At 36.3% G+C, this 71359-nt stretch overlaps 5 protein-coding genes, 2 long non-coding RNA genes, 1 other non-coding gene and 1 pseudogene across 10 annotated transcripts in view; 7 read left to right on the forward strand and 2 right to left on the reverse strand.

Moving 5' to 3' along the window:
• Positions 1-2798: 2798 nt before the first annotated feature.
• EXO70G1 (exocyst subunit exo70 family protein G1) lies at positions 2799-5837 on the forward strand. Its single transcript, XM_086601352.1, has one exon. The coding sequence runs from the start codon at positions 3342-3344 to the stop codon at positions 5364-5366; it is 2025 nt and encodes a 674-aa protein (XP_086457478.1). The 5' UTR covers positions 2799-3341; the 3' UTR covers positions 5367-5837.
• Positions 5838-9943: 4106 nt separating this feature from the next.
• On the forward strand, positions 9944-13128 carry PFD1 (PREFOLDIN 1). The gene is made up of 5 exons (XM_086601354.1): positions 9944-10393; positions 10456-10615; positions 11759-11765; positions 11910-11994; positions 12865-13128. The coding sequence occupies exons 1-5, from the start codon at positions 10367-10369 to the stop codon at positions 12973-12975; spliced, it is 390 nt and encodes a 129-aa protein (XP_086457480.1). The 5' UTR covers positions 9944-10366; the 3' UTR covers positions 12976-13128.
• A 5066-nt stretch (positions 13129-18194) lies between these two features.
• Positions 18195-22286, forward strand: EIR1 (Auxin efflux carrier family protein). The gene is made up of 6 exons (XM_086601355.1): positions 18195-19561; positions 19787-20081; positions 20573-20658; positions 20892-21049; positions 21600-21676; positions 21787-22286. The coding sequence occupies exons 1-6, from the start codon at positions 18334-18336 to the stop codon at positions 21851-21853; spliced, it is 1911 nt and encodes a 636-aa protein (XP_086457481.1). The 5' UTR covers positions 18195-18333; the 3' UTR covers positions 21854-22286.
• A 1988-nt stretch (positions 22287-24274) lies between these two features.
• Positions 24275-29894, forward strand: LOC147509050 (uncharacterized). Its single transcript, XR_015218349.1, has 6 exons — positions 24275-24444; positions 24891-25009; positions 26566-26737; positions 28499-28555; positions 28631-28762; positions 29618-29894. It is a non-coding gene; the product is annotated as an uncharacterized LOC147509050 (long non-coding RNA).
• On the forward strand, positions 26861-28156 carry LOC147509051 (putative UDP-arabinopyranose mutase 5 pseudogene; annotated as a pseudogene).
• Positions 29895-34229: 4335 nt separating the features above from the next.
• Positions 34230-39199, reverse strand: LOC147509052 (nucleotide-sugar uncharacterized transporter 2-like). 2 transcript variants are annotated; one of them, XM_086601356.1, is made up of 7 exons: positions 38892-39199; positions 37853-38004; positions 37337-37545; positions 37156-37249; positions 35407-35573; positions 35142-35312; positions 34230-34789 (listed from the first exon to the last, which is right to left on the reverse strand). In XM_086601356.1, the coding sequence occupies exons 1-7, from the start codon at positions 38980-38982 to the stop codon at positions 34504-34506; spliced, it is 1170 nt and encodes a 389-aa protein (XP_086457482.1). In that variant the 5' UTR covers positions 38983-39199; the 3' UTR covers positions 34230-34503. The 2 variants fall into 2 exon arrangements, with proteins under 2 accessions (XP_086457482.1, XP_086457483.1); XM_086601357.1 differs by having other exon boundaries at positions 35119-35312; positions 38892-39177.
• Positions 39200-39603: 404 nt separating this feature from the next.
• On the forward strand, positions 39604-54489 carry LOC147509053 (uncharacterized). 2 transcript variants are annotated; one of them, XR_015218351.1, is made up of 3 exons: positions 39614-40184; positions 44071-44230; positions 53970-54489. It is a non-coding gene; the product is annotated as an uncharacterized LOC147509053 (long non-coding RNA). The 2 variants fall into 2 exon arrangements; XR_015218350.1 differs by lacking the exon at positions 44071-44230 and having other exon boundaries at positions 39604-40184.
• A 4112-nt stretch (positions 54490-58601) lies between these two features.
• LOC147509054 (small nucleolar RNA R71) lies at positions 58602-58705 on the reverse strand. Its single transcript, XR_015219678.1, has one exon. It is a non-coding gene; the product is annotated as a small nucleolar RNA R71 (small nucleolar RNA).
• Positions 58706-68785: 10080 nt separating this feature from the next.
• The window catches only part of LOC147509055 (uncharacterized), an 18494-nt gene continuing 15920 nt past the window's right edge, over positions 68786-71359 (forward strand). The window contains exons 1-5 of the mRNA XM_086597703.1: positions 68786-69131; positions 69723-69895; positions 69980-70677; positions 70936-71065; positions 71354-71359. The exon at positions 71354-71359 is cut by the window's right edge and continues 204 nt beyond it. Coding sequence (XP_086453829.1) covers positions 68786-69131; positions 69723-69895; positions 69980-70677; positions 70936-71065; positions 71354-71359 — 1353 coding nt within the window. The remainder of the gene's footprint in view (positions 69132-69722; positions 69896-69979; positions 70678-70935; positions 71066-71353) is intronic.

Below are 71359 nucleotides of genomic sequence, written 5' to 3' on the forward strand. Positions count from 1 at the left end.
ATCTGCCTTAAGCAACATTTTAATTTAAGGACAATATCGGTACTAATAATTTACAAAGACGTAAAAAGACCAAGTAGTCATCATTAATAAATATCTAGGTATTTGATTTAATTATTCATCCAGGAGTATTATGTGTAAAAAAAATACCCGGATGAATTTAAGAGGCCCGATTTATTATAAGAGATGCTACTAATAGAGATGAATTAGCCCACTTCCCATTTGGACTCCTCATGTGTAGTTTCATAGCCCCATTACCCTTTTTGTGGACTCGTATGTGTAGTTTCAAAGCTGAAAACTCATTAGTTTTAGGAATTCCGCCATCCAAAACCCTACACACATTGGTATATGTGAGGGTAGAATTTGAGCCGAACAATTCGGACTAATCCAATTAATAAGCAAGCCAAGCTTGAGCTTACTTTAAAGCTCCTGTAATAAATGAGCATGACGAAGCTCGACTCAATAAGCTCAAATACCATATTTATGGTAATCGGGTTATGCTCACTAAAACTCCGCTCAGACTCTTTTATATAATATATGAGCCAAACTTGAACTTATGTTATAGCTAGCTTCCTAAAAATAAGCTTAGCTTGGCTCAGTAAACTTGAATTCCACTCATACAAACATGGTACTGCCTTAAGCATAGACAATCTCACTCGATTCAAGGCCCATCTGGCATATGACCCCCCCCCAATTTTTGAGATAGAGAGCGTTAAATTATGTCGAACTTTAGCGTCTCTACAGGATTTGCTGCTAACCACCAGCCATGATTCATATTTTACTTTTTAATTTAATTAAATTTTGCCCATAATAACAGGTGCACAACTGTAGTTAGCTAATGAAAATATGAAATTGGTGATTATAGATTAGGGGTGGGCAATGGGCCGGGTCAGACTAGCCCGGCCCTAAACATTTAAAAGCCCGCCCAGTTATTATTATTTTTTGGGTCGGGTCGGCCCTAAAGACATAAGATAGGGTCGGGTCACAAGTCTAAATCTCAAGCCCTGGCCCTACCCTAAGCCCTCTTTAAAGGCTTTAGGGCCGGATTAGGGCCGGCCCTATATATTTTCTTCTTTTTACAAATGTCATTTTTCAGACAAAGGTTGTTTTTAAGTTTCTGTGTTACAAATGTCTGCTCTGTATTTCGCTTTAATGGTGTGGACGGAAACCTTTAGTTCTAGACTTGGTTTGGATGTGAATAAAAATATAATTTATAAGAAGTAAGTGGGAAAATAAATTGAGAATAATAAGTTCTAGACTTTGATTTGATGATCAAATGAATAAAGTCTTATTTTTTATTAGGCTAGTGCTCATTGTTCTTCATAGCTGCTAGATAAGTTGACAAGTTTTTGTTATATAAGTCAAGTTATTGGAAATATCCTTGGGTGTAAGTGATAAATTACAAAGGGCAATATTTTAATTGAAAATATTTAATAAAGAGTTGGACAATTATGGTACGTGTATTTATAGTGAAAATGTGAAACTATAACTAAGGCTTGGTTAGAAATTTGAATTAGGTCCGGCCTATGTTTGAACCTTAGCTCCCTAGCCCCCAGCCCTAGAAGGCATTAGGGTCGGGTCGGCCCTGTCCTAAATTCTGTGAGGGCTTTAGTTGTGAGGGCTTTATAGGGCTTATGGTCGGATCGGTCAGGGCCGGGTTAGGGTCGTTAGGGCCAAATTCCCACCCCTATTATAGATAGTCTTGGCTTAACCAAAAACAATCAAATAAATTCACGAAACGTCAATACTATAAATTCTAGTTCGACAAGGACTTAAGGAACAAGAGTCTTACGTTGCAAAGTCCTAAGCGTGTTAAGGACTAGTCATCGTGTGTGAAAGTTAGACAGAAGTACAGAACAAATGGTGTAGGCTCGAGCAACTGAAAATGACGAGAAAAATGATAGCCACGACCGAGTGACCGGCAATAGGATATATGTGTAGCGAGTAATACTACATTGACACAGGAAAAATGACACAATCAAGATACAGTGACGTGACATATTGCAACATCAATGTTGCAGTAGTGAAAATAAGAATAAAAAATCTATTTTCTCTCACTCAAAACACTTATTCTCTTTCCATTATCATATTTCTATTTTTATTTTGTCATTCTCACTTTTCTTCATAGCAAACCTTCAATTCCATTGATTTTTCATAGTACTGCCAGTGGTTTTTATGGTGCAATATTGATATTGAAGTAATATTTTTCGGTGCAACATTCACGTTGCAGTAGTTTTCATGGTGCAATATTGATATTACAGTGATATTTCTCGGTACAACATTGACGTTGCAGCTGCAGTGGTTTTCATGGTGCAATATTGATATTGCAGTAGTGATTTTTCATCAGTGCAACATTAATATTGCAGTGCCACACCACTGTATAGAATTATTGATGTGTAAGCAGACATTAAACATGACGTGATATTTCGTCACATTTTGGAGTGATTGAATTTGAGTAGAATCAGTAGTTTTTAGGAACTTAAGCGACACTGTGAATTACAACTGTTGTGCTTTAGAAATCATAGTTACCACAGTACCACACTCAAAACTCAAAAGTACAGAATTCAGATGGAGTACATGGTACAGACTACAGACATTTGATACAATCATCATTGAACGTCACTTGTTTCACGCTTTGGCCGACTGATAAATTTTTAAGCAATCGTACGCGTGATATGGTTTCATTTATTATTTGTTTAAACTTTCAGGATTCTCTTCCCCATGGCCCATGTCCAGATAGAGAGAGAAAATTGAGACGGAGACTCTAAAACTATGGACCACCTGTCATACAATTCTAGTCGTAAAAAAACAAAGCTTTAAAAGTTATAACTCCTTTTTTTAACTCAAAACCCTAAAAAAACAACTTAAAAAAAAGAAAAGAAAAAGACTGTGATTCAGAATATTTACATTTTTTTCACACTACTTCTGTGATTCCAAATTCCAGTAAACCCAAAAAGATTCATTAAAAACTACTTCACTTAACTTGTAAGTTCATTCTTTCTCTATTGCTTTTGTTTAATTGTGAAGTATAGTTGACTGTTAGCTGTGTTTGGTTTGAATCTTGTTAAATTGTTTTATTTGGTGAGATTTGGTGAAAAATGATGAATCATATAAGACAGTTAAGTTTCACTATTAGTCCTGGTTAGCTATCTACATTATATTGTTTGGTGATGTTAGGAGAGATTAAATGATTCAAAATTATGAAAAAGGTTTGATTTTTATGTAGTTTTTGAGTTGTATTTGGGTGGAATATTGGTTTTTGAGGTCTGGGCATTTGTGTTTTGGGTTCAATTTTCGTGAAAGGAAAAGTGGGGGTGGTGATTTAGGGTTTGGGTGTTTTGGGAATGGCAACAAGGGGTAAGAGGATTGAGAATTTGTTAGCTGCAAGGAAGTCATTGAAGATTAGTTTAGAGAAATCGAAAGCGGTTGGTTTTGCTTTGGAGAAAACTGGGCCTAGATTGGAAGAGATTAGTCTGAGATTGCCGTCGTTGGAAGCTGCTGTTCGTCCAATTCGAGCTCAGAAAGAGGCTTTAGTTGCAGTTGGTGGGCATATTGATCGCGCTGTGGGTCCAGCTGCCGCAGTTTTGAAGGTTTTTGATGCTGTCCATGGACTTGAAAAGTCTTTATTGTCGGATCCGAGGGCAGATCTTTCTGGGTATCTTTCAGTGCTTACACGACTTGAGGAGGCATTGAGGTTTCTTGCTGATAATTGTGGGTTAGCAATTCAGTGGTTGGAAGATATTGTTGAGTATTTGGAGGATAACTCGGTGGCCGATGAACGATACCTTTTAAATTTGAAGAATTCATTGAAAACTCTTAGGGAGTTTCAGACAGATGAGGTGCGAGCTGTGCTAGATGGTGGGCTTCTAAGTGCTGCATTGGAAAAATTGGAAAGTGAGTTTCGGCGGCTCCTTACAGAACACAGTGTGCCTCTCCCCATGGCTTCCTCGTTTGGTGATCAAGCCTTAATTGCTCCATCACCATTGCCAGTACCTGTTATTCAGAAGTTGCAAGCCATTATTGAGAGATTAACTGCAAATAACCGGCTTGATAGAAGTATCTCTATCTATGTTGAGGTCCGTAGCTCAAATGTTAGGGCAAGCTTGCAGGCTCTCAATCTAGACTACCTTGAGATCTCAATCTCCGAATTCAATGATGTTCAGAGCATAGAGGGTTACATAGCTCAGTGGGGCAAGCATTTGGAGTTTGCCGTGAAGCATCTATTTGAGGCTGAATATAAGTTGTGCAATGATGTCTTCGAGAAGATTGGACTGGAAGTATGGATGGGTTGCTTTGCAAAGATTGCAGCGCAGGCAGGTATTCTCGCTTTCCTCCAATTTGGGAAGACGGTAACCGAAAGTAAAAAGGACCCCATCAAATTGTTGAAGCTGTTGGATATTTTCGCTTCTTTGAACAAGTTGAGGTTGGATTTTAACCGACTCTTTGGGGGGAAGGCCTGCATTGAGATCCAAAGCCTCACCAGGGATCTTATCAAAAGGGTTGTTGATGGGGCTTGTGAGATTTTCTGGGAACTTTTGGTTCAAGTGGAATTGCAGAGGCAGACTCCTCCTCCTCCTGATGGTGGTGTTCCAAGACTGGTGAGCTTTGTCACTGACTATTGCAATAGACTGCTTGGAGATGACTATCGGCCAATCCTTACTCAGGTCCTTGTCATTCACCGGAGCTGGAAGCAAGAGAAATTTCAAGAGAGGCTACTCAACGATTCTATGTTGAACATAGTCAAGGCAATTGAACTGAATTTGGAAACATGGTCGAAGGGCTATGAGGATGCTGTCCTTTCCTTCCTCTTTATGATGAACAATCACTGGCATTTCTATAAGCACCTAAAAAGCACAAAACTGGGGGATCTCTTGGGAGATGTTTGGTTAAGAGAACACGAACAGTACAAGGAGTATTATGCGGCAATGTATTTGAGGGAGACCTGGGCAAAGCTTCCAGCTCTACTGAGCAGGGAGGGTCTGATTATGCATTCGGGCGGAAGAGCAACAGCTCGTGATCTTGTTAAGAAGAGACTGAAGGCGTTCAATGAGGCTTTCGATGAAATGTATAAGAAGCAGTCTAGCTGGGTTATATCAGAGAAGGATTTGAGAGAGAAGACGTGCCAGGTGGCTGTACAGGCTATTGTTCCTGTATACAGGAGCTATATGCAAAATTACGGCCCCTTGGTTGAGCAAGATGCAAGTGCCAGCAAGTATGCCAAGTATACAGCCCAGAGTTTGGAGAAAATGCTTACCTCTTTGTTTCTACCAAAGCCTAAGAAGTATGGGAGTTTTAATGCCAGGCACTCAAATGGAAAATTGAACAATGTGGGCACCAACCATTATCACTCTTCTCCAACTGTTGTTTAATTTTGTACATCCGTATGACTCTTCTTTATTTACCCTGAAGGGGGAATAAAACATAAATTCCATTCTCTTCCCTCTTAATGTATCTTCATTTTGAGTTGTATTGGAAAGGATTTTGTTCATTGGTTGGATGGTTAGCTGCTCGATTGTGAATATAACGATTTGTGGAGTGGGAATTGAGGATATTCTATATACTGGCCCGCCAGAAAAATGATTTTCTCCAGCGAAGCTCCGGTCTTGCGTCATTATGGACTTGTGGAAGAGCAATGTCTACGACCGAGTGATGGCTAACTGCTTGGGTGTAGGTTCATTCTTGGTGAAATTTTGTGGCAGGATTAAATTGCATACTTCTGGTAAATTATTTAACAGATTTCTAGTGTATTTTAGTTTTCATAATTCGTTCAGTTGCTTATGTAGATGGTAAGAAAATCATTGTAATGCTATTTAAGGTATATGTATCATTCTTTCTTACAACCTGCATTTAGTTCTAAATAGTTTAGTTAACTTTCAAATATTTAAATGTTTCTGAGATGTTGTGGATGTTTGGGAGGTGTTTCACATGAGGGTTGTTGTACTTGAATTTAGTTATAAGGCATCAGTAGCTCGACTGTAGATGTAGTTTTCATCCTCCTTTGGACTGTATTCACCTTCCAACTAGTAACTTTCCAAAATAAGAAAGAAAAATGTAATTAGAAAACTTTTTCCCCTGCTACCGTAGAGTGCCTTACAGTTACTTCAAATCGCAATTATAAACTGAATATTTTTGTATCTCGTAGTCAGAATAAAGCTACGCCTATGCTAAAGTGTCCCTAATTTGTAGGCTCCAGACAGCCAGACTCCAGCATGCGCATTGCCGACTAGCAAAGATAATCTTTTATTGCTGTTTGAATATTTTTTGGATAAGTAAAATTTATTTATTAGGATGTAAAAAGGGTACAAATGTGAGAGAGAAACTCACTTACATGGTACAACCAGATATCTCCCGCGACCTGATGCCCATTCTAAGAATCTGAAGTTACCCCTTATAACGATCCCCGTATCTCAATTACAAATTCTCGACTAACTAATACATCCGAAAGTTAGACTACTACATATTGTAATACAAATTACCGTTATCCAAATAGTGAGTCACAATAAGTAGGTCTAAAAAATAAGTCTGTATAGCACTACTAACTAATACACCGTTGCAAGAGATATATTCAATTAGTCTACAAGATTATCATCTTGTTCCTGTCCAAGATAAGGCTGATTATTGGCGGAATCAAGCTCCATTGTTTGCCAATCCCGCACTCCTTTCTATTATCTAGCCCCATTGATTATTGCCGTTTGAAATATAGGAGGTGAGGTCGATTCAGATAATCTTGTTTATTGGTTCAATAAGGTATTTTGCTCGTTGGTGTTCATTGTTAGGCATGATTGAAAAGACGACTCTGGCGATATTATGTGATTGCTCTTGGATTTGTTGCTGACCCACCATGAGAGATTGCATTGGTTTTGGTAAATGTTCAGTTAAGTCACAACTGCTTCTAGCCTTCTATGCATACAAAGTATTCAGCACCTAACCATGAGGTAACGCTCTCTACGTCTGTCTCTACGTCACTTATTTTTTTCGATAAATACTGAAAACGTCATCTTGTCATCTGGACATATGTATGGTGATAATGTGATCTGGACTATGGAGTACGTCATTTTCCAATAATGAATTAAGGGAATTTTGTGCGCATTCTCACGAGTCGCACGGCACACAAAAAGTGGCGGTTACTCGTTGTCTTTTACTTTACTTTCTATCTTGCATCAATTAGAGAAGATTTATACAAAAATCCGATTGGTATGTTTTCGAAACCAAAAGAGTTGATGTTAATTCTAAATTTTCCATTCAAGTGCATTATCTAGGGGTTCCAAATTTCAAGGACATTGAGTATTGAATAAGTTAGTGGCATGGCATTTGTCTGAAAACAACCGAGCCACGTACTAAACTCCTAAAGTCACGTGTCCTAAACATGTCATTAGGGCCCGCTTACGCCGCCGTCGGACGTTAGTTTTCTTTCCTTGTCCTCTTTTTCTCACTGCTTCCTTCATTCCTTCAACTCTGCTTCACCAATTGATGAAAACACAACAACTAGTTGCTCCCAAAATAGATTCAAAGAGAAAGCGAAACAGAGTACGTAGAGGTGAAGGGTAAGAAACTAAAGTGTTTCTTCTTGTTGTGTAAAGAGAAGAAGAAGAAGAAGAAAAATGTCTGTCTTGTGTCGGAAAAGACCCACTGTTGTTATACAACAAGAAGGGGATGTTGGTGGTGCATCATCATCATTATCATCTCCTCCTACTGTGTACATTAGCAAGCATTCTAGTTGTATACTGGAAATTAAGGACACCGTTTTGAAGAGTGGTGATGATCATTTGGGGATATCGAAGGTGGAAAAAATGAAGAAGAAGAAGAAGGTGCTTTGGGTACCATGGGATCACTTGAAGAATCTCTTCCTATCAAGTGAGTCTTTAATTAATAATTTAGTTAAATATCAACACATCCACTAAGTTTTAGTTTATGTATATGGCCTCCTTAATTTTGGATAAGGTTTGTTGATCTTAATTGGTAAGTCTTGTGGTTACTTAATTTGGACAAGTTCTGTTGATAATATGGATAAGAAGTCATGTTTTATGTTACAAAAAGAAAGTCCAGTCAGCAACCTATGATCTGACATTGCAATATATTGTATATATACATGCCATGTTCTTTTCTTAATTTGGTTTAGGATTACAATTCTTTTGATTTCCAAGCATGGGGCTAAATTCTGCGAAGACAATTATAGGAGTTTTGAGAAATTTGGAGAAACAAAACAGAAAATATTATATATATAAAAAAATATTGTATGGTATTTAGTTCCATGATCCCAAAGCAAAAACTCTGTCTTGCAAAGTGTTGCCTACATAATCTTGGTGCAATATGGCATTTTAAAGCGGGTGAAGTTCTAAAAAGATAAAATTATGGGGGGGTTTGGCATTGGGTACAGTAGAAATTTAAGAAACAACTTGCTGATGAGTTACCTCACTTAAAACAGAATTAGTCTGGGATTGAATTTTGAAGTACACTGATTCATTCCCGAGACAGAAAAGAATCCCACGAGGCATTTCTATCATGTCTAGAAGCATGTCAATATAGGAGATGTGCAACAAAAGTATGTAATCTAATATATTGCTATAAAACTTTGTAGGAGGCTAAGCATCAAATGGTTCTATCCCAGGCCATTCTCGGGTGTTAATGTAGTAGCCTCTAATTGTACTAGTCAATCTAAGCATCCTATATAATGACTGAAAGGAGCTGATTAAGTTGGCGCGTGGCTAAGAAAGTGTCATGACACATTTTCTTAGTCACGCGCCAATTTTTTTTTAGTTGCCAGCTCATTTATAGCGTTCAATTTAACGTTATTTTTGCTTTAGACAGTATTAGTATTTTGTATTATAACGCTATAAATGTTCTCAAGATTCGCTATTGATATTGTATAGCTTTTGTAGCAATATTTCTTAATGCTGTTAATGATCTGAACCACTTCTATAGATGGCATGACACGTTTTGTTGTCCGCTTTTTTAGATATAATGTGTATGTTACATGCTATGGCCGAGGTTTCTTGTTCCTCGAACAATATTCTATGCTATCTGAATCCCAAAAACAACTCCCTAATTCCTTAATGATATGTCACTAATATTCTTTAGATATCTGACCAGTATTAATTCGTATTAGAGAATGTGCATGTCATATGAAAATCGTGCAGATAACCGATTAGGGAGTCAGAACAGGGAGAAAGTTTTGGCGAGTCAGTGTAGAAATGATGTTCCTTGAATGATTGGCTCCAATGGATTGAGCAGATATTTGGATTGGCATTCTTACAATTCCTTTCCTTAATGCATATGTCATATTAAAACTATTCTCCTTTTGGTGTTCACATCTTGGGATTATGTTAGTTACTTTTCAAGTCGGTGTGATTCACAAGAAATTAGAAGTATGGGTGCAAAACCGTGGTTTAAAGCTAATTTTGCTCTATTGAAAATGCTTCAAGAGAAGGCAATGTGCATGGCAGTGGAGGCCGGTTTCTTGTTTTTCCTAATTAAGACATTTGAGATTAATTAATGATGTTTTTCGCATATGCTCTGGTTGTTGTATGGTCAAATTTTGTTTCATTTTAAATGGAAATTGTTTATTATTTTGGTCATCAAATGATGCTTCCCTTTCTTATGTTGGCAGGAGAGGATTATCAAATTTCTATGCTGGAAAATCGAAATCCTTTGCAAACTTGTTGGAGGTAACAACAATAGCAGAACTTGCTAAACCAGAGAATCCATATAACAAGAGGAGGCGATCTGTCATGGCCAGCAAATGGCACGCAACGGGAAGGACTTACTATAGTTCTCTTGATCTTCCTTCCACACCTGCAACGAATGATCACGATCAACAAGCTCAACGAAATAACGGAGAAATGTACAAGAAAAAAACGAAAAAGAATGTTTCTAAATCTTCTTTACTCAACCATGAGCATAAGATAAAGAAGTGCCTTGTTTCACCTTCAGATGATACACAAAGAGGATGAAAGTCAATAGTTAATAATCTCTTAAGGAGCAGCTAGCTCTTATTTGCTTTAAAGTTTGGAGGTATTTATAATTACTGTGTGTCCCAAGGGATGATATACCATTTTGAAAAGTGAAAAATGGTCCCCTCTAGTTTGTTGTGTTTTAAGGTTTCTTTTACGAAACGTGGTAGAAGATTGTGGAATGTTTGGTGGAGGTCTCTATCCGTTTGTTATAATGTCTGTTTCGTAAACTAGTTTTGTACAGAGGAATCCAAGAAACATCTCTATAATAATTCTTCTCATAATGCATGTGATGTGAGTATGTGACCTGTTTTTGTTGGAGGACTTTCAAAAAAGAAGAAGCCCCAAGTAAATAGTCTTTGGGTCCAGTCCATGTTAAAAAGGCCTCACGTGTTTTCCCATTCACTCAGCAAAAGAAAATGGCAGACGTCGAATCAACCAGAGCAGTAAGAATTTTTATTTTTCGGAAAAAAAATTTAGTCGAAACAAACTAACCCAATTATTTCAGGCATTTGTGGAGATTCAAGGCCGTATGATTGAAGCTACTGGCAAGTTGAAACAGGTGGTGGCTCAAATGCGAAACAAAGAGACGGACAAAAAACGTGCTTTTTTAACATTGGAAGAATTACGACCATTGCCTGAGGATACAAATACTTACAAATCTGTTGGTATGATTCAAATATTACTTCTTGTGATTTTTTTTTTTACTAAACTTGAATTTGGTTATTATTTGCTTGAAATCCTTGAATACAGACACACACAACATTCTACCGAGGGATGTAGGGTTGTACTCGGGATAGCTAGGTACACTGGAGTCTAAACTCGATTTTACTTAAAAGTGCCACCAGTGGAGATTTAAAGTGCATTGGCACCAACATAGAAGCTAAACTTTGGAGTTCGAACTACTTAGAAAGAGAACAACTTGTAGAGACAAAAAATAAGTAGTTTACAGTGAAGCCGTACTCTGATGCTCTTGCTAACAACAAGATGGAAAAGTCCTTCGAGAGGGCGAAGTGGATAGAAAGTTCCATGCAAGAAGATTTGCTTAGCACAATACCCCCCACAAAGTCGCTTTCTTATGCAAACAGACCACCTTCCAAGGCTATTGTAAGGAGGATCTTAGCGTCTTGCTAAGAAAACTTACTACACAACTAGGGATTGTAAAGATGGTTTGTGCAATCTCCATGTTCGAAGGAATTAAATATCTTACTGATATACAAAAGCATTCCTCCATCAATTGTTGGGATCAAATCTAACCTATATTTAAGTTCTAACTTAGTTTTAACAAAGGTAGTTCTATTACATATTATCCATATAACAATGACTTGGACATCAGGACATGTGTATTTGTATCCAACAGGTAGGAAGTGTCTAACAAAGTGACCAACGTAAACCTGATAGACAAATCTATCGAAGTGTATCCTCATGAGTTCAAGTTGTGGGGAATCACAGTGTCTAACATGAATTCGTAGAAAATGGAGCACCTTTGGAACACATGGGTTCTACAATTTATCAGCCAGAAAATACTGGTTGTGGTACGTTAATGTGAAAATCTAACACTTTTTGCACCTTCGATTTTATTTTCTATTCTTATGTTGTTCCCATGGAATGTTTATATGAGCTATTCTACTGATCAAGTGATCAGTATCGTTACCTGAATTTGTTTAACAAAAACCAGTTATCTAGAACCATGGGCATCAAGTGATATAGTTCTTCTATATAATTACTACTTTAGTTTCTTTTGTGATGGTTGTACTTCTTCAAGGCCATCGACCGGCCATCTGACTTCCATTTTTTTTTATGTTTTACAGGGAGAACGTAAGTGCAGCATTGCTATCTCTCCAATTGGAATCACTCTCTCTGTCTCTAAAGAAAGACCATCACTGCTGCTTCTTGATTATTAGTTCTGGTAACATGCATAATCACCTTAAATGTTTTTGTTCTTTTTTCTATGATGCCCAGGTTTCTTTTGGAGCCCAAGTCTGTCTTGGTGAATGAGCAGGAGAAGAAGCTCATGGATAGTGAAAATGCAATTGCCTCATTACAGGTCTGTTTCTTTCTCTCTCCCTCAGTTTGCTATATCCATTTTTGTTTTTCTTTTCTGATTAAAGTTTGGATTAGGCAAACCTGTACCTCTATTAATTTCTTAGAAAGATTAAACTTACAATTGAATCCTTTTCTCTCTTACAATTTGCAAGAAGACCAAGATGAGATTGACTTAACCATTCCAATTGATAGCCTTTCCTTACAATTTTCACCAAGAACTAGGAAGCGCCACTCACGTATAGACCAATCTTCCAGTAGTGCAAGAGGTTCAATGCAGCTACTACGATTAATTAACAAAAAGAACATCAAGAGAAGGAGGTTATCTCAGCCAAACAATGACTCCCGAATCTTCCGCTAATATTATAGTGTTCTCTGTTATATTCTCACAACAAAATAATATAATTTCTACACTAACAAAACCACAAAACATGCAAATAGACTCTCCGAAGCAAAGCTATGCATAGGATCTACAAGAGGGAATGCTGCTTTAGCATTTTCAACACATAACTGCCACATAGTCTACAGTTCCACGTGCAGTGTCACAGCGGCACTTATAATGCTTATGGTGCATGAGAATATGTAACGGCCATACCTGCTGATGGGACACAGATGTTTTTCTACTTTAAAATTCTACGTTATAAATGTCTGCACAATTCTTTTGATGATGCAAATTGTTTAGAGTTGGAACTTAAATCTCCTAAATCGATCTGTTTTATCAGTACAATTTAGGTACAAATGGTTTCGGTAGTCTTCTCATCCCCCAGAATTTTTTATATTCGGTTTGAGCAGTACCCGTGGAGGAACTCTATCTTTGGTTTTGTCAGTTTAGCTAAGAACTATAAAACAATAAAACGTGTTCTACTGCTGGCAGGCATCTAAGGAATACTTGGAGAAGCAGATGAAAGAAGTGGAGAATAATCTGACAGAGCTCTTACAGCAAGATCCAGCGATTGCTCGTCAGATAATGTCAATGACTGTGTAAACCTTTGCTTTCTTTGTAGATTCGTTAGTACTTATTTTTCTTGAATTTTAAAAATTGAGATGTTAGTCATATTTATACATGATTATCTGTGCTTATGTGGATTTAGCTATACTGCAGAATCCTTAAAGTATTAATTGTTTTAGTTTGTTATAAGTTGTTGCTAGAGGTTTTATATGCACCACACCACACATTTCGTATAGAAAAAAGGTGATGGTTATCGCCATAGCTGCGGCTAGGGGTCCAAGTGGATATTCAAAATTTTGAATCCAATTTGAATTCGTATTTGAAAAGTCAGTTATTCTCCAAAAGTTTTGGATATCGGATTATTTTCTATGGCCGAAAATGTTTCAGATGTATTCGGATACTGCCATATCTGCATCGGGTAATATCCTATCCGATCTGAAAAGCTAACATCTATAAAATATTAATAAGGGTGAACTAGTGTTACCCCCCCACTAGATGAGCCAATTAGGATTTCCCCCCCACTAGATGGGAAATTAGGGTTTCCCCCTTAAACACACGGTCAACTTGGTTTGACTGTTAACTTTCAAGTCAAACAATTGAAAATGACATAAATGTCCCCATCTAATTAAAATTGAACATTTTCTTTTTGAAAATAATGAGGGCATTTGTGTAATTTTCAGTTGTTTGACTTGAAAGTTAACGGTCAAACCAAGTTGACCGTGTGTTTAGGGGGGAGACCCTAATTTCCCATCTAGTGGGGGGGGGGGGGGAAATCCTAATTGGCTCATCTAGTGGGGGGTAATACTAGTTAACCCAAAACCCTATTAATAATTAATGTATTAGATATTGTTTTAAATTGTATATTAAACAATAAACTAACAAAAAAAGATTAAATAACTATGAATAATACTAAAAAATAGCAAAATTATATATTTATAGAATTAGCATAATGAAAGAATGACTTAATGAAAGCAAAAATAATTTAATTAATAGTATTTTTGGAGTCAGATATCATCCGGTGTCCGAATTGGATATTCAATTCCGGATTCGGATACCATTCTTTGGTATCCGTCGGATTCGGATATATCGGATATAAGTACAGATTTTCGGATTTGGATACAGTAATTGTTATTTGAATCCGAAACCTATCCATTTGCACCCCTAGCGGTGGTATGTTTTGGAGACATGTCCAGTCCCACTGTCTCACCTTTTGATTCCATAGAGTTTGTATAAGCCTCTAATCCTTGAGTTTGTTTCCTAGTCGGCCTCCCTTTTCCCCTCCTATTGCCTGTGACAAAGCGATACTCCTGTTGTATAATTAACTTGCTTCTCTCTCCTTCAGAGTATTTGAGTGAGTGCTCTAAAATGGCATTCTGGTCTCTCATCAGTCATCATTACAACCTGCTCCACTAATCCGTGTCTTTCCTTACTCCAGAAATTATTCCAGGAAAAGACCACGTTCGTCTTCATGCCTGGTATACACGCCTTTCCATAGAGTTGATTTGAGGGAAGTCAAGATATTATGCTTCAGCCGTATTCCATGTCTTCTTTCTGCCACTGATCCATGTCTTTCTTTACTCCAGAAATTGGTTCCAGGAGTTGCTCCTCATATTACATCCTCTGTGCGTCCAATTTTCATTTTTTCTGTGTATTTTTTTTATCAATAAAATCATTTAGTTATTTCTATTTATTTTTCATTTATTAATTATTGTTTTGGTTCTTCAATATTGTCATGCGTTTGGCATTGGTTTCTCAACTGCAAGATCTCCTTGGTCCCTCTCAGCATTCTTTCATTACCAATTCTATTTGAAAAAGAGCTCTGCATTCTGCACATTACCCAAATCAGCGCAAGAATAGACAAATTATTTGCCCACTTTGATACCATCTTAACATGATACCCAAATCTGCTTAATTGATATTTTTTTTTTTTTTTTTTTTTTTTTCTTATGGATGCTGTTGGTGGGTTTTAGAACTTACGGAGTTCAGGTCTATGGTGAACTTAATCACAATGTTGCAATGATGGTTATGGAGGTTTGATGGAGAACAGGATAAGCATTGGTGAAGGGTGTTTTCTGGATTTGTGAGTCCTGTCAATGATGAATCGGTACTCTGTCTGCAGGACCACAAGGGCCTGATGTTTTTAAAGGTACTCTTGTGGGCTTAAGGCCTTTCTGATAAGATTAGATTTAATTTGGGGAACGGAAGGGGGATTAGCTTTCGGAGGATAGGTTGATTGGAGATATACCGTTGTACTTGGTATCACCCCATTTGTGATTTATTATAAGTTGCCAATTAGAATTTGAACTATATCTTGGAGATAGGGAAAAATTCTTATTTTGGGAAGGCTCATCGTGTGAGGAAAGTTCGCTAAACGCTGATTTAGAAGCCACGAATAACATGCTCAGACAAAAATATGTCCAGGTGAATCAAGTTGCTTGTTGGGAAGATTGGCACCTTTTCTTGGGATCTTGATTTCAGGTGTCATTAGTCATCATTACAAGGAATGACATGTTCCAGAATGGGCGGAATTATCTTAGTTGCTTGATCAAGTAGAGTTGTGGAACAATGAGGACATTAGAATTTGGCCTTGCAACTGCTCTCCTAATTGCACAGAATTTTGTCCTAAACAGTGTAAGTGGCCTTAGACCTTAGTGTTTGTGTGCCTTCCAATTAAGTCCTAGGAATCTGTCTAGATCTGGTGGTAAAGTTGTTTTCTTTTGGACGGAGATGGATAACCATTGGTCTCTCCAGCATATGCTATCTGTATCTAAAGACTCGGAAAATATTTGATTTCTTAGAGTAGTACTTCTGTTGCACCTTAATTAAGAGTACATGGTTATAAAATCCTGTAAAGCTGATTTTTGTATACAATGCTGAAGCCAAATCCCTGTGCAGGGATTGCTTATGCTATAGTCTATATGCGACACAACATTTTCTGAACATGAAAACTTGCATTTAGTAACTACATTCTGTCTCAATCTAGACTTTTAGTTTTCCACTATGACATCAAGAGAATGGAATATTAATTTAGCTGTACTTGTTAGCTTTATGTGCATGCTTTGAGATTCTTAGAAAGTTGCACTTTAGATTATGTGGTCAGAATTTAGAAGCAATATTTAGGGTTATAATTGATTAGCTGCCTCAAATGGCTGCAGTCTGCATATTATGGTGTTTATGGTATAACTGCTCTATTTCTTCTAGCCTACTCTAAATTTAAGTAATTTGAGAGAAAATTTTGATTATCATTATCAGATTCGCGTGTGCATTTGAGAGATTGTTCTGCCATTTATTTCGACTTTACTACACTTATATATTTATGTATTTTTATTTTTATTTTTTTTATAATGACCATACACCTGTTATTCTCTCTCGTTCTCCCGCTCTTTCCATCTTCCTTTGTCCCTTTTCTTCACTTCTTGATCATCTTTATAAGTTTATAGTGTGACAATATTATGTCGTGTGTTGTGTGCCATTCAATAATTTGGTGTTTTTTCATCTTCAGGAGAGACACATGTTGATGAAAACACTAAAAAAACACCAAACTAAGTACTAAGTACCAAATCGGCCAAAATTTGGTTTCAGCTTTGGTGCTGTATCAAATCTCTCTCGCGGTTTTTCCAAAACTGCGCGGTTTTGGAGTGCGCAGTTTTTTTAACACCACATGAGCTTGGGCTAGAATATGGACTTCAATCACGCGGTTTTGCGAAAACCGCTCGAGAGATTTGGAAAGAGAAAAAAGAAGAAAGTTGATTTGTGACACATCGCGTGGGCTTGGGCTTTTAAAATGGGCTTCAATGGCACGGTTTTGAGAAAGCCCCGTGGACTATATGATGCGGTTTATCCAAAACCGCGTAATTTGATGTTATTTGATGTTTCTCCTGAAATTGGTTGGTGTTTAGTTTGGTTAAAAAATTTGGTATTTTCTTGGTTTCTTTCCTAAAGATGCTCTTAGTAATTGTAGAATGAGTACTATAGGGAAATTATATGAAAACAATAAGCCAGAAGCTCTGTACAAGTTACTGGACGCGAAAGTGTTGATTAAAAAACTTGGTTATCTAAGGCCAGTATTAAAAAACAGGAGAATCGAAGTGTCCACTGTAAAGAAGCCCATATGCGAAATACAAATATGTAATTACTATGTGAAGATCTTTATTGACCAGGACTTACGACTCAAGTCGAAAATGATCCCGATTTGGTTAGAGATCCTTATTAGGATTGAATGATGCTTAAAAAGAAGTATAGTTTGAGTGCTGCCCCGTTAATGCTGCTGGGATTCATGCTCATCCTAGTGATGGTTAAGTCTATTACTCGATGGCTCATGGCCTTCTGAAGGCTTCTTTACATGGCAGTTGAGTACTTGAGTGCAACTTGTTGATGACAATTGAATAGAGAAATATCCATTACCTGGACATTTCGGATTTGAGTGGAACGCTAATTATGGAATATATATGAACCAATAGCCAATAGGTAATAAGTAAAGCAAATTTGGAGTTGGAGCTGAAGTGTTACTCTTAAATATTTGTGAACTTTTAGATTTAGTTGTCTGATTCGTACATTTGGACCGTACATTGTACACATTGCGGAAGGTTCTCAGTCGGTCAGTCCTACTAAGAGTCATCCTTACGAAATTTAAAAGTTATCGTTGGTAATGTTAATTTGTTTTTTTTTGAAAAAATATAATACATACTATTGCCTATTGGTAATGTTGATCAATCATCATATTGACAGAAACTCAATTTCTTAGTCACACTTTCCTACCCTCTGGTGCCAACTTATAGGCCAAACAAGTAAACCAGGTGTCATTGTTTCTGTTACAAGATCAAATTTGGATCTTAATCCAAAGTGGCAATTGAGGCTTTACACGAGGGAGAAGGCCCCATGGACAATTTAATAACTTCAAATCTTTAATGCATACCGGTGGCCAGCCAATAGACAATAGTGCTCAGATCTCTTCCTATAACTAAGTAACTAACACACACTCTCACACGCGCACATACGCACACCCGATCTCCACAGGATTCCCTTGTTTGTTCTTGTCTACGTTGCAGACTTCCATAAGAGACTTGTCTATCTTTCTCAATAAAACCACAACAACACTTAAAGAAGAAGTAGAAACATAAGTTTATTTCTTCATTTCCATCAATAACAATAGGGAAAGAAAGAGAAACACCCATTTTTTCCTTTCTTTCTACTAGGAAAGTGTAACAAAGAAAACTATTTCTTCTTTCAACAATAAGAAGAAAGCTAGCTATATTAAAGAAAAGTTTGTTCACTATCACTTTTGCTTCTTTCGGCAACATATTCTCTACTTATCATAGTCAAGACTAAAAACACAACGGCAAGGAATATATCACACAAACACAAGTCCCCTTCCTATATACTATTTCTACAAGCATGATCACCGGGAAGGACATTTATGATGTATTGGCAGCGATTGTTCCACTATATGTGGCAATGATCTTAGCTTATGGATCAGTGAGGTGGTGGAAAGTCTTCACTCCTGACCAGTGCTCTGGGATCAACCGTTTTGTTGCTGTATTTGCTGTCCCGCTCCTTTCCTTCCATTTCATCTCTCTTAATGATCCTTACGCGATGAACTATCGCTTTATTGCGGCAGATTCCCTTCAAAAAGTAGTCATCCTCTTTGCACTTTTTATATGGCAGATGTTCTTCAATGGCAATATAGAGTGGATGATTACACTATTCTCTCTCTCAACTCTCCCAAACACACTTGTCATGGGCATTCCACTTCTTAAGGCCATGTATGGCGAATTTTCGGGTAATCTCATGGTTCAAATTGTTGTCTTACAAAGTGTTATCTGGTATACTCTTATGCTCTTCATGTTTGAGTATAGAGGAGCTAAGCTCCTTATCACTGAACAGTTCCCTGAAACTGCTGGTTCCATTACCTCCTTTAGAGTAGAGTCAGATGTTATGTCGCTTAACGGGCGTGAGCCATTAGAAACCAATGCAGAGATTGGCGATGACGGCAAGCTGCACGTAAGAGTTAGGAAATCAACATCTTCTTCAGTTGTATCTTCTTATAACAAATCACATGGATTGAATTCCATAACTTCCATGACTCCAAGAGCTTCAAACCTCACTGGAGTTGAGATCTACTCGATCCAATCCTCACGAGAGCCGACTCCAAGGGCTTCTAGCTTTAACCAGTCAGATTTTTATGCCATGTTTTCAAGCAAGATGCCTAGTCCTAAGCATGGTTATACTAATAATAATTTTCAAGGCGGTGGCGCAGATGTCTATTCTTTGCAGTCTTCGAAAGGGGTTACACCAAGAACTTCAAATCTTGAAGACGAGATGATGAAGCTTGGAAAGAAGAAAGGAGGGAAAAGTATGAGTGGTGAGTTGCTGAATGGTACATTAAGTTCATCATACCCTCCTCCAAATCCAATGTTTTCGGGTTCTGGAAGTGGTGGTAAGAAGAAGGAAGGTGGTGGTAGTTATCCCAATAAGGAGCTTCACATGTTTGTTTGGAGTTCAAGTGCTTCTCCTGCTTCTGAAGGACATCTACGAAATGCCGTAAATAGAGCTGCTGCTACTGATTTTGCTGTAGTAGATTCTTCAAAAAAAGTTCTTCAGCAAGAGATTGCTTCGTCAAGAGGTACAAAACTTTCTCATGTTTTCTTTTTCTCTCTATCTAGCCTGTTTTAATGTTTGTCTCATTGCATGTGATTAATTATGTGAAAATTTCCAACGTCCCATGACAAATGTCAAGTGAATTCATGAGAAGTTTTAAATGTTGTTAATATGAACTTTATATGACAACTTCAAGATAAACTTTCTTCTGTACATTCCCTGATACAATTTGTATAATGTGTGAATACAGGCATGCATGACTTTAGTGAAACTGTTTCCCCTGTAAGAAAAGTGGTGGATGATGGAGAAGTGGAAATTGAAGATGGTTCAAAATTTTCGGCAAATGGATCACCATACTTGAGCCAGAAGAAGGTTGACATGGAAGCAGTAGGGGGAGGAGCAAAGAGGCTTGGAGGTGGTAGTCAGATGCCTCCAGCAAGTGTGATGACCAGACTCATACTTATCATGGTGTGGAGGAAGCTCATTAGAAATCCCAACACTTACTCAAGTATCATTGGTCTCATATGGGCATTGGTGACTTACAGGTACAAAGAATCCCTTCAATACTACACAAACTAATTAAGGCTGTTCACTTGCATACACAATATACCAATTCGTAAAAATCTTGTCATCTAAATTTTTTTACTACCTCATCTAAGGAGATCTCGTTACAATATAACTGAATGTGTATGCAATAACAAAAAGTTTAAAAAACATAAATAAAAAATAAAACAAATCAAATGTAAAGCTGCCAAAGATAATGAAAAAGCCATTCATTAGGGTTGTTGGACTCGACAAATTCTTTCTCATGAAGAGTTTGCTAACAACCATCACAAGCGGGTGCAACATTTGGGGGCACAACATGTGGGCAGGCAACTTGGGTTGGCTTCATTTAATTCCAAAAATGTCGTTGCGAACTGTATTTTAAAATCCCATTTATCAAATTTAGATACCACTATGGAAATCATTAATAAGTACCAGCAAAGTTAGTCTAATCATCTAATGAGATGCTTTTGGCTTAAATAATATTTTGCAGGTTTAACATCAAAATGCCGACAATTGTGTCAGGATCGATCACCATACTATCAAATGCAGGGCTTGGAATGGCTATGTTCAGTCTAGGTACTTATCAAATAACTAAATGTTTAATAAATAAATATGATGCGCACTTGGCAAATCTGGGCCACTCATACCTGGGGGTGTGTGTGTGTTATTGACGGCAGAAGTACTGATCCAAAGGTCTATATATATACATCTCACAAGACTGAAGAAGTGCTCTTAATAATATAGCACTTACTTATAACTTATCACTGTGGATTGCAACATTGAACTAATTAAATTAACAATTCAATCAGGTCTGTTCATGGCTTTACAACCAAAGCTCATTGCATGTGGTAAAAGAGTAGCCACATTTTCCATGGCTGTTAGATTTCTGACAGGCCCAGCAGTAATTGCTGCGACATCCATTGCATGCGGCCTTCGAGGAGTGCTTCTACATGTTGCAATTGTTCAGGTACATGCACCAGCAATCCCCTGTTCTTACCTCTAAATAAGGGTGGAATTCGAGCTAAACGAGCTGAGTTTTACCATGCTCGAGCTCGGCTCATATAGTTACACGAGCGAGCTCAAGCTGAGCCCGAGTGGCTCGGTTATTTTACACTACAAATATGCTATTTGAACTAAACGAGCCGAGTTTCATCAAACACATTTGTTACACGAGTTTTAATTTGAGTTTGAGCTCGGCTCATATATTTAAACAAACAAGCTTGAACCGAGCCCGAGCCGCTCGGCTCGAATTCCACCCTTACTTCTAAATAGCTAGAGGCTGGTAGCAATTCACCCGAAAGATTTGCCTCTGTACTACCTCACTAAAAGACACACTTTTTAATATGTCTCAATTCTAAAGTATAACTTAAAATTCATCTTCCAAGACAAACAGCGTGTCTTTCAGTGACTAGCATGAAGTAGAAGCGACTCATTTGCATTGTGAGTTGCTTCTTAGCATTTCTCATTAAGCCAAAACCAATAACCCTAATGATAACAACTATTTGTTTTTTTTACAGGCAGCTCTTCCTCAAGGGATTGTTCCCTTTGTATTTGCTAAGGAGTATAATGTTCATGCGGACATACTTAGCACAGGGTATGTCACAAAATTTCAAATATGGCATGACCTCAATCATGTTTCTTTCTTTTTGTTTTCTGTGTTTCAGTGGCTAGGATCTGAAGATTAATACGTTGACTATTTTGCAGAGTTATTTTTGGAATGCTAATTGCACTCCCCATAACAATACTTTACTACATCCTTCTTGGGCTCTAAGTAAGTGAACACACGAAGACAGGGAGAAAAGATACAAGAATATATCCAAGGCAAGTTGAGATGGATGGGAGTGGAAAATGGTCTAAAATACTTCATAGGATTCAGAGTGAATGTGCTCCAGTGCATGTGAGCTTTGGGGTTTGAACATATCAGATTATCAGTCCCTCTTATTTTCATCATTAGTTTATTTTTGTTCGTCTTACTTTGTTAGGCAGAAAATTCAAGATTCAAACCATTGAAAGGAAGAGAAGGGTTAGATGTAATGAACATGTCTTTGTACTATTTTGCCTCATTATAAGTTTAGTTGTAATTGCTTAAAATTCTTACTCCATAGCAATTTCTTTTTAATCACAGTAGAAATACAACAAGATTTGTGTTTTCAGAGTATTCAAAATATTTTTAAGGAATGAAAAGAAGAAAGCATTGGCAGCTCCATCTTCAACATTAAGTAAATAAATCGTCATCTATCGTTTAAGTCTTTTCTTTTTTCCTTTATCCAACAAGAAGAAATGAATTCCCAAAAACATAACAATGTCTTTCCACATGCCTAAAGCAGTCAAAAAATGGATGATAAAAAAAGAAACAACCTAAAATCATTGCTGTCTATTTTTCGTGTTGCATTTGCATGTTTGTTTCGAGTTAGAACTAAGTAGGAGACGAGATGTTGTGGAAATGTGGAATGAGGATCTCTAAGATGCACTCATCTAGTTTTGTTTTCTTTAATTCATTTCAGCTTCTAAGCGAATCAAGGTATAAGCATCTTGTTTAGGTTTTTTTATTGTTGCAGCATGTGAACTTTGGAGTACATTTTTAAGCTTCTGTTTAAATTTTGCAGCTGTTCTGTCAATGGATTGGTGGAGTTTGTAGACAGAATAAGTTTTGTCTAGAACACAATATTTTGAGATATAATTATCAATTCCTTTGTAATTGTTCTGGTCTATGCATGACGCTTAGAGATATTCAGTCCAAATATGTCTTTTATAAATTGGCGATTTTGAAGGAAATGAAAGAATAATGGTGTAGGGAATCTAATTTATTGATGTGTCTCTCAACTTCTCAAGTCCTTATCCTTGGAGGTCTAGGCCCATTTTTAAACAAGATATGTATGTTGAGTGTTGTCACTTGGCAACGGCCAACGGATGCATGTTCATGTAATAATCTTCTAATAATTATCTGATGTTTGCAGCTAAAAGGGTCTTATTTGTTTTGAGTCTAGATTGGAGTTGTTGCACATGTAGATCTTTTGAAATCTTGCAAAAAACTCCGCAACACCAGTTAATAAAGCATAAGAAAAGAGCTTGAAGAATCCCTGTAAACATAAAAGCCGACACCAAAGAAGATTAAATATACATGGAGACAGCAAAGAGCTGGCTGAATTGGGAACACCCCCATCTCTTTCCTTCTTACATTCATTCAAATGAATCCACTCTTAAAAGGCCTCCGTTTTTAGTTAAATACAAGCGTCTGAAAGTACTTTACTTTGCTTAGTCAATCTTTCTCAGTCTTACTTTACAAGTGTGTACAGATGAATTGAAGTTATAGATGATTAATGTTGTAAATCCATAGTCAAAAAGATTCGAGTTCACTTTCCAATAAACGCATACCAACTTAGATACGCCATATGAAGTAAAAACTGAGATGACATGTCTGCTTGAACCCTTATGTCATTGGTCCTTGACTCCCCAGTCAATAGTGGAAGCTAGAAAGAAAGTCCTAGTTTTAGGGAGAAAGCTGTTGCTGCGGCATTGTCACCAAGTACGGGTCGTTTATAACGGGAAGTTTAACAAAAATTTATTACGGGCTTAAAACGGAATAGTCAGCAAAATGACGGAAAAAAAAAAGGCATAGAAGAATGTTGGTAAAATAAACAGGTATAAAATGGAAAATGGGTTTAAAACGTATTAAACGCAATAAATACGGAAAAAAAAATTACAATAGACATAGAAATTTTGTTTGTTTATGATTATTGAAAAAAATAATAAATGAAAATATAGTGAAAATGTAGCAAACTATAGACTAAAAGTTTTAAAAACCGTCATTCTACAAATGATATTTAAAATTTTCTTGTCTCAACACTACAAAACAATTTAACAAGTACGAATAAAACAATTTTTTAGAGGCTGTAATCAAAGATCATTAATATTGAGTAGTTGAGAATGCTCTCAGTGACCCACGTCAGCCCCCCTTTTTTCTCTGAGACTGACACATCAGATTTTTCATAAAAAAAGTAATTCTACGCATTTTTTTTAGCGATTTCAATTGTTCGTAACCCAAAATAGATAAAAACCTCTTTCCATATTTTTTTTTTCAATTCTACAAAACACTTCCAACTCTCCAAAAAATAAAAATTCATCTCTTCAAACCCTCTTTTTTATTTTTCTCTTCTTCCAAAATTAAATTAAGAATGATAGAGTGATGTTAGATTGGTTTTGGGGAGAACATTATCAGTTGAAATGCGGAAAAAAATGTAGTACGGTGTAATAATTATGCTCTTTGTCTTCTGGAGGGCGAGACATTCAACATCTTTTTTTATTGACTAGCCAGTTTCGTGGGGTGTTTGGAGATTGTTCCTTGAAAACTTTCCTTCACAGGTAGGAAATCCTTTTAATAATATAATTCTCTCTTGCTCTCACTTCTTCTCTCACCTCATTTTGACACAACAAAAAAAGAAAAACCAAGCCCAAGCTCCAACTAGATGATTGAGTACCATTAGATGAAATTTATTCAATCAATTTTGGCGTCTCAACCCTCAAGCACCCGTAAAATTGTATAGACTACGATTTATACAAAATTTAACAACCCCACCATTCTGCTCTCTTAAACATCCATGATATTGTTGATTTTGGTTTTGAGGAAATTTGCATTTATAAAGGAGAGACCCGTTCACAGATTATCCCAAAAAAAATTAGAACAAATACTACTACTGACCATTTGGAATTGATTTTGGACCCTATACCTATTGAACATATTGAATTGATTTTGTCATGGTATAGATATTTTCCCTTGAAACTGAGTACCAAGTTATTATGAGTTGCAGACTTTAGATGTGGCCATATCTTTAGATGTGGACAGGGTCTTGGCAATGAAGGTTTGGCTGTTGAGGGTTTTCAGCAAGAATGAAAGTGCAAGCAATTTTTGAGTTTTTTCCAAGATGAGGTTAGTATTTAGCTGTAGATCTAAATAGTGTATTTTTGTGGAGAAAGTATAGATAAATGAATGTTAGCATTATGACAATCTTTAAGTAAAGTTATTTATCTTAACCTTTTTACGGGAATCATCTAGATATATGAGTTGTAAATGCTTTGAACGAGGTTGATAAATTAAAGAGTTGAGTTTTGTTACTATTTGTCTCCATGTGAAAATAGGTGCACTGTTTTTTTTAAAGTGGTGGTTTTCGGTATGCCTTAATTTGTAGGTTTTAAACATATGTAACTGGTGATTTCGAAAAGTGATTAGAAGTGATTCCTAAGATCTTATCTAAAATTCTAAACATGTTTTTGATCTTCAAGTAAGCTATTCAACGACAAAATGCAAATTGAAGGCAAGTGTTCCCTCACGTTAGTAACCCATTACCTTTTTAAGCACTAAATTGATGGTTGAATGTGGTCCACCCATCTCTTGCAATCTCTGGAAAATAAGTATGTCTAACTTATTTACTAACAAGCAACAGAGTGCAACCAAGTTAGTAATCCTACTTACACGTTTATATAAGGGACCTTTATATATATAATAGTAAGGTCTATTTTAGAATCAATTTATTTTCTCAGTAGATTAGACTATCAGAGTTTAGAGTATAACACAAACCAAAGAGAGTGTGTCACGTGGAATACAACCTAAGAAACTGGAACTATTGGTAAACAACTCCGAAAACCCATCCTCCCCCTTAGCAACTGCCATCACCGTGTATCAAAGGTGACTCCGTCATTGTCGTTATCTCTCTACTCCTAAAAACACTAATTATTGGTGTAAAACAAATGCTCATGAAGCTTGGGATCACTATTGGTGTTTCACTTAGTGTTGTCTTCTCATATTGGCTAATTAACATTCCTATGTTAAATCTTTTATTAGATTAGCATATTTATCTAATTAATTTATCCCCACATGACTAATGATAATCATATGTGAATATTATGAGCTATTCAATTAATGTGGGGACTTATACTGTAATTGAAATTTTTATTTTCTTTTGAGACTACTCTCAATGGACGTGAGACCATTACTAGAATGGTATACATGTATATGCACTAGGAATCCCAATGAATAGATTTAGAATACCTTTCGTTCACGTTATGAATACGTGTTAGCAATTCACCCTGATTTTATTTATTTATTTATTTATTATTATTTTTTTGCAATTTGGTGGTAGTTCTCCGATCTCAGTTACAATCACTATATACCTACCACCAAGCAAGTGTCACCATTCTAAACTGTAAGGTTATATAATTGCAATGCATACACCATTTAGAAACACCATGTTTAGACTACAAGTTACCTAATAACATATGTCCCATGTTAGCCCATGCACAAATAACCGGTGAACTTTGAAGGTTTGACTAAACTTTCTACATAACAGATCAAGTAGCGGCAACATAATTGGAACCATCTTACAAATGTTGGTATTTTTCTTTTCAATTAGTATTTGCTTTCATGTAGATTTCATATCTCATAATTGAATGAGCTTTAATATTGTTTTATCGCTTCTCATGTAGTAGGGATCGGAGGTGTTGAGGTTTCTTTGCAATTCATCCTATTGTTCCATGTCTCCTGCAACAATGTGAAAAATGTTGACGTACTGTAACCTTTTTTTGTCATCGGCCATCAAACTTGATGGACAAACAATCTATGAACAACTCCACGTTTTCCCAAACACCGATTGTTTCTCAGGTAAGGTTCCTTCTTCTATTTTTTGCTGCACATCTCAAAAAAAAAAATTGTAAGCATGCTCCAAGGTGTCACTTTGCATTTTAATTTGATGTATGTGTATTAAGATTCATAAGCTCGGATGATATGACTCTGTTAAGCAGGTACATGTGATTGTTCATTCAATTCACTATATAGTTGAGATCAATCATTTGAGATCGTGATTTATGGAAACTAACCTAGATTCAATTCCTAAGTAGATGACGTTACACAAGAAAGAACCATAGGTGTCAGGTACACTTGAGTTTTTTTTATTTGTCGTGTCGTTATAGTCTTATTGACATTGCTAAGGAATGGATTTATGTAGTCATGTTATTGCAATTTTGTAGTTGGCCAGTTTCTAAGTTGCTTAATCTTTGTACATTGTTTGTTAAATATGTTGGTTTAGGTTTGGAAAGAATTCATCCTGAAAACTATAAAGGCAACAAACATACCCTTAAGCAAAAGCTATTCGTGTCGGTATTTCGGTTATTTGGTATCCTTCAAAAAGTATATTGTATCAGTTGATGATGATTGTGTTCCCGCAAGAGATGATAAGGGCCAAATAGTGGATGTAGTGGCCCAAAGACATCCGGAACCTAAGGACTCTGCCATGTCATTCTTCTTCAATACACTCTATGACCCTTCTTCGCAAGCAGTGCAGACTTTGTTCGGGGATACCCATTCAGCCTCCTTGAGTGGGGTGACATGTACTCTATCTTGTGGTTGTGCCTCAATTTGGTGACTTAGATGCACCCACTCAAGCTAATCGGGCGAGAAATGAGGAATTCCCGGTATGTGGATGCAGTCCTAATAGTGTTCTGTAAGGACAATGATGCCGTTAAGTGGAACTAATGTGGCATTCAATCGAGAGATAATAGGACCTGCACTATTCCTTGGACTGCGGTTAGTTGGGGAGGGAAAGATGAGGTGGGAGACTGTTGAAGACGTCTTTCCGGAATGTGTGCTAAGGTTGTGTCGACCACCTAGGGCTGGGGGTAAAGAGTGGATTTCCATGCGTGTGGAGGAGGAAGGAGAACGTAACGCAATAGACAGGTTTGAAAAAGGAATGGGAAGGGTGAAACTAATGGAGGTGGTCCCCTTTTTCCAGACAGCTAGGTTATCAAGGTCTGCAGTCACCGCAGAGGACTGTGTCATTGAGATTGCGAAGATGGTAAAGGAACAACTTGGGCCATCAGATGGTGTGTTTGCACGCGCTGCAGATGCCATGTAGGAGTGGATCAAGCTTTGGAAGGCTGTTGCATCTGAGCCAACAGCATAAAGGGAAAATGGATTCTATTGCAAAATTTTGAGTAGCCAACTCAAAATCAAATGGCAATGGATGGGTGCCACTATGAACTTATAGATTAGTTAGCTAGGCTTTAAATTACTGATATAGGACTATCAATCTCACCACGAAAGGCCTGCATTGCCGTCACAGTTTTTTGGTCGTCATTGTTTGAGGTGGTGTTTTTCAGCCATGGAGAATGCTGAAGCTGTACGTAGTGCAGAGTTTCTCACATTCTTTATCGTTTGCTAAAATTGGTGTTGATAGATTGGAGTCTTAATGTGAGTAAAACTGGGACTACGTTAAAACTGTCCTACCAGGTTAATAACTCCATTCTTAATCGAACTTTTTTACTGTTAATTTTATATTCTCACCCGTTACATCTATCTTATATCTACTCCATTTTTGTTCTTATGGGAAAACATTTTCATATTAATATATTTTGTTTTGTTTTTCAGAAAAGCAATGCTCATTAGGAGAGGCACAATAGAAACCAAGCCTCACCCAAACACCAAGTACAGATTTGATAAAGAGTAATCTACTTTCCATAAAATCTACTTACTAATATGATGAACGTTTTTTGTCAACAGGTATGCGTACTCTTTGAGAGGCACAAAAGAAGCCAACCCTCACCGGAACACAAAGTAGAGATTTGATTAAACAGAGTAATCTACTTTCCATAAAACCTGTTTAGTAAGATGATGGATGTCCTTTGTCAACAGGTATACATACTCCTTACCAATATATGATTGCGTTCTGTTTCTCAACAAAAAAGTAACCACAAAACTTGGAAAACTGATATACACAATGGAGATAAAATTAATCATTTAGCCCACCTAATTGGCTACTCAAGAGACACATTAATGTTTTCTCAATGTTTCTGTAGACGTACCGTTTTGGGAGAAATCGAACATTTATGTTTATAAGCTTATCATACTTATTAATGGCTACATGGTTCTCTAAGTTCATGGATTTCTTAACCTCATTTTTCTTCTGTACTGACTGCTTCTATAAAACTAAATTTATATACTTTTTGTTTAGAATTGTTTTTTGGCACTTTTTAGAATATAGCGCTTATGTGCCCTTATCCTCTCTCACTTTCTGAGATTCGGATCTACTTTTCTACATTAATACAAAGAGGATAATACATGAAGAGAAGTGGTTACTTTCGGTGGAGTGTAGAAGATACTCGATTAGCACCAATGGTTTTGGTGATATTATCATTTCTGATGAAACCACAACAAGATTTTAATAACATTTGTTAATCTTGACCCAAATGAACTATGCCATATACCATGTGGTTCTGTTGCTCAAGTTTAAATTTGACTTTGTTGTTAAATTTTTATGTTTTGTATAGTTCAAACTTCAAACTCTAATTGAGGGGAGGAATGAAGCAAATATATTCATCTGTGTACAGGAGAGAGAGCTTGGCTAAATTATCAGCAGCTCTATTTACCTCTACGTACACATGAGGGAATGGTGGCATATCTTTTGATGGCAGCAACAATATCTCTAATTGGTGTATTTATCTTTGTCGTATGTCGCTAATATCTGGCATCTGTCTGAAAACTATGTAGTTGTAAGCTGAAAAGCACAACTCTATAGTATGGTGAAGGTGATAGAGAGCGTTAAAGTCCAAGTGCTCATGGTACAATGACTGACAGTGAGCCTTTTGCCGAAGACCAGATAATGAGAAGTAGTGATCGTGGATTTTATAGTGAATATTTTGACAATGTATTCAGAACTGAGTTGGGGATGCAATTGCATTCTGCTTTGTATGTTATTGCTGTTGTAATTTAGAATTTCACATCTTATGATTGTTTTACAATACGACATGCCTTCCATTTTGGAACAGCAACTTGGATTTTTTTCACGTTTTAATAGTTGGTTAAGTTAAGATGATAAATGCACTAAATGGTATATTTGTTTTTTAGCCTTGGTTTTCTGTTCACGTGTTCATTTTGTCAACCCACACGATGATCGTATACAGGTATACGAGTCACTCGATCTGTACATGCAGGCATCTCAAAAGAGTATATGGCTGATTGCTTCGAGAAAATGTGTTAGGCCATATGTCATATGAAGCCTTTTTTTTTCACTCGGTCACTCCTACATGCTATTCCACTGGAAGGCTAATTGCAGAAGTAGTCAATAGAAGAAAAAAAATAAGTTTAAACGGAACATGGATGCCAAATTCACTCCTCCTTCTATTTTCCATTTACAACACAGAAAAACAAAAATATATTATGAGATCCAAATGACGTATATTTATCTGCATATTCTTCTGTGACGGGTGTAAAAGGTTTTTGCAAAAATGCCTAGTCAATAAGGAATGAAGTCCTCAAAGTAAAATTCCCACAAAACCATTCAAGGAATACCAAAATCACAACTAAAGTTGGGAATAGAGACTAGAGTTTAGGTTCGTTTTATTACTATGCCTTAGAAATATAATATTTATTGAGTTTTATTATTATATATTGTTTGTTGATAGGGAGTTCATGGTGTTCCTGATGACTTTGTTTACGAGCAATTGAAGTCGGTGCTGTCTGATATGCATGTTGATGTGGTAAGTTTAGATATACAGTTGTACACATTATACTTTCTAGAAATGGTAATCCATACTTCTGCATTTTGCAGAATGTGTTAGGTAAAAACAGGCATGCTTCCTTCTATTGGTGTGGTGAAGTTGTTATGTCACTGGAGTTCTCGGTTCAAGGTTTGTGCTGTTAACAAGTTGGTTGGTTGTATTGGTTCTTATCTATTCTAATATGGTCGTGATTTGAAGGCAGCTTTGGTGGTTGATCCTGTAATGGTATCTACAAGTGGATATATAGGCTCATACCTCTTAGCCCACTATGTGTCATGTTCCTTAGCAAGGCAGTAAGGTAAACAATAAAGTCCCAGTTATGATTGTTTCAACATATTGGAGCTCCACTTAAAGACACTGCCTTGGGATTTCAATCCTCGAAATAGAGCACTTGCAGAAGCCCAATCAAGGAGAAATGTCTTGACATCTTGGCTGCTATTTCTGAGCATGCACTGTTTCTTCTTTCAGAGTTTATTTTATATTTTTTGCCCTTTGTCTCATGATAAATGTGTAAGTGGACCTTCATATATTGGGCAGAGACAACAAAAGAGTTCATTGCAAAGTTGGATCTTAAAACTGGCCAGAAAGTTCTTGGTGGTGGTTGCGGCATTGGTGGAGGAGACTTTTACATGCCTGACAACTTTGGTGTTATGGTTTCTTTCAATCTTGAACGTGCCATTGGATGCAAATGCTTTGTTGAATTTAATGTTACTAAATGTATGCAAATGCTTCGTTGAAGTTGATGTTGTTGACTGTATGAAAAAGACATGCCCACATACAAATGTGTTAATATTTGTACCAAAGTTTTTTTCTTAATCTTTTGTAGAAGCAGCCCATACAAAGCATTTTATACTTTATATGTTCTGTTTACTTTCTTCTTGGAGGAGGTTACTTACAAGAATGTTCACATAGAAGTAAACAAAGCAGCAGATCATCTAGGAAGGTTGGGTGTTCACAACGGTGATGGATTCGTAGCATATGGCCCATATCTTGGTTATAGTTTACTGCCTACAGAGTAAACTGATGTAAGACTGTAATTAAGAGGAAGAATATATGACATTTCACAGAGTATCATTTATGGGTATGCCCAAGGTTGCAATAAATTGCATTCAGTTGCATCAGATTGTGATCAAGTTCACATTGATTTCATCACTCTTGGCTAATCTATATTCCAAATCGTTGCACAAGTAAATTTAATTACAAACTAAATTAACATCAATCAACTTCATAATAGATCATTTTAATTACATTTCATGGTTCCATGATTTAGTCGAAGTGTTAATCAACTTCATAGTAGATCATTTTAATTACATTTCATGGTTCCATGATTTAGTTGAAGTAGTCAAGTAGCTTAAAGTTTTTGGCAATGTAAACCATATGTAGGCATGCAATGTTGGTCTTAAGGAAATTGGTCATAAAGAAAGTGATTGCCAAGATGGTGGTATTGTCTATGGTTGTTAATGTGTTATTTGATTTTAAAACTTTAAAAGAGTTCTACTGGAAAGTGATGACATTCTCTTGCTCCCACAATCCAAGACAACATGCCTCCCTATTCTTAGTTAAACCCTGAATATATGCCAACGACATACCATTAATAAAGGTTTATTTACTCATGTATGTAATCAATTATTCTCTTTGTTGGTGTTTTTTTGCATGCCAAGTGAGGACGAGATATTTTATTCTTTAATCGGAATTTTTTCATCTATACAAGTATTGTGTGTGTATAGTATTTTGATTGCAATCTCTTAAAAAAAATAGAAAAACATAAACCTTTCAAACAAAGTATGTAGTAAATTATTAGCTATCAATATACATATATTATTTATTCAAGTGGACTTTAAGCTTTTGAGTCATTAGCTATCTATGTAGCAAGTCCGGTCATAGGCCGGGCCAGATGGCTAGTTTTGTAAAGAAAGTAGAGAATAAGAATATGTGAGTTTTAGATAATATATTAAGTAAATTTTCAAAATAAAAATGTAAAAATTTAAAACGGGATATTTTGAAAATATCGTAAACAACGCACTTAAACGTTTAAAATGGATTTTAATTGTTAAAGATGGGTTTTAAACGAAATCTTGGATTTAAAATAGATATAAAACTCCTCTTCATCTTCTCGGATTTAACGAAGTCTTTTTAAAAAAAAACACGGAGTACTTAGTGACAATACTTGCTACTAGAGCAAGTGTTTAGACACACAAGACTCAAGAGATCACTCTAGGGCTGGGGCAATGATATGAAACTCTCAGCATGGAACAGTATACTCATCAACCACAAATGTTTAGGGTCTGTCATATCATGATGTGTGGAAATTATCGTGGGTATAAATGCTGACCTTACTGCCCAAACAAGGGTACGTTCAAGAACTAAGATCGGCCCAGAGCTATCTATATGGAAAAGAAGCCCACTCAGTGAATTACTAAAGACCACCTCTAGTATTGTTTGGAGTGCTGAACCGCTGAAAAGCCACTGTAAATTTTCATGTAGTTTGGATGAACGCGCTTCTATACTCGGTGAAATGCTTATGCTAATATCAAGAACTGCATCTTAACAGTGATCAAAAAATTTATTCTAGGAGTTCGTCTTGAGAGTTAAGCTATGAATCGGGTCCAAGACAAATCCTATAGCTCAGATATAAGCAGTCACAAAAATCTCTGATTTTTTCAAAAAAACGTAAAAAGTCTCTAGATAGATTACCGAATTTCAAAATGAATAAACAATAAAAACGTTATTTTTTTTATTATGATGGATAGCTTTCTATTAATTTTTTAAATGTATTTACTTTTTAAATTGCAATTATTTGGAGAATATCGTAAGATATAACAAGACTTTACATATATATTTATAAAATTTGAATTTGATATATGCTCGAAATAACCCTGACATGAGGCACAACATACTATTTAATGTTTTAATTATTTATGACTTTCCCTATTTTTTTAACGAATTTGTACGAATTAACGATTTCTTCTTTGTTATTTATGGCTTTCCCAATTTTTTCCGATTTTTTTAACGAATTTGTACGAATTAAAGGTCATAAATATTAGGCCTTCTTTGTTATTTATGGCTTTCCCAATTTTTTCCAATTTTTTTAATAAATTTGTACGAATTAAAGGTCATAAATATTAGGCCGAATTCCGAATTTGTGACTATGGATATAACATATTAGGGCAGCTAATATATATTAGCCTTCCTTAAAGGTCATGTGGATTTTGATATTGATATGTTATTCTACATTCAGTTGGAAAATGGAATTTTGCATGATAGATGGGATAGCATGTGTAATCGTATCACAGTACTAGTTGGGGTGGTGCGAACTAGATGGCAACGTTGTTGAAATGTTGCTACTCCTGGATGAACAAATCACAGAGATGCAAATCCAATACCGTTTTCAAGCTATAAGATAACTGCATAATACCACATAAATCAAGTAGTTGGGTGGTTTCACTCCAAAACAATGCCCATGATGGATGCAACAGCAATGGTAAACGCCCAATACTACAACACATGATTTTAAAACAATAGTTTTTAACAATTCATTTACAAGAATAAATAGCAAGACCGAAAGACTACAATAACGTTTCCAAAACAAACAAATGTCTTAGTAGATGGAAAGAGTTTGATTTGTATTAAGAATATTTGGTATCAGTAACATACACAACTCACTGTGGAAATAAGATCAAAAGCTCATTAACTTGCCTATACTTTGAATCAAGGTTGTGGTAAATACGGGTAAATCAAGCTAAAGCATACACATCGGATAACATTAAGACTATAAAGAGAAAAAATTATAAAATATAATTGAAAAAAAAAAGGGGGTTAGTAACTAACTTATGCTCTCATGTAACCTGCTTGTCCTCCAAAGATTGGTTTCGTCCATCACACAGCCTCCCCACCATGATGACCATCATCGAAATCCCCATTTTCTTTACTCAGCTTAGACTTTGTTATAACAAACGACGCTTGTCTCGTAGCAGTCTTATTTGGTTGTTGCTGTGAAGATAGCAAGTTAAGGTAAGTATATACAGACATACCCATAAGGGCTGTAATTGCTCCACAGATACTTGTTGTTCCTGGGTTAGAACCAAAGAGAACAAATCCTCCAAGAACAATAACACATGTTTTGAACTGTCCAAGAACAACGTGGGTTGTAGCAGAGGTTGCCCTGATGAAAAGTTGTACGAGAAACAAATTCAGCAAAGGCACATGGGAGATCATATACTTAATGAGCTACTGATTTTGTTCCTTATCATAGATTCCGAATGGGTTTTGAGCTAAAATCAGATTAACAAAGTACCAAGTCATGGCCTCATCTATCCAGTTTGTATTTTGGCCAATCCCAGTCACTCTCTACACTTGTTACTTGCTAGACCGTCAAATGGTTGACTTGGTAGCTTGCTAAATTGATTCAACTCAATCAAAGAAAACGTTGAGTCATAATAATTTCTCAACTAGAAATATAACATGGTAGAAAAGATTTTAGACTTAAATAACCTTTACAAGTGAACGCAACGTACCCAAGTGCTAAAGCACCTGACCACTGAAGTAAAAACCCAAGGACAGCAGACATGATGATTGCTGTAGTGTTACTCAAGTTCCAATTGAATGCAAGGACGCCTGGCGGATCAAGCCAAGGCATCATCGTCACCAGAAAGAACAAAGTGATTGGAGTGGTCTTCCACATTAACCTGTTTCATGATTATCATATTACGCGATGCACTATATTATCATTAAATCGCCATTAATAAGAGAAAAAGAAGCTTGGCAGAACCAATGACATACGCTAGGGCAGTCCAATTCTCCTGTTGCTGTAGGTTGGACCATAGGATTTTATTGACAGCACTTGGAATTATCCATGCCAGCGCTATACAAGCCCCAAAGAAGTGAAACTGCAGATCAGTAACAGTAGCCACAGCTACACCAATAGATACTATAGCAAGTGCTAACACCTGCAGTAACATGAAGAATCTCAATTACAACTGGCTGCAATGAATCATTGCCTTCTTTTAGTGTTTCAATGGAAACATCGAGGCTTCAAATTATGCATAAGTTAAGGTTTCATATGGAGAAGAGTCTCTAGCTAAGTAAATTTTCCAAAATGTCAAGCTTATTTAAAGCATTACACTCAACAAATTTTGGAAAAAACACTTGGCTAAATAATCAAGAAAGACGCGTACAGTCTGAAATCAATGATCAGCATTGCTATATGTAAATCCATTCCAGTGGTATGACTTAAATGTCTAATCAAATTGAAATCACTAACAATGACTTGTTTTTATTTATTTAATTTTGTTTAGCACAGTTCTATTTAAAAATTTAGTTTGTCTAGATGATAAGAACAGACGAAGCCAGATGGTTCAGTTGGTTAAGTTTGTGGAACCTCGCTTCAAGCCTTCAATAACCACTAGCATCCAAGGAAAGGAGTGTTGGAAAAATAAGGTGATAAATGAAAAGATTGACTATTACCAACAGTCTTATTCCAAGACTGGTAATTTCCCAAACTCCTCCATCTAATTCACCTCATGCAAATGAACTTTCCAAAAGGGGAGTTAAGGCACTTCCTATGCTACAAGAGAAACTACAAAGACTGTTAGTTGTGTCTCCAACACGCACCTCAACACACATGCCTTTGGTAAATGATAATGGGTTCTCTGAAATCGGTGTCATTCCAAAAGGTGTCAACAATTGCTTTACCATATGTACCATGTACCAACTTAAACCAAAACGTTTTTTTTTCTTCCTTTTGTTATTTTTTTAAAAACTTTTTTCCAGATAATTTAGACAATATTAAGCTTGTGGATGATATAATGTGACATTTCAAGTTTGAAAACATACAGATCACTTACCATAGGTGGAGTTTGAAAACCTCCTCCTTAAGCTACTTGTTTTCCACATTAACTAGAGATCAGCAACCTCCATGTATTTCTAGAAGTAACTAACTGTAGAGGCTTATGTGGCATGTATTACAGTGACAGCAACCTCCATGTATTTCTAGAAGTAACTAACTGTAAAGGCTTATGTGGCATGTATTACAGTGATGGAAAAAGGTTTCCCAAAATGTCCTTCCTAGTTTAGACGATGTAGAACTAAAAGGCTGATAGAAGGAACAACAATAACCATCTGCAATATGCATTTACATCGTTGTCTTTGTTGTGTTTTTATTCCTTTCTTGCTTTGTACTTCACATATTCAGTATTTCCTGATTACACCATTGAGTTGGATGGTTGGATGGTAACTCATAAACCATAGCAAAAGTAACACTTTATAGAGTGATATATCTGCCCCAACTATCCACACTGAACAGATAGCCTCAGCCTGAAGGTACATGTTTCCCTTTAACAAAGTATTCCCATTGATCACTTCTTTTTTCATTCTTTATATAGATATATGATTGACATCATACTAAAACTTACATGAATGATGGAAAAATGTTTATAAAACAAAGACACCTGTAGCACTGTATGGATCCTATATGACGAAAACAAAAGGATCATTACATGCTTTAACTCTATCAAACAGTAGATCATTTACCTTCTGATACGACACCTTCTTGCCGAATAACACAAATTCCGCCAGAACAATTGTTGGAGTCACAGCAATCTTAGCCATTTGATAGAAACCGACACTAAAAACATACATATTAAGACTTAATTAATTTCGAATGGGGTCTTGCTTTACTGTCAAATAGTCAGGCAGGGATACTGCATCTCACCTGTTAAACTTCAAGCTGACATTGGCAAGGCCATTGGAAAGAGACATGACTAAGCCAAGAGATAGTAAAGAGGAAAATGGGGTTGACTTTGAGGGAGGAGATGCTGGGAGAAGGGAGAGGGCTTTGAGAATTGCCATTAAGAACCAGCTTAAAGCGTAGTGAATAAACGTAAGGAAGATGGGGTAGTTAAATCCAACTCTTCCAAGCACCTGAAACAATCACAAATACCCAGTACATTTAAGATATAGAAATCTTGTGAGTTTTGACTCATCAAAGTTATTGAAGCCTAATCCAATCATATTATATAGGAAAAGATTTTTATGATAAATAAATTCATTAATGAAAGAGTATCAAGTACTACAACATCAATGTGGAGAGGGAGGTCCTCACATTATAGTATATAGCTCAAGAAAAGGAGAAAATCCAACTCAACTAAATACAGACATACAGTTCCATCACCTACAAGCAGAGATTATAAAATCCAACTGTAAAATAGAAAAAGATAGGGAGTCATACCAGTTTGTTCGTCAAAATTATACCAACAGAAACCAAAAAATTGAAGGTAAGCGCTATACTGGGGCCACAAATACGTTGCTGCTGACGCTTTGCGCCTTCAGATGTTCGTATCTCATTATATAAAGAAGCTCTCAGGTCTTCCAGTGCTCTTCCTATATTGAAGGAGGACACCATTTAGGGAAAAGATGATACAAAGATAGAAATAACCAATCTTAATGTCTTCCAAACCAGTCAGATTCCAGCCTATCAAAGACTTAACAACACAGCCTTAACTGAAGAACACAACCTAATTGGTTTGACGTGGGAAAAACGATACAGATGAAAAGAAATTGCCGCTTTTGGCCAATAAGATGTCCCTAAATGACATTCTCTGAAACATGGTGATCAGCATCTCCTAACAAACCAATTCCAGTAAGAACAAATCCGTTGAAGTAAGATGCTTTTTATAGCACACAAATCAACAAATAATACTTGGCCTTTGAAAAGGAAAATTCAGGACAAGCTATACTTATATATCTCAAGCAACAAAGCCCAAACACATTCACATATAAACGGAAAACAGTAGTGAAAGGGGAATGTGGATGCTGTTTTTCAAAAAGCTATTTCTTAGGAGATGATGGCCGTCACAGAGAGAGTCTCAAAAAAAAAAAAAAAAAAAAATCTAAAACATTTTTATCCAACGAATTGTTTTAGGAGAGAAGGAGAGTCCCCAATAGGAGGAACTCTTTCCTCCTCAAATCTCTCATTACTCTACAAACCTTCTAAAAATCTTTTTTTTTTTTTCTTCTAAAAAACAGGACGCCACCTATGCTTTTATCTAGAGATAAATCCAATGGTAGATGTTTTATGGTAAATTGAGCCAACACCAAAACAAAAAAAGAAGCCATTATGAAGCAAATTAGCCCAAAAAAGTAACCTTGGGCTAGTTTAAATCCCATGTTGAACCATAAAAACAACTTCTTTATTCACCCAAGCAAAGAATAGTGATCTAAACAAAAGTAAAAAATTTAGCAACACTGAAGTATAAATGGAGTGTTACCTCTCTCACCAGCGTCACTGTCTTTACGTTTAAGAATCTTTCTCACATCTTTTCTTATAAAAAACTTGAACATTTCAGCACTAGAAAACATTACTTCTTCACTCACAGAAAAAATGGCATTAGAAGTGAGAAAAAAGAGGAAAAGCCAAAGCAGAACACGAGTTTGAAAAGAAAGATTTTGAAGAGGGTGACACGTGGGGTAAGGGGAAGAGCGGTGATGACGGAAGAGTAATATATATTTAATAATCACCCGCCGACAGTTAGAGTGTAAGTTACAAGTGTGAGGAAAATTCTGTTATGCACTAATGCACTTGGAGTGTACATTCCGGACCCTTTCTTTATTTAACCTTTTTCGATTCTTTCTAATGTGTGTCTCCAGATTGTAAAATGTATTTGGTGGTGAGCATCTCAATACAAAAAATTTGTCGGGGGAAATAAATCCAAATAACTAGTCCATGTGCAACCAAAGACTTATGTATGACGACGAATCTAAAGGTCTATGTCAGTATATGTGGCAATGGATGATTAAGATATATGATTCGATCTAGCCAAATTAGGGGCAAGTTAGAGGTAAAAACACAAAATGCCGAACGTTGAGATTTATTTAAAATGACATGCCTTGTACCTATGTGGAGGATTTCATGAAGTTTGCTATTTGGCCCATTATAGGTTGGATTAACCTTGAAACTTGAATGTGACTTAAACATTTATATATGAACCCAGTTCATACCCTCACACCTTACACATTTCTACTCCTCGATTTCGTCTTGACGACGATAAATACTCGTGGTTTTTATGGATCAGCTGAACCCATTGAGTTGTCTACATACCTCCTTAAGGGAGAATCAAGCTGTGCCGTAGTTCTCCTTTCTCTCCTCCTCCTTTTCTCCTCTTTTATATATCTTCTAACCACCTCTCTCTCTCTCTCTCTAACCGCTACCCGCTCCCTTATCCCATGATTTTCTTTCTAGTCCCACGACCACTAATTGTCCAACTATCTCTTGATATATCGCGGCTTTATATTGTACTCCCATATGCCCCTTCACTATTCTGCCTCCTTTTGGGTCACTGAAACCACACTGGTCCTTATGTCCCTCCAGATTCCGCGTCCCTCCAGATTCTGCGCCCTTTACATGATTCGTAGACTGGATCACGTGCTCCCTCTTTCTCCTACCTTACGCTATCTCGGTCCTGAAGACATGTCATCTTGATGGTCATGAATTAGACTGATACAATTTCAATAGGTGAAGAGGTATAGGGTGGAAATGCTAACAAATTCTATACACAAAGCAGGTTAGTCGCGATCATTTAGATCTACTTTTACCTTGCAATGGTAGGTGAGGCAGTTCTCACAGTCACGGGTGCGTAAGTAGGCCATGAGATGTTTCTGTTTTATGCAAGCAAAGTGACCGTTAGTTAAGAAGAGACAACTAGAATTGCATCATGCTTGTGGTTGCAGCAACTCGTTAGTTCCAGCTTTACATAGTTATGATGGCAAACAACTTCTGGCTTCTGCCCAACTGTGTCTGTGTGTCATCTCTCTGACTAATTTGTTTATTGTACCACACCCATCACTTCGTGTGACATGAAAACATTCCCAAAACGAAACAGTACTACTAGACTACTAGTAAAATCTGATCTCATTGAATCCACTTCAGGTCTTCAGCTGAACATTTCTATCCGCCCATAATTAACCAGTACACACTTGAGTGACTGGACACCACCCATAATTAACCTTTTTTAAGATCATATGTGATCTTTGGAAGTGTAGTTAGTTCTACGATTCTACGTGGATATATTATGATAGGGTATGGTTATATGAATTCCACCTAATAGTGATTCCAAAGTTATTCTATCTCGAATAGTCCGACTTACAAGATGAGTTAAGAGCTAATTTTTGGTAGAAATATACATCACATAATGAAAAACACCTCCACAAAAATTCAGTTTAATTGAATTTGATCAACCTTGTCAAAAGTTGTATTAAAATTAGAATAATATGAACCCTTAGATAACTCCATAACATTCTAAACAAATTTTAACAAAATTAAAAATCTTCCAATTAGTTGTTTTTTTGTGAAGATAATCTCTATTGTGAAGAGAACATCTCTACCAAAAAGTAATTTCTAATTAATTATTTTAATTATTGGTGGAGTTCGTTTTAGTGGAGTTTATATAATCATCTATATTATGATATAACAAACACTGCCTAAACAACTCTTCAAAAACTAGTTTGCCGACTTGCTCTACTCCAGTATGCAACCCTAATGAACAAAAATGCAATTTAGCAAGACACCAAAGCGGCTAAGCCCAAGTTCCTACGAGTATGAGTGTACGACGTGGGGTGTCAAATGGGCGGGACACTATGAAGTGCATGCTCATTGTGCTGATGAGATCTTGCTGAAATCTGTAACTTCTGGTAACACAAAATATCACATTGGCATCTACCTTTTGGTGCCGGGTGGGGGGATTGCACAAAGCGGACCACATCCAATGCCCACCAATAGTAAAATAGTAAAATTGTACCATTGCACATTTGCATGAACATTTCATTTGTATCTGAATTTATTTTGAACAAATGCTAATCTATATCGATAATTCCGTAGTGTAAATGTCTAAATTTACACTAAAGATTAAGACTTAGCTCTTAGCTCTTAAGTTAGAATCATAAAGAGGGGATGGTTTTGTTTGGTGTTAATGGATGCTATTCATGAATAAGAAAGATGCCTACGTATCCAGCACTGTATAAGTGAGACTGGGATCAAGCCATACATAGCTCTTAGAGGGTGAATTTTATAGTCATTCAGAGTGTACATCTGATGCGACACGTGTACTAATGAGTACGGGTGTACTGCGATTGAGATAAGAGACATGTGTCTATGGGAAACACGTGGATAGTAGGCATTTAGGTTTATCTGAGTTGGCATAGGGTGTTGACAAGAGAAATGAATTAGATGTGAAAAAAGTAGTTCTAACATGCTAAAATCATTCTAATCATTCTATATAATTATACTCTCTAAACATGTGTTGAAGAGGAGAGTAGTCGTGTTCGAACCACTCTTGCTTGTACGTACTTAAAACGAATCTAGACTAAACAACTATTAACTAATGGGGAAACAATTTATAATGTAAAAATAGTAGATAACAGATACGAAACAGTAGATTTAAATGATGAGAGAAGATATAGAGAGAGGTAATCCATCACGCGATTCGATTGACTATTAGTTAGTTATCGAATCGCTTGTTTGATCCCTAGTGAACACCAAGTCGTCTCGGATCAAGGCTTCACTAGCATGAGAGTTTAGCTCCACCACAAATCTCTTTGATGGTGACTTTAAACTCTAGTTATCCGTTATGAGCTCTATCTCTAGACACTTACAACGAAGAACTTGAAGTTCTTTACGCAAAACAATAGTAAACTAATGGCTAATCATTCTCATATGGCTTCATAAAGCCCCTCTAATTGAGGTTTAGCATTGTTTAATTGGATTTATTAATCTAAAACAGTGAATTAAAGACATAAATAATAAAACAAGAATTGAATATGATGAACTAAAGCTTTATTTGATAAGGTTTTAATGGAGGCGCGCTACAATGTTAACCCTAATTTACTTAACTAAACCTAAACTAAATTATTCTAAACTAATTAGAGACTAAGGGAAGGAAGGAGTGAATAAGTTTAGCCTTAATCTTCTTTATATAGGAGATGGTTAGGGTTACATTTTCATGCATGGGCTAAAAAGAGAGACTTTGGGCATCTAAAGTGAGCTCAAAGTCTATTAGGTTAAGTTTAAAGAGGCCACAGATGTTGGAAATTACTTTAGTGCCTTTTTCGTCCACTTTTACATCTCTGACTGGGGCAAGACCGGGTCCCTTTGAAAGCTGGTTCCGAGCCGGTCGCTTTGACATAAAATAGGCCCAATTCCGAGGCCCGAGTCCAAAGATTCTCCCATTTGAAGTTCTGTTGACTTTTCTATTTTTTTTCTACCCGAATTGACTTTGACTTCCCAGCTTTGACTGAACTTGAAAATGCTTTTTCTTCTTGATTCTTGGGCTTTAAACATAAAACTCTTCTAGCAATCATCTTGACTCGTTTTCCATGCAAAATGACATCTTTAAGAACATAAACAACTTCAAGACCTGAAATACACAAAAACACATAAACATTACTAACTCTTATTTATTATAAACATAATTGGCCTAAATAGAATACTATTAAGGAGTTTAAATTACACTTTTGGGTGCTTATCACACCACCCCCAAATAACATTTTGCTTGTCTTCAAGCAAAGATGAGAAATCAAAATAGATAAATGGCAAAAAATGTGGTCATAATTAATCTCATTTTGCAGAGTGTGATTGTATTTGACCATATGCAATAATGCTTTAAACCACTAGGAATTTCCTGGTGGACGAGTTATAGCCTCATGAGAGTTTTTCAGAGAAGATACTCACAAACTTCATTTATACTACAACGACTAAATAATAAAAGTAATTGTCCCCTAATTTTATCTCAGAATCTATACATCTCACTAGTAGTTAAACAAGGATCATCAATCTAACTCCTAAATTAATATATGCATACTAATCAAATCATATTAAGATAAACAACTATACAATGAACTATGCTATAAAATGCAATGGCAGGTCTGTTTCTGAAACTTTTGGGTAGCGTGCCTAAGTAGGTTCTCACAAAGAATGTGTCAAGACACATAATACTTTGATTTTTCCACTCAAGTTTGCTAACTCTAGTGTGAAGTGGGCACACGTTTCCTCACGATCTCAATGACAACCTAAGAAAGCCGAAGTCGATCAAACACATCTACCACTTACTATCACACCAACCTATTCCTAACTGAGCTAGATGTCTTTATTAGGTGATACGGGGTATATGTGATGGTTAAGGAAGGAAGGAAATTGATATTCAAAAAGACAAGTCTGAGATAATAGGGTATTCAAAATATGTATCTAGAGAAAACCTTGTTCTTATTTTGTTTCTACACTTTGTTTCCATGCTTAGCCTTTTTGTTTTTGGTTTTTAACTCATTTGATTATGTTTTTTGGAGTTCTAACTTTTTATTTTATTTCTATTTCTATTTTTATTTTTATTTTCTTTGGATGGAAACTTTCTTTTATTGTCTTTTTCTTTTGAAACAACTAACTAATTTTTGTTTACACAGGTTTTTCTCTCTTATTTTCTTCACTCATCCTATTTCTCAGACTTATCCAGATAGGTAGGCTGATTTTATTTTTTATTTTGTTTTATTGAGTAAAGAATTTGTGGTTTGTGAAAAAGCTAATGAAAGGCTCAGTGGGGCGACTAGCGGAAAATATACTTAGGTAAGAATTTATGGTTATATCGATTTAAAGATGGCCTAAATTCTTGCTTAGGATATGGTATGATGATCAAGCAAGTGAATGTGTGATTTCTCTACTCGGATTTGACTTCTCCCTTGTGTCATCATTTAGATATTTCACTCTTATAAGACTTTTAGGCTAGATGCTCACAAGATATGTATTAAGTACTCTAACCTAGGTCTTAGAAAAATACTGCCAAGTACAATCGTAGATGCTCATGCAAGATGTTCATGAAAAGATGCAATGACTATTACCTAAATATTAATCTAAGTTTCAAAAATTAAATCCTAATTCAAGTACTACATGAGATTTCTAGACTAATATCATCATGGAGAAAAGAACAATATCATTATCACTAAGTGCATAGTATAACTATTTTTATGATTTTATACTTTTTATACGACAAATAATACGTAATATACAACCTAATATGTGTTTAAACATTTATAATATGTTTTTATACCACCCCCAAATAGAATCATGCTTTGTCCCCAAAATATGGAATGAAAATAAAGGATAGAGAGTAACATAGAAACATGCTTGTAAATGGGAGCACCTGAAAAAGAAGGTTAATCTATACTATTATAAAGAAATAAAAACATACAAAACTCTTATATGAGTTTTACCCGTTATTGGGATAACATGAAATAATAAATAACGCTTGGGACATAAGCGAACTCTAACAGAAAAAAAATAATATCATATGTTCACAAATCAAGCATGCGCATATCATGGCTCCTATAGAATTAGCTTCCGAAATTCCATAAAATAGGGAAATTCTATGAAATTAAGGTACCTAATTATATTATGCATCATAATTAAATCAACAAGGCCCAAGGGTTCTATAATTCGATATTTATACATGCAATTCTAATATGTGAACATACAATGTGCTAAAATTAAATATACCACCCCCAAACAATTTGGGAGAAGGGGGGGTTCATGAATTAATTCAATAGCAGGATTAAATTACGTAACTAACTAACCTAGACTCTACTGGAATAAATATGATAGGCAAAAGGTGGTAAAAAGTTTTGAAATGAAAGACCAAAATACGCCACCCCCAAAAAAAATTTGAAACTCTTTTTTAAGTTTGAAATTTTTTTGTGGCATATACTTCATTAAGGTGGCATGTTACAAAAACTGAGGTATTTTAAAGTTAGATTCCCTAGACTTACTAATACATGTTTATGTTAATTTATTTTTATTTTTATTTTTATATATTTGATTTTTGGAAAAACAAAATTACGATAAAGAATTAAAAATGAAACTCATGGTGTACTCCCATAATATAATATTGGAATAGAGTACACCGAAGAATGCTATGAGTCTTTTATAGTCAGATACTTGAGACTTTATCTAAAATATATGTATTAACATGCAATTTACCATATATCAACAACTGAAATAGTTGTGGATTTTTCCATAAATAGTTAACACAAAAAGCACCCCAAACAAAATTAAGCACCAATATTTTTTATGACGTGGCTTAGCGGAATGAGAGTGTAGTCTAATGGATCTAGAACCTAATCGAGCATGCAATTTCTTCTTTTTAAAAAAAAAAAAAAAAAGCTAGGGTTAGACAGACCCCTACCTGTATTATATATCAAGAAACATGTCTTACATATTGTACTCTAGAACATCCTTCTCTACATGATATTGAAGAACTCTATCAAAAGGAGGGATAAAAACAACTAGAGACGGAGATTCTACATTACAACTAAGAGAAGCCAAATAGTCTGCAGCTTTGTTTGTTTCTCTAAACTCGTGGGCTATGGAGATATAAGTGAATTGGCCATACAACTTGGATATAGCTGCAACCAAGTCTTCACAGAATCATGGAGGTTTCTCAATCTTATTGACGGACTGAACCACTCTAAGAGAATCAGAGGACACTTCAATGCATTTCAAATTCATAGATAGGCAAATGATGAGACCTTACTCAATAGCTTTATGCTCCTGAAAGATGACTGCCTTCGTGCCTCTAGTACCAGAAAATGTAACAACGACCTCACCATGGCAATCCCTAATTAATCCACCATGACCATTTCCAACGTCATTTAATGCTCCATCTGTGTTTAGTTTAAACCTTCCAATGATGGGGGATCCAAGGACACAATTTGATTACTTCCATCTTGAATTCAGCTTCAATGCCAATCTTCTCACTAAGATTTCTTGCTTCTAATGTATCTGGCAATTTTGGGATTTTAACCTGCAAATAAGCTTCAACAAAAATGGATGCAATTTCTTCTTTATCCTCCAACGAAAGGGTCTCCAAGTAAATGATCGTGAGAAAATGGATGGTTGTGGAAAATACTTGGAATATGGATAAGTTTTAGAAGGAAGGAATAGAAAAAATGAGAAAGTGTCAGGTGGCTTGTCCTTGGGTATTACTTTTTCACTAGATGGGTTTAGAAAGTCATAAAGCATATGAGAAACAAGAAGGTTTAATGCAAACTGAAGGTGCCTTTAAAAAGGTGGAGCGAGGGGAATTGAGGTGGTAGTAAATTAATGATTGGTATTTATTAGGGATTAGCTCAAGTGGCCGGATGGTGGTCGGGTGGTGCTTTAGGTAGTTCTTGAGAGGGTGGATCATCACAGGCTCTTAGAAACTCATCGAATTTCTCATCTAGGTTGTTTGCATCCATATAATTGTGCTATTCATCTGCATCTTTGAGGAATTCATTTATATCTTCTATTGTGAGATTGACTACATCTCCCATAGGGTCGGAAGACAAGGTGGAAAATTCTTCATCTATTTCAATTATGTTTAGGGAGTCAAAATTGTGATCTCTGTCTTCTTCCCTAAGAGGGGTATCTACTAGGGTGGGGACAAAATCGATCGTACCAATGTGAGATACAAAACTCTCAATGGACTTCACTTTTCCTTCTACAGGCAAACCTAGTTGTCTCTGCTTGAGTCTAAACATGTTAACCTCCACAGACATATTGCCAAAGGAAAGAGTCATTAATCCATCCCGATAATTGATTTGGGCATTGCCAGTTGCCAAGAAAGGGCGGCCTAAGATGATGGAAATAAAATCATGAGCAATTTCTATGTCAAGAATAATGAAGTCGGATAGGTAGTAAAAATCCTGAATTTTAACTAGAATGTTTTTAACTATGCCTTTGGGATACTTAATAGAACGATCGGCTAACTGCAAAGTTATTTTGGTCGGTTTAAGTTCATGGAGACCTAGCTGTTTATATAAATAAAAAGGGAGTAAGTTAACACTCTCCCCTAGGTCTAATAGTACAGTTGTTATGAAGTTATCGCCTAAGGTGCATTGTATAGTAGGATGACCAGGGTCCTTATACTTAATAATTCCATTATGTTAAGATAAGGAAGGATACTGTTCAGTTAAGAAGGCTTCTTGGGGTATGTTGGTTTTCCTCTTCGTAGTGCACAACTCTTTTAAAAACTTAGCGTGTCCCGGTAGACTTTTTATAGCATATAGAAAAGGTAGGTTTATAGTCAGATTTTTAAACACTTTCCTAATCTCATCAAAATTCTCGTCCTTTTTAGACACAACTAGTCTCTGGAAAAATGGTGGTTTTTCTCTATACTTAGCATAAGGGTCAACAATATTATTAACCTTGTATTTATCTTTTGTCGTTTTTCAACTAGGTTTCCATATTGGAACCTCTACAGGTGTATGATAATAACTTTCTATTATGGAGTCTTATAAGGTTTTACCTTTTGGTTGTGGTTGGAGTGGAGCTTCTACAGTTGTAGGGTCTTCAGTTTCTATGACAGTATTTGGTATGGTTTCATTCTTAGTTTGCAGGCGATCTTTAGGCATAGTTACTTGGTTATCAACTATTTTACTCGAACGAAGGGTAGTGATTGCTTGTAGGTCCTCTTTGTTTATATTACCATTACATTGAATACTGTTTACTTCGAAGGCAGTGTTTGTTGATTTAGGATTAGGCACAACTTGACCTGGAAACATGTCTGTTTGGTTATTATTTTGGTTAGGAGACAGGTTAAGTACCTTTTGGCACAATGCTTGTATCATATTATTTTGTTATTGTTGGTTTTGTATCATGGTTAATAATAAGTCATCTTTTGATGGGTTAGCCAGTTGTGCGATAATAGGAGGGGTTATTGGAACTAAGGTTTGTTGAGTGTTAATGTTAAGTTATGATTTTGATAGTTTTGGGTCATGGGCACTAAACTTATATTCTGGTCACCTAATTGTTCTTGTCCTAGATGTTGGTTAAATTGGTGGAAGTTTGTAGTGGGCCTAACATTTTGATTATTAAAACCTGGAGGTGTAGCTTGTTGTTGTAGATTATAATTAATGTTTGGCCTCCATTGTGTGTTAGGGTTGTTTTTTTTGGGTTAAGCTAGGGTTTGGTAGGCCCTCACCTGTTGTATTACTTAAGAAATTCTTACATAAACTCTCCCTTGAGCATCCTCTTCAACAATATTGTTAAGGGTTTCATCAAGGGGTGGTATAAAGGAAGAAAAGTTTACATCAAAGACCTGGCTAATAGAAGCTAAAAAGTCCACTGCCCGGTTAGTTTTTCTGACTACATGACAAAAGAGATGAACTCGAAAAGAGGACACAAATGTTGGATAGCCAAAACTATGTCCAGGTAGTACCAAAGAGGCTTTTCTTGCTTGTTAATCACGTTAACTGCTCTTAAAGAGTCTGAGTCAACTTCTACTTTCAAAAGCCCCTCATATAGACATCTTTTTAACCCGACTTCAATTGCCAAAAGTTCTTGGAAAAGAACCAATAGCATTCCTCCACTTCCTGTGTAAGCTGCAACCTGATCAAATCTATCTCTGATCATTCCACCATGCCCAGTTCCACGACTACTCAAGCTACCATCTGTATTAAGTTAACTCGATTCTCTAAGGGAGGATCCCAAGAACATCTGTTAAGACCTTTGGGCTTGAACTGCATGTTAAGTCCAAGTATGTCATTCAAGTCTCTTGACACAGGCGCGACTTTTAGGGTAGGCTTCAGAACTACTAGATAGTTTTTGAGGTCCCTTACCAGTTTGTTAAAGAGAACTGAAGTAGTCTTGGAAGAACCTTGAAACCTACGACCATTTTTCTCTTTCCATAACGCATATATTGCAGTACATATGTAGACTTTATAGACTTCCTTTACAAAGCCTGAAGATAAAGGATCATTCTCGATTAGCAGATCTCGAATCAGTCACGATGCCAAGAAGTTGTTTGATTTTGGAAATGACCTGCTGGGAGTAAGGACACTCGAAGAGCAGATGCTTAGAGTGTTCTCTAATGTTATTGCAGAGACAACAGACTGAATAAGTTAACACTTTCTTCTGCACCAGACGATCTTGGGTAGGTATGCTATTGGAGAAAAGTTACCAACATGTGAAGGAATGCCTTGGCAATACCCACTTCCCCGACACAAAACTAGACCATCACACTTCATTCCTTTCTGGACTAAGAGCAATATAGGCACTACAAGAGGTGTAGATTCTACTCTGGTGGGGAGTCCACACAATTTTGTCCTGAGGGAGATGCCTTTGGACGCAGGTGGAAAGTATTTCTTTCTTCAGAGTTGAGTTTGGCATTTGTAACACTAGGTTGTTCCATTGCCCATTATCTAACAAGTAGCTAACCTTGGTATTTAGAGGGAGTTGCCATGCTGACACAGTTTCAGCATTAAACAAGAGAGGTGAAGAACCACACCAAATATCATGCCAAAAAAGGGTGTTGTCACCATCAGCAATTGTATACTTGATAAGCTTCATAACATCCTTTCTAGCATTTAGAACATTTTGCCAAGTCCAAGAGCAATCCTTCAGGGTATTCATAGTCCAGAAGAATTGTTATTTTATTTGTTTCTGCCAAGTCCAATCTACCCATACAGTGTCTTCCTTGACAACTACCTTGTAGACCAAACCACAGTAGGCTGGTCGATTAAATCTATGCAGACTTAAGAACCCAAGACCTCCTCCTTTTTTTGTTTACTCATAGTGCACCAACTCTCATGATGAAAAACTTTATGCAAACCATTAGAAGACCATAAGAACCGAGCACAGATTTTCTCCACTTGTTCCATAACCGTTTTAGGCAGAACGAACATTCTCGCCCAGAAAACGTGGAAAGATAAGAGTACTGACTTGATCAACATAGCTTTACCGGTGTGAGAGAGTTGTCGAGCTTTCCAATTAGTGACCTTTTGAGTAACTCTTTCAATTAATGGTTGACATTCTCTTATACCCAACCTCCCTGAGATCAGAGGGAGTCCTAAGTACCAAACTGGAGGTTTACCAACTCGACTCCTAAAAGAGAAGCTAGAGATAAAACATCTTGATGATTTAGAGTGCTGGTAAGGATGATAGTTTTGTGAGTGTTAATACTAAGGCCTGTGGCCCTCCCAAATTCTGCTAGACATTCTTTAACTCCCAGGATAGAGTTACTATCCCCTTTACGAAAGAGAAGAACATCGTCAGCGAAGGCCAAATGTGAAAGTCTCACTCTTCTGCACCTCGGATGAAATTGGATTCTCTTCTCATTGATACTCCTTAGAAGAATACAACTGAGGATTTCCATGACCAAAACAAATAAATATGGAGACATATGATCTCTTTGTCTCAAGCCTCGGACACCAGGAAAGAAACCTTCTGCAGAGCCGTTGATCATAACTGAATAGGAAGGAGAGGATACACACATCTAGATCTAATTACATATAGCAGGGGGGAACTTGAAAGTATTCATCATGATTTGAATAGTGTCCCAGCTAACCGTATCATAAGCTTTCCTTATATCCACTTTAATAGAACACCTCGGAGTACCATGTTTTCGCTCAAATCCTCGCAAAAGCTCATGAGACAGTAAGATGTTGTCCTGAATGGACCTGCCAGGGATGAAAGCTGATTGATTAGAGTAAACCAAATCATTAATCACCAATTTCAATCTATTAGTGATAACTTTAGACATGCACTTGTATATGGTGTTGCATAAGGCAATATGTCTAAAATCTAAAACAGACATTGTCTAGCAACCAGTGTGTTAGGGTTGTTATTAAAAGTGCAGATATTGTCTGGTTGTGGTAGTGGTTGTTCATAGACAAGAGGACAATAGAAGTCGGCATGCTCAAAACTAAAATAGAAATTACAACGAGGAGAGTTTATGTTCATGACAGGAGTGAGTTTCACTTCTTGTTTATTGATAGAGAGGGCATCGACCTTACAAGTGAAGGATTCAATTAAAGTTCTAAGTTTAGGATCTTGTTTTACCTCAAACATACTAGTTGCCTTAACTGTTGAAGAAGACAAAGTGGAGCGGGAGTAATCGTTACCTCCCCAGTTGTTACTTTTATTGGATTGATTATCTAAGAAGTTATACGCATCTGTGGCTCCTTTACTTAAGAAAGTATCTCCGTTCATTATATTTAAAGTCTCCTTATGGTGTTGGGATAGGCCTTTGAAAAAGGCAGGAACTAGTGTATCTTTACCAAGATTATGATGGGGACATTCTACTAGAAGATCAGTGAAACGATTCCAAGTCTCAGAAAAGAATTCTTGAGGCTTTTGGGGAAATAAATGAATATGTGATAGCATCTCATCAGTCTTCTATGGTGGGTAAAATTGTTCCATAAATAATTCAACTAGTTTTTCCCATGTGTCGACAGAGTTCAGCTTTTGTGTTGTTAGCCAAGATGCTGCTTTGTCAGCTAGGGTGAAAGGAAACACTGATAGTTCTAAAAACAAACTTTTACCATATCTTAGCTAATTTAAACTAGGCAGAAGTAAAAACTACTTAATCTTTTGTTATCAAATTTCTACTCTCGATTATCATATAATAAAACTGGAGTCAGAATTCGTTCAACTCCTAATTGCTTAGAACATAACTAATTTTACTAGTGATTAATAATTCAACAAACTTGAGAGTAATTATTGTGAATATAACTAATATGGTGAAAACTATGATTTAAGATATTCTAATTTAAACTATGGAAATTGAATAATAAGATTGAATATAAGAAGGGAGATTTGATATCCACCTTGATTAATCCCTAACATGCTAGTATGGAGTTTGTTGCAACCCTAATCTTTATGTTTTCACACAAGGTTTAACATAAAGGTTATGTCTTTTTATCCCTAATTATTTTGGCATCTCTAACAAACTAATAATTAGTATGAGAGGAAGTTGAAACCCATTCTCATGGTGAATAAACTGCCCTTTAGAATTGAAGCTCTTTAATACAACTATTCTATACTAACACATCAAGTCTTCATCAAAGCTTCAATCAAACCCCTCTAATGGAGGTTTAGCTATGGTTCATTTGATTATCATGGAATACATAAAAAGAATAAGAAAACATAATTAAAAGAATACTTGAATTGAAATTAACTTGAATTGTATTAATGGTGGCTAGGCTAATAAAACATAAAACTAGGTTTAGACTAAATTAAATAACTAATGGAAGAGAGAGATAAATTAATTAACTAAGGGGTGAGGTAGAGAGAGTTTTGCCTTAGTCCTCTTTATATAGGAGATGGCTAGGTTTATAATTTTGTGTATAGGCTTTGGAGCTATATGTTTTGGGCCATTAAATCAAGCCCAAAACCTAATTACTTAAGTCCAAAAAGAGTGTCTCTACTGGAAATTACTACAATAGACTTTTCATCCACTTTTAATTCTTTGATTGGATCAAGGCCTAGACCATTAGATATCTCTTTTCGAGCCAGTCGTTTTGACATATAATAGGCCCAATTCCGAGGTCTGAGTCCAAAGATACAGCCTGCGGAAGTTTTGTTGACTTTTATGCTCTATTTCTGCCCGCGTTGACTTTGACTTTTCAGCTTTGACTGGGCTTTAAAAATGTTTTTTCTCCTTGAAACTTGGGCTTTGACCATTGAACTTCTTAGGAACTAATCTTTGTTCCTTTCTCTTGCAAAAGTGACATATTTCTTCACATATTTGACTCCAAGACATGAAATACACAAAAGTACATAAACAGTACCAACTCTTATTTATTATAAACATAGTTGGTCTAAATATAATATTATTAAGGAGTTAAAACTACAGTTTGGGCTCTTATCAAATACCCTTAGCTTTATTTGTTCAGGTGTTACGTTAGGATGATTAAATATAGTAATGACTTGTTGTATCCTATGTAAGTGTTGATAAGGCTTTTCATGGTCTAACCCATGGAAAACAGTGCTTGATTAAATATATTGGGGGATTAAAAATCTCCCATAGTATATGCAAGAATTATGCAAGACTCAAGTCCATCATTTAAAGCTTTATAGAAATCAGAGAGGGGTCTCTCTGCTATTTCTTCACCCATTGCTACAAATGTAGTTGTGGTAGGTCTAGGGTGGTGTGTGTGTGTGTTGATTGGTGAATTTCTAGTTAGGCATTTATTTTTGCGTCTATGATAAACTAATATGGCAGGTTTATGCATACCAAATCTTAATCTCATGTAAGTTTGAAGTCTAATAGGCAAGTCTTAACGAATGCAAAAATAACTTGATTATTACTAGAAATAAAATCCTATGACAGTTAATTTGAGGATGTATAAAGGTGTTACCTGGAGCGTCCTTGCTACGCGTATAAATTGCGCCTTCAATAGCCTTGAAGCACGTATAGTAAAAGTTTTTCAAACTAATGGCCAGGCTGATCAGCTCCCAAATGTGCATTTTATTACCCGTATATTGTTGCATTACAGTCCTTCTTACGCTTAATGAAAAGATAACTCATAGCTTTTACTGCCTTTTTCAGGTTAAAGAGTATTTCAGACCACTTATCATAAAAGTTGCGTCTTAGCACCAAAAGGAGCATTAATCACGCTTATTATAAAGACCAGTAGCTGTTATAGAAAAGTGCTGAAAAAGTCAAGTCAACCAGTCAAAGTCAACGGTCAAAGTCAATAATCAAAATCTTCAATTCAGAAGACCAAAGATGGAGGCCCTTATTTCAAATTATGAAGACTTATCCCTAAACCTATCTTGGTCAAGAAGGCACCAAAAAGCAAAAGCAAAAGCAAAGGTGAAAGGGGTGAGGTGTCTAGTTTAGAATGGATGAGGACAAATCTGTAAATGGAAAAAATAAAGGTATATAATCAAAAAGCAAAGGAGAGAGAACTCATCCATTGTCTTAGGATCCAAACCATTTGGTTTGTTTATTTTCTTTTCTTGTTTTAATTCATGTTTTTAATTTCTTGTTGTTTTATTTTATTTCAATCAACTTGTTATTTCATTTTCTTTATTTCAATAAACTTGTTACTTGTTCTTTGTTTTAATCTTCATCTTGTTTGTTTGTTTGTTTGTTTCATTTCAATGTTTTAACCAGTCTTCCTTTTATGTTTTCAAGTCATTTTAATCAACAATCAAAGCTTTTAAGTTCATTAGCTTAGAGTCTACCTTTCTTCTTCTATCTCCCTCACTCAAACTCTAAACAATTTAAGATGAACCTCAACTCTTAATCTAAACTCTTTTGAAGTATACTAACTATAATATTAAAGCTTCAAATGGCGCCGCTGTCATGGATTGAAGGAGTGAGAGTGATTGGTTGAGAATCTAAGAAGAGAGCATCATTCTCATCTCCCTATATATATATATATATATAAATTTTTATATATATATTTTATTTTTTATTTTTTTTTTATTGTTTCATATACTTACTTCTTGCAAATCAGTCATGGAACAAACAACCCGAGGAGAGGAGATGAAGACACGAAAAAACCGACAAACATTCTTTCTAAGACCGGACGGAAGGCGACCACGAGGCGACCCTTTTAGCCACGTCAGCATACCAATGCTTGATTTTTTCCAGTATCGATTGTTTTGAAGTGTGTACTTGTACTTCGAGCCTGGATTTTGTAATAAAGTAGGAGAAAACAGTGGAATTTGTTTGTAATAGTTAGTGATAAAAAAGAAAAACGAAAAAGAAGAAGAAAAACTTGGTTTTTGATTGATTTCTTATGATGAACTTGAGTTAAACTTGGTTTAAGTTTAATACTTACCAAGGGATTAGGGTTTTAATATCCCTGGGAAGTTCAAGTGTGTGAGGTAAGTTGTGGATCATAGCTCACACACTTTGAATCAATTTGGTAATCAACACTCTAAGTCCAATTGACTCTAGTTAATCTAGGAGATTAATCTAAAACTAGTTAATTAGATTAGTATAATCTTAGTTTAGTTTTAAGTTTGAGCCCTTGAAGGCAAAGTTGTATAAATTGTCAAAAACCCAACTTGTGACTTTTTAAGTGGGCTTTTATTTGTAACTTAAAACAGGGTAAAGCTCGAAAGGTTGGGCCTGATTCTCAGATTAAGTGCCAACCGACGTCGCCTTCTCTTCAAGCAGCGTGTAAGCACGACTTGAGAGGTAAATTCTAAACCTCATCGAAGCCCAAGTAAGAGGATACTTGTGTGTTCAAGCATGCTTACGTGATTGTTTGAAATTTACTTTCCGCACTGCAATTTACATTAGCGCATATAAGGTGAACTCGAGCCATAACAACTATTGGGAAGTCATTACCCAATGTAGGTAAATTGGACATTGCTTAATTCTTGAAAGCCCTAGACCAAAAAAATTAGTTAAAATCAATCAACTAAAGCCCAAGTAGTCACGCTCCTCCAGAAAAGGACAAAAATATAGCCACGAGGATTTAGAGTAATCAGTTACCAGATTCCGATGGACCAACTACCTTCCTCACTCCCCTCCCCCAGATTCATCGCGAGTGAGATTCTTGGTAGCACACCACTTGGTGAAGTGACTACCTACTTTTATGAGACGTGCAGTAGAGCCATCCCAATTACGCGCCCAACTGTTCCTCTGAACAGGGCATAGTAAAATATAGACCAAAAGCAAAGTTTTCAAAACTCTATACCTGCAAAATTGAATTTCGATTTCTGGAGCATACATTGCACCGTTTGCGCATGTTAGGATAGTTTTGGGGTCTTGCTAAAAGTGTATGATACTGCGTTCAGGCACTTCTAGTATTAGCAAGAATAAAACTTACTCACGTAGGAGAGTTTGTCGACCTAGATGATAAAAGTCCAAAACTATAGTTTTAACCCCTTAATAATATTACATTTAGACCAATTATATGATTAATAAATAAGAGTTAGTATTGTTTACGTGCTTTTGTGTATTTCAGGTATTGGAGTCGAATATGAGAAGAAATATGTCACTTTTGCGAGATAAAGGAGCAAAGGTTGGTTGCTAAGAAGTTTTGTGATTAAAGGCCAAGATTCAAGGAGAAAAAGCATTTTTAAAGCCCGATCAAAGCTGAAAAGTCAAAGTCAATGCGGGTAGAATAGAGCAGAAAAGTCAATAGAATTTCTGCAGGCCGTATCTTTGGACTCAGACTTCGGAATTGGGCCTATTATATGTCAAAATGACCGGATCGGAATGAGATTTCAAATGGTCTAAGCCTTGACCCAATCAGAGGAGCAGAAGTGGACGAAAAGACTATTGCAGTAATTTCTAACAGAGAATCCCTTTTTGGATATATATAATTAGGTTTTGGGCTTGATTTCATGGCCCAAAACATGGCTCTAAAGCCCATGCACGAAATTGTAGACCTAGCCCTCTCTTATATAAAGAGAACTAAGGCATAACTCTTAGGTACTTAGATTTGGACTTAGTTTTAGTTTTTAGAATAATTCTCACCTAGGATTTAATTCATATAACTCTCCTAGATTTTACTTAGTTAATTATTCAGTACTTAGTTTTTAATATAGTTATCAATTCTTAGACTCTCTTCCATTAGATTAATAAAGCCAAGTTATTGTTCTTCATTATGTCTTCTTCTTATTTCTCTATTAATGATAGTCTGATGACTTTGAGCTAAACCTCCATTAGAGGGGTTTGATGAAGCTTTGATGAAGACTTGATGTGTTAGTTAGAATTATTGTATTTAAGAGTTTCACTCTAGTAGGTTAGTTGATTCGCCATGAGAATGGGTTGAACTTTCTCACATGCTAATTATTAGTTGGTAGAGATTGCCATAAATAATTAGGGATCAAATACTTAATCTTTATTGGTTAGGATTGCAATAATCTACACTAGCACATTAGGAATCAATCAAAGTGGAATCAAATCCCCCTAATTCCTTCTCCATATTCACATCTTAGTATTTAATTGTTATAATATAAGTTAAAACGTCTTAAGTAGTCCAATCACTATATTAGTATAATTATAATCCATTACTCTCTTTGATTTTGTTAGAATAGTTTAAACTAGCGAAACTTACGTCTAAATAAACTAAGAGTGGAACAAATTCTCTACTCCACATATTGCATGATAAACGAGAGTAGAACTTTGATCATAGAGTAGTAAATAGCTTTAGTTTTACTTATTCATAGCATAACTAGTTAAGAGTAGGTAAAACTATTGTTTTTACATATATCAAATGGCGCCGCTGCCATCTTAGTTTTGTTTAGATTTGTTTCCGTTCGTATTTTCGATCCTACCAAAACCATTAAACCCACCCACCCTTGTTTGGTTCTAACTGTGATTTTTTGGTTCAGAATATAATTTTTTTCGAAATAAAACCTTGAGCGCGCCCGTGCCATAGGTACTCTATTTCGTGAGCGCGCCCGCCCTCAAGTTACTGGAATTTGTGTAAAGCAAGAGCGCGCCTGCGCCTTCATAAGCCTGTTTCCAAGCACACCCGCCTCCTATCTGACGAAAGCCCAATTTTTCACAGGTTAGTTTCAACCTCTCTTCATTCAAGTTATTCAGTGTTTCTAACTTCGTAACTACACTGAGATTGCATATACAAGACGCTATTCAAACGCGTAGCAAGGAGGCATTCCAGGTACTCCTTCTTCCACTCCTCGCCTCTTCTGTCAGAAGAGTTTTTAATTATAGCATATCAGGGTTGTTTTGACTGCTGTTAGTGGTTTATATTCATATTGGCCTTAACCTTGCATGAAATTAAGGTCTGGTACTAATAAACCATCTTCTGTTATTTATCATAAGCGTCAATGCACACACCTATCTAGAATACCACACACTACACCTGCATTAATGGCTGAAGAAACAGAGACTCCTCTCTCTGACTTTTATAAGGCTCTTAACGATAGCCATAAGTCTTGCATAATTCTTGCAAACCCAGTGGGGGATTTTTGAATTCCCCCGAATATATTTAATTTGTTACCGGTTTTTCATAGTTTAGACCATGAGAAGCCTTATCAACATATGCATAGGATTGAACAAGTTCTTACCATATTTCATCATCCTATCGTAGGTTTGGAACAAATTAAACTTAGGGTGTTTCCTTTCACCCTAACCGATAAGGCATCATTTTGGTTAACTGCCCAAGCGCCTAATTCTGTGGACTCATGGGCCAAACTTGTTTAATTGTTCATGGAACAGTTTTACCCACTGTTGAAGACAGATGAAATGCTTCAAAAGATTCATTTCTTCCACCAGAATCCTCATGAATCCTTTTCAGAGGCCTGGAATCGTTTCACTGATCTTCTCATCGAGTGTCCACATCATAACCTTGCGAAAGACACGCTTGTTCGTGCCTTTTTCAAAGGGCTTTTACATCACCATAAAGTGGTTCTTGATATAATGACTGGGGGTAGTTTCCTTAGTAAAGGTGCCTCAGAGGCTTATAGGTTTTTAGAAGATCAATCTAAACGTCAAAATAACTGGGGGGGGGGGTAATGACATCCCCCGGTCCGCTAATTCTTCTTCCACAGTTAAGGTTGCCAGTATGTTTGAGGTTAAATCTGATCCAGAGCTTAAAATTTTAATCGAATCTTTCACTAAAAAGGTAGAAGCTATTTCTGTTCAACAAAAGCTTACTCTTGTCATGAACGTCAACTCTATTCCATGTAATTTCTGTTTGAGTCCTGAGCATCCCGACTCCTATTGTCCTCTCATCTATAAACAACCATCCACACAGCTGGACAATGTTTGTTCCATCGGGGTTTAATAATCAAAATGTTAAACCAGCAAACAATTACAACCAAGCTCCACCGAGACAAAGACAAGGATAAGGTAATAATAATAATAATAATAATAATAATAATAGAGGTATCGTACCGGTTAATAATAACTATCACAACCCACCCGTTAATAATCAACGAGATAGTTCCAGTCACACCACATGTGGCCACTACACCTTCACAACCGGATCGTTTCGAAGCCTACATACAAGCTAACCAATATATTTTACAATCCATTAATCATTCCATACAACAATTAACCCAAGAGAAAAACCAACCAAAAGGTGTGTTTCCAGGTCAAGCTATACCAAATCTGAAAACGCCAAACACAGCCTTTGAAGTAACCAGTAATTCTAGTAATGCTAATTTTAATGTAGGTGAGTTAAAAGCCATCACCACTCTCTGTTTTGGCAGAGTGGTTGATAACGCCGTAACTATGCCCATTGATACACCACCAATGGTTAATAAAAATGAAAAGTTACTAGATACCGAAATAGAAACTGAATATCCTACCCCTGTAGAAGTACCAGTTAAACCACAGCCCAAGAGGAAAGCAGCCAAGGTTACAACTCCTATTGATCCATATGCTAAATATAGAGAGAAACCACCGTTTCCCCAGAGACTAGCCATGTTAAACAAGGATACAAATTTTGACGAGATTAAGGAATTTTTTAATAATCTAACGATAAACCTACCTTTTCTTGAAGTTATTAAAAAACTACCATAACATGCTAAGTTTCTAAAAGAGTTGTGCAATACTAGGCGGAAACCAAACATTCCAAAAGACGCCTTTTTAACTGAACAATTTCCCACCCTATCTGCATATAATGGAATCATTAAGTACAAGGACCCTCGTCGTCTTACTGTATAATGCACTTTAGGGCATACTCACACGACAACTGCTCTATTAGACCTTTGGGTAAGTGTTAACTTACTACTGTATTATCTATATAAACAAATAGGTCTACATGAGATGCAACCAACTAAAATGACATTGTAATTAGCTGATCGTTCTATTAAGTATTCTAAGGGTGTGGTTGAAAACGTGCTGGTTAAAATTCAAGATTTTTACTATCCAGCAGACTTCGTTATCCTAGACACAGAAGTTGTTAACGACTCTATTCCTATCATTTTAGGGCATCCCTTCTTGGCAACTGCCAACGCGCTCATAAACTGCTGCGATGGTTCAATGTCCATGTCCTTTAGCCATCTTTCGATTGAGGTGAATGTTTTCAATATGATGAAGCAGTTACCATTTACGCCTATTGATGGAGAAGTTAGCATGATCAAGAGCTTAGCTCAAGATTATTTCAACAAAACGTTTCCTGAGAATCAGATGCGCCAATTTCTTTCCTTCGGAAGTTCCATCTTCGACGATGACTCCTTGGACAAAGATGAAATCGAGGAAGATTTCCTTTGATTCTTTTGCAACTCTTCTTTGCCACCTTGCGAGTCCCTCCATATCAGCATCCATTCACCCACATCACATCCTAATGTCACGCTTTCACCTTCCATCACCAATATTCCCCACCTTCCACCTTTTCAAAGGAACCTTGAGTTTGCACTTGACCCTCTTGCTTCTCCTGTGCTTCATGATTATTCAAACTCTCCTGACACGGATATCATAACCAAGGATGAGCCACCCGACCCTTTCATTTTTAGATGTGTGATTATACCAACCCACGTCACCAATGAGTTTTGTGCTAAACCCACATTCTCATTTTGTCTATTCATTCCTTCTAAAACTTTTCTATATCCCACATATCTTCCACAACCATCCATTTTTTCACGATCATTCACTTGGTTACCCTTTTGTCGGAAAAATAGAAGAATTGCATGTTAGGTTAGGTTCTAGATCCATCAGTATTCATTCTCATTCTGCTAGGCCACGTCATAGGAAATCTTGGTGCTTGATTATGTTTGGTGGTGCCGTCCGTGTTAATTATTTATGGACAGACCCGCAACTCTTTAGATTGTTAATATATGGAAAATTATATGTTAATACATGTTTGATAAGCACCCAAAACTGTAATATTAAACCCCGAGAGACATAGCATTTTGGTCGATTATGTGTTTAATAATCATGTAATAATTATATTTTCGTACTTTTGCAGGATTCCGCAATTAAAATAAATATAGTGATAAAACATGCATCGAAGTACGGGAATACGGGAATAATTGAAGTTTCCCACTCGACCACCGTGAAGCCCAACAAAGCCTGACTAAAGCCGAAGTTTCCAAAAGAATAGAACCAGTGCGGAATGGGTCCACATATAAAGAAACAACAAACTTCGAAGCTCAAATCGGATAAATCTAGATGCCGACGTTGGCTAGTGAAGTTGCCATAGCAACCCGGGTGACGAACTCTGCGCAAGGACAAAAAGTCGTAAAAACGCCAAAATCGGCGCCGCCAATGGACACACTAAGTGGACACACTCTGCGGGCCTAGAAGGCATGATGAGTCAGCATAGGCAGGTGGCAAAGGATGGTTTCAAATTGATACTACCCTGCAAGAGAGAAGACAACGTACCAATTCAAACGGGGTGGTTTGAATTGACATAAGCTAAAAAACAAAACCTTAAATCAGCCAAAAGGACAAAAATTAAAATAGTTAAAACAAAGTTTTGTTTGAACCATTCAATTAGCATAAAAACAAAATCTAAAACATTCATGGATCACTCCTGTATCAGCCTATATATATGAAGGGTCGCCTTCATTATTATTTCCCTTCAAAGATATTAATGCTTTAGCTATGCCTAGTTAGATTTTCTTCTTCAAGAAGACTTACATTTTGCCATTTCCATTTCAAAGAAATTTTAAATAATCATGGAAGTTATTTTTACCTTAATAATGATCATTTCTTTTCTAGTTTAATTCTTGTCCTGCATTTATTTACTTAAATGTATACAACAAGTTTTATTATTCCTTCTATGACCATGAGCTAATCCCCCCCTATCAGGGGGAGGGTTATGCTGCTCGTGTGAAAATCTGGATTGACTCGTTAATATTCTAGAATCATTACTTAGGAATTAGGCATAGAATTGACATCCGGTCCCAAAATGACTGAGACTGTACAAAGTTGGACTGCTGATGCTCCAGATATCGCTAGGCGTAACCTAAAAATGTCTCGCTAGCGACTCTTCTCTGGTGTCGGGCGACTCTCCAATTAGTCCAGCTGATGTGAAATCTAGCCAGGAGCTGAAATAATATACCAGAGATGCGGTATTATTAAAACTCCTTATGCTAGTGAAATGCGACCTAGAGATGTGGGCATGCACTAGGGATCAATACTCGACGTCGTCTCCGAAAACGAGATGAAGTAGAGATGTAGTGACGTGGAAATATAAACTGTTGAAAAATGATTCTCGCATGAGTATGACTAACTCTCTCCCTATTTCTCTATTTTTGTTTACCTACATCTATTCGCCGTAGTAATTTACATTATTTGCATTACCGTTATTTTAATTAAACCCACTAAAAAGAAACCTAAAAATCCTACTCACCAAAAGTTGTAATTCCAGTTGTGAACCTATCCGAGCCCTAAGGTTTGGACGATCCCTTACTCGACCTATCTTACCAAACCCACGTGAGTAAGGTAACTTGACTAAAACGTACGACTATACGGACGTTGGACTTTGGACTGTGGACCTCGGACTTAAGAAAATAAGTAACTGAAAACCAATAAACGTTCGAGAATAAAAACGTGATTAATCAATGTTTTAGTCTAGTAAGTTTCAGGAATCTGATTTTAAAAGACCCATGTTTTAAAAACAAATTTTCTAAACCATGTTTTCAAAAATTTGTTTGGGGGTAGGGTGTTTGGTCTTTCCATTCTTGATTACTCAACTTCCTATTCTTATCCCTTCCTCGTCTCGTGGCTAGTTTTATTGTATTATTGTTGTGTTAAGATTATTTTCCCTAGTTTTTAGTAGATTTTGATTCCAAATTGTTTAGTTAAGTAGTTAATATTGATTTATGTATTTGTTATTTTAAATTGGAAGTTGTTTTACATTCTGACATATGCTTTGTTTATATTGTGAATCCCACCCTTCCAACTTGTTTGGGGGTGGACGTATTTATTTAGAAATGCCTCTAATCATATCCTCGTATTTTTTTTTTTGAAATATTATTGTCTGCTTGATAATGATCGGTTTATGTGCGTATGTTGCTAAATTGGTGTCGCTAGAATTAGCTAGTGTTGTTTGGTGCAACCTTAAGGAGTAGTGATTAGATGATTGCTATTTTAATTCCAGCCAAAAAGCTATTGGTTTGGTTTTAGAGTATGCATATGGTCTGTTTCTATTTTGGATTTAGAAATGTTCTTTTTCCATCATGTTGCCTTAACTATTTGGGCAACTTGTGGAACTTGGAAATAGTCCTCTATAAATACAAGGTTTACTCTCAACTTAACATCATAGCTCTCACTTTGCACCTCTCACTTTTCCTTTCACTTTTACTTTATAACACGTCTATTACACGAAAGCGCACTCCCCTTATTGTGCCTATACTCAGAGCGCGCACGCCCCCAAAGTACTGGAATTCTTGCCAAGCCAGAGCGCGCCCGCGCCTTTATATAGGCTATCCGAAGCACACCCGCACCTTCACCTCATCACAATGCAAGTTCTGATTTGTGGGATCTTCTGCAGTTATTTCCAGGAGTTCTAGAGTGTATTTATTTGATATGAAGTCTCCTCAGATCATACTAGAGATGTCCTTCGAAGATTTGTTCACGAGTGACACGTATGGATCTTGGTTTTCGCGATGTGATTATACAGGCAAGATGGCAGCCTTTAATGGTAAGCTCTGATGAACTATATTCTCCTACACTTACAACTTATTTTTATGAGCATTGTAAGTTCTTTGAAAGACCGAATGGAGAACAAGTGTTCTCTATCACCATTGGCGATGAAACAATGGACTTAACCAAGTTCTTGTTGGCTTTTGCTCTTGGACTGTCTATGCCTGCTAAAATCCAAAACTCATGGGGCTATTGGGTAGATAATATGTATGTCTACAACTATGAGTTTTTGCATGAGACCCATGGGGCAGGGATTTTTCGTGTCGAGGACCAAGGGCAATATAACGTAGCCCTTGGTAGCTTGTCCCTTAACGTGGACACTATTATGTTCTTTATAATGCTAAATTTCTTAAGGGAATGGCGTTTTTCTTCTGCAAATGACACCACTTGTAACATCTTCCTTGCTTTAGCTACGGGACGTATGCTCTATTACCTTCCTCGGATCTTAGTTTCTAGTTTAGCACGAGCCCATAGTATGAGGCATAAGTATCTTCTTATGCCTGTCTTAGTTTGTCGAATCATGCTATGTTTCTTTCTTGAGTTTTGTGCCCATTTCATGGATTGGGTTGGGGTTGACATTATGAGACCCACCAATTGCATTTTACGCTCATTCCGTGCAATGACTTGGCAGAGGTGGAGGCTACAACCTAATTGGATTGCCCCTTACACCCCATCCGACCAAGTGGTGCTTAACATGTTAGAAATTGTAGATGATAAATGGCGTGAGGCTTGGCAAATTATCATGGCGTGGTAGGATGCCAAGGAACCTCAATTTTTCATAGAAGAGGAGGACAATGCGTAAATGCTGGATATGAGGTAAGTTTTACTTTTTGTTCGTGTTTGCTTATGTCCCAAGCAATTTAATTTTTATCCCCATAACGGGTGGAACTCATATAGAGTTGTGCCAATTTTTATTTATCTATATTAGTATGTTCTAAGTTTGTTTTGCAGGTGTTCTTAAATTTTCACGCGTTTCCATGGTATTTTCTATCCTTCTTATTTCTATACTTTGAGAACAAAGAATGTTTTTGTTTGGGGGTGGCATAAAAACACGCGTAAAATTTAAGGCAGCTATTAGGATAATATATGTTTAATATGCACTTGTTTTCTAGTAAAAATTTAAAAAAAAAAATCAAAAATATAAATAAAAAGTTTATGCTATACACTTAGGAATACTAGTATTGTTTCTTTTTTCCATGATGATATTAATCTAGAAGTTTCACGATAGCTTTTAAATTAGAATAGTTTTTAGAAATTTAGGTTAATATGTATGTAATAATTATTGCATCTTTTCATAAATATATTGCATGAGCATTAATGTTTGTATTGGCAGTAAGTTTTTGAAATCTAGGCTAGAGTACTTATTTTACAAATCCTGTGAGAATATAACCTTAAAGCCTTATATGACTGAAATATTTGAGAAATGACACAAGCGAGAAGTAAATTCCAAATAGAGAAATCACACGTCCACTTGCTTGATCACTATACCATATCCTAAGCGAGAATTTAGGCCATTTTTGGATCGATATAGCCAGAAATTCAAACCTTATGAAATTATTTTCCGTTAGTCACCCCTCTAAGCCTTTCTTTAGCCTTTCATAAACCGCAAATCCTTTACCCTTTTATATAAAACAAAATAAAAATAAAAACCAACCTACCCATTTTTGAATGAGTCTAAGAATAGAGATGAAATGAAGAATAGAAAAGAGAAAGACCTGTGAAACCAAGAATTTGTTAGTTGCTTCAAATAAGAAAAGGAAGTTTCTATCCAAAGAAAAGAATAAATAAATAAAATAAAAAGTTAGAACTCTAAAAATAGAATCAAAAGAGTTAAAAGCCAAAAGAAAAAGAAAAAAATGGCTAAGGATGTAAGGATGGAAACAAAGTGTAGAAGCAAAGTAAGAACAAGGTTTTCTCTAGTTACATAATATGAAGACTCTATTATCTCAGACTTCTCCTTTTGAATATCTATTTCTTTCCTTCTTAAACCATCTCCTAATCCCTGCAACACCTAATAAAGACCTCTAGCTCAATTATGATTAGGTTAGTGTGATAGTAAGTGGCAGATGTATTTGATTGACTTCGGCTTTCTTGTGTGTCATTGAGATTGTAAGGTAAAGTGTGTCCATTGCACACTAGAGTGAGCGAAACTTGAGTGAAAATATTAGAGTGTTTTTGTCTTGACATATATGTGAGGGCTTACTTAAAGACGCTATTCCAAAGTTTCAGAAACGAATATGTTATTGCATTTCATAGCATAGTTCATTATATATATGTTTATCCATAGATGATTGATTATTATGCACGTATTAGCTTAGATTTCGACTTGATTATTCTGTATTAATTGCTAGTGAGATGTATAGATATCTGAGAATAAAGTAGGAAACAGTAATTTTATTTCTTAGTCGTTGTAGTATAGATGAAGTTTGTGAGTACCTTCTTTGGAAAACTGTCACGAGACTATAACTCGTCCACTAGGGAATTTCTAGTGGTTTAAGGCTTTATTGCATATGGTCAATGCAATCGTACTTGGTGAAACGAGATTAGTTAGAACTCTATTTTTGGTCATTTATATTAATTTCTCATATTTGCTTGAGGACAAACAAAATGCTATTTGGGGGTGGTTTGATAAGAGCCCAGAATTGTAGTTTTAACCCCTTAATAATATTACATTTAGACCAATTATGTGATTAATAAATAAGAGTTAGTACTGTTTACGTGCTTTTGTGTATTCCAGGTATTGGAGTCGATTATGAGAAGAAATATGTCACTTTTTGAGAAAAAGGAGCAAAGGTCGGTTGCTAAGAAGTTCTTTGATTAAAGGCCAAGATTCAAGGAGAAAAAGCCTTTTTAAAGCCTGGTCAAAGCTGAAAAGTCAAAGTCAACGCGGGCAGAAATAGAGCAGAAAAGTCAATAGAATTTCCACAAGTCGTATCTTTGGACTCAGACTTCAGAATTGGGCCTATTATATGTCAAAAAGACCAGCTCAGAAAGAGCTTTCTAATGGTCTAAGCCTTGACCCAATTAGAAGAGTAGAAGTGGATGAAAAGGCTATTGCAGTAATTTCCAATAGAGAATCCATTTTTGGACATATGTAATTAGGTTTTGGGCTTGATTTCATGGCCCAAAACATGGCTCCAAAGCCCATGCATGAAATTGTAGACCTAGCCCTCTCCTATCTAAAGAGGACTAAGGCATAACTCTTAGGTACTTAGATTTGGACTTAGTTTTAGTTTTTAGAATAATTCTCACCTAGGATTTAATTCATATAACTCTCCTAGATTTTACTTAATTAATTATTCAGTACTTAGTTTTTAATATAGTTTTCAATTCTTAGACTCTCTTCCATTAGATTAATAAAGCTAAGTTATTGTTTTTCATTATGTCTTCTTCTTATTTCTTTATTAATGATAGTCTAATGAATCTGAGCTAAACCTCCATTAAAGGGGTTTGATGAAGCTTTGATGAAGACTTGATGTGTTAGTTAGAATTATTGTATTTAAGAGTTTCACTCTAGTAGGTTAGTTGATTCACCATGAGAATGGGTTGAACTTTCTCACATGCTAATTATTAGTTGGTAGAGATTGCCATGAATAATTAGGGATCAAATACTTAATCTTTATTGGTTAGGATTGCAATAATCTACACTAGCACATTAGGAATCAATCAAAGTGGAATCAAATCCCCCTAATTCCTTCTCCATATTCACATCTTAATATTTAATTGTTATAATATAAGTTAAAACGTCTTAAGTAGTCCAATCACCATATTAGTATAATTATAATCCATTACTCTCATTGATTTTGTTAGAATAGATTAAACTAGCGAAACTTACGTCTAAATAAACTAAGAGTGGAATGAATTCTCTACTCCCCATATTGCATGATAAATGAGAGTAGAACTTTGATCATAGAGTAGTAAACAACTTTAGTTTTACTTATTCATAGTATAACTAGTTAAGAGTAGGTAAAACTATTGTTTTTACATATATCACTAGACAAATCTCCTGTTTCTAGTCCTCCATCTCTTAAGATGGCTGATGAAGTAGTGCAAGCTGAAAAGCCTCTCTCCAACTTCTACACACCGTTGCAAGATGGACCTCCATCTTGTATACGACTCACACCGCTTACGAGCGATTTTAAGATTCCACCGAACGTGTTCAATCTTCTACCTATCTTCTATGGGTTAGAACACGACAGTTCGACAATCTATGCCGGATACATGAAGTATGTAATACCTTTCATCATTCGGGAATCACCGACGACCATGTTAAGCTACGAGTTTTTCCTTTCACTCTAGTTAGTAAGAGTCACGCTTGGCTTCTCTCATAGAAGGCCGACTCTTTTGATACATGGGAAAAGGTTGTGTTCTCCTTCATGAAGAAGTATTTTCCACTGAAGAAAACAGAAGAGATAAGAAACAAGATACAATTCTTCAGACAGAGTCCAAGTGAGACATTTTCTGAAGTGTGGGATAGATTCTCTGGCCTACTCCATTCATATCCTCACCATAAACTAGAAAAATCTACTCTTGTCCAATGTTTCTTCAAAGGCTTTCTCCCAGAACACAAAGTAACCATCGACATCATGAGTAATGGTAATTTTTGGATAGAGGTGCAGCCGAAGCTTTAACCTTTCTTGAAAACCAAGCTGAAAAGAGTACCCATTGGGGGCGACATAAACAATTCCAGAACAGTCCAACCCAGTACAACTAAGGCTAGTGGTATTTTTTAAGTTAAATCAGATCCAGAAATCAAAACCCTAATAGAAACCCTCACAAGAAAGATAGATGCCCCCACAACCAAACTAAAAGACCAAACCTTTCGTTCTGTCATGAACATAAATACCTTACCATGGTTTGGCCATTTGGAGCATAATTGCCCGAGGAGAGTTAGCAAACAAAAAACCAATGCGGTATGGCTAAAGAAGGATAACAAAGAAGAGGAAGAGGTAGAGAATACAAGCATAGCATGTAAGGAAAAAGGGGAAATTGAGAAAGGAAAAGCTCCTGAGGTACAAGAAGTACACACAGTGGAAGAAATGGAGAATACCGATATCCAAGAAATACAAACAGTTGAAGAGGAAGGGAAGTGGGAGACCCCAAAAAGGAAGCATACAATCAAAGCAAGAAATGATGGTGAAAATGAAAAGACAAGAGTATCAGATAGGAAGGAAGAGAGTAATGAGCAAAATAGTGGAAGAGTTTAGGGGAAATTGAAACAGAGTGAGCAGATAACCATCAGTAGGCCCGGAACTCATATAGTACAAAATATTTCACGGGGAGGTAATCAACACAAAGGGAGAATTTAGTGATAAAGGGAGAATTTAGTTAGGAAGTATAATATTAATATTATGGCATTGGTGGAAACAAAAGTGAAGCAAGGAAACATGGATGCGGTGATTACCAAATGCTTTCCCAGTTGGGCAGCAGAACACATCTATGAGTTTAGTGATAAAGGGAGAATTTGGGTGGTATGTGATAAACAAGTATGCATAGTGTCTAATGTAATCAAGAGTCTGCAAAGTGTCTGGATGGAAGTGACACTATAGAATGGGAAGAATTTTATGCTCTCAGTTATCTATGCGAGCACAAACCTTTACATAAGGCAACGACTATGGGATGAGCTGAGTAATTTTTCATGTACCTTTCAAAAACCTTGGATGGTAATTGGAGACTTTAACTCAGTTCTACATTCATATGAGAGGGTAGGGGGGCTACCAACGAGACACCACCATTTTGTAGACTTGCTGCAATGTGTAACTGCTACAGGACTGAGAGATATAAAGTTTAAGGGGAATATGGTAACATGGAGTAACAAGAGGATTGATAGAGCATGGAGGAAACTAGATAGGGTTATGGTAAACGCAGAGTGGTATGATGAGTTTGAAGACTACGAGGCTGAGTTTCGGAATCTGGGAAAAGTTTCAGATAATTCTGTCATGGTAGTATACTTGGCACAACAGAGATAACAAAGGAAGAGAACGTTCAGGTTCTTTAATTTCTGGGTTCGAGAAGAAACTTATAAGGAGGTGATCAGGAAGGCTTGGGGAACTGAATTTAAAGGTAACCATATGTACATCCTAATGAGAAAATTGAAACAAGTGAAGGGTGATCTGATTGTATGGAATAGGCAGAGAGTAGGGAATGTGGTTACAAGGGCTGAAATAACTAAGAAGGAGCTCTTAGATGTACAAACAAAGCTACAGATAGACCTACTAAATGTTTCGCTCTTCAAAGAGGAGAAATCACCCATTCACATGCATGTAAAGGCAGCTATTACTGAGGAAGAGTTCCATAGACAGAAATCTAGAGATCAGTCCATTGTCCTTGGGGATAGCAACACGGCTTATTTCTTCAAAATAGTTCAAGCAAGAAGAAACACAAATAAGATTACCTGCCTCTTGAATGAGCAAGGGAATTTGATAGATGATGTAAATCAGATTGGGGAAGAGTGTGCTAGATATTATGAGAAAGTTTACAAACCCGAGAGTTTGCCGGAAGTGAATTTTGATGTTTTTGAAAATATACAGCCAAGGTACAGGATCACTAAAGATATGCAGGAACAATTAAGGAAAACTGTATCGAGAGATGAGATCATAGAAGCTTTATCAAGGATTGACAATGACAAAGCACTGGGTAATGATGGGTTATCATCACTGTTCTTCAAATCAGCATGGAATATAGTAGGTAATGATGTGGTGAGAGCAGTGCAGAGTTTTTTCAGGTCAGGGAAAATGTTAGGAGAAGTGAACTCAACATGCATAACTCTAATTCCAAAGGTACAAATCCCAGAGACTTTAGGGGATTATAGGCCAATTTCTTGTTGCAATGTGGTCTATAAATGCATTATGAAGGTTCTACCATCTAGAATGAAGAACTTCATTAATTTGATTGTATCCAATAATTAGTCAGCCTTTGTACCAGGTAGAAGGATACAAGATAACATACTTTTAGCACATGAACTTTTGCATAACTATCACAGGAATTACTCACCACCTAGATGTGCAACAAAGATAGACTTGAAGAAGGCATATGACTTGGTTAGATGGGAAGCGGTGATCTTTGCTCTAAGGAGATATGGCATGCTTGAGGAATTCAATGCATGGATTAAAGTATGTATTGAAACTCCTTTTTACTCTATCATGATTAATGGAGCACCGTATGGATATTTCAAGGGGAAGAGAGGGATAAGACAAGGAGATCCGATGTCGCCTTATTTGTTTGTAATGGTCATGGAACTATTTATGGAGATTATGCATCATAGTGTTAGAGAAGGGTAATTCAAGCTGCATTATAAATGTACAGACCCTCTAATCACCCACTTATCCTTTGCGGATGATTTGTTAGCATTTATGTATGGGGATCTGGGAACAGCTAAATGTTTACACGACAATCTTCAGAGATTC

Source organism: Coptis chinensis, chromosome 3 (assembly GCF_015680905.1).
Source record: "Coptis chinensis isolate HL-2020 chromosome 3, ASM1568090v1, whole genome shotgun sequence".
Taxonomy (NCBI): domain Eukaryota; kingdom Viridiplantae; phylum Streptophyta; class Magnoliopsida; order Ranunculales; family Ranunculaceae; genus Coptis; species Coptis chinensis.

Bases quoted from the DNA above. Each gene is read 5' to 3' on its own strand.
- LOC147509052 (XM_086601356.1), bottom strand. From the start codon at position 38,982: ATGTTTTCTAGTGCTGAAATGTTCAAGTTTTTTATAAGAAAAGATGTG. The intron at 38,005-38,891 runs GTAACACTCCAT...CCTTCAATATAG, and splicing joins CAGTGACGCTGGTGAGAGAG to GAAGAGCACTGGAAGACCTG. The intron at 34,790-35,141 runs GTACGTTGCGTT...ACTTTTCATCAG, and splicing joins TCAGGTGCTTTAGCACTTGG to GGCAACCTCTGCTACAACCC.
- EXO70G1 (XM_086601352.1), top strand. From the start codon at position 3,342: ATGGCAACAAGGGGTAAGAGGATTGAGAATTTGTTAGCTGCAAGGAAG.
- PFD1 (XM_086601354.1), top strand. From the start codon at position 10,367: ATGGCAGACGTCGAATCAACCAGAGCA. The intron at 10,394-10,455 runs GTAAGAATTTTT...CAATTATTTCAG, and splicing joins ACGTCGAATCAACCAGAGCA to GCATTTGTGGAGATTCAAGG. The intron at 11,995-12,864 runs GTCTGTTTCTTT...TACTGCTGGCAG, and splicing joins ATGCAATTGCCTCATTACAG to GCATCTAAGGAATACTTGGA.
- EIR1 (XM_086601355.1), top strand. From the start codon at position 18,334: ATGATCACCGGGAAGGACATTTATGATGTATTGGCAGCGATTGTTCCA. The intron at 19,562-19,786 runs GTACAAAACTTT...GTGTGAATACAG, and splicing joins AGAGATTGCTTCGTCAAGAG to GCATGCATGACTTTAGTGAA. The intron at 21,677-21,786 runs GTATGTCACAAA...ACTATTTTGCAG, and splicing joins GCGGACATACTTAGCACAGG to AGTTATTTTTGGAATGCTAA.